This window comes from Choloepus didactylus, chromosome 3, assembly GCF_015220235.1.
Source record: "Choloepus didactylus isolate mChoDid1 chromosome 3, mChoDid1.pri, whole genome shotgun sequence".
Taxonomy (NCBI): Eukaryota; Metazoa; Chordata; class Mammalia; order Pilosa; family Megalonychidae; genus Choloepus; species Choloepus didactylus.
The window spans coordinates 202,572,030-202,644,118 of record NC_051309.1 but is presented as its reverse complement, the minus strand read 5'-3'; the positions used below and the strand labels follow the sequence as shown (position 1 = coordinate 202,644,118).

The 72,089-nt window shown below is 37.8% G+C and overlaps 1 long non-coding RNA gene and 1 pseudogene across 1 annotated transcript; one reads left to right on the top strand and one right to left on the bottom strand.

Moving 5' to 3' along the window:
• Positions 1 to 12,763: 12,763 nt before the first annotated feature.
• On the bottom strand, positions 12,764 to 46,305 carry LOC119528945. The gene is made up of 3 exons (XR_005215788.1): positions 46,196 to 46,305; positions 29,955 to 30,049; positions 12,764 to 12,844 (listed from the first exon to the last, which is right to left on the bottom strand). It is a non-coding gene; the product is annotated as an uncharacterized LOC119528945 (long non-coding RNA).
• Positions 28,162 to 28,909, top strand: LOC119528944 (annotated as a pseudogene).
• Positions 46,306 to 72,089: the final 25,784 nt, after the last annotated feature.

Genomic DNA, 72,089 nt, shown 5'->3' with positions numbered 1-72,089 from the left:
AGTCATCACACAGTGGAATTCTATTGCAGAAGAGTGTTTGAGTACATGAGATAGTATAAATATTTTTAACTGTAATGATCAAACTTACATGGGGATTTGTCATTATATCAAGGAGCAGGAAGGAAGGAAAGATATTGTCAGCTTTTGAAATTCCAGTGTAAACAAAACATGGGAAAGTCTTTTCGAGCCCAGGGCACACTGATAGTTTTTCTTTTGCCCCTCTAAAAAGTAGGTGCTTTGCTTTCCTTACTTCAATGGTTAACTAAGCATGGAATATTTAAGACAGATTATTCTGAAGAGATTTTTCTCAGTGATCCTTAAATGTTATAATCCGGCATGAAGCAATTATAAACAGGGGAAAATAACTGGCCCCAGAGAAGAATTTGCAGTCTGAATCAGAAATAAATGGTGGTCCTTCACATTCCTTTCCTAGGAAGAAAACCCAAGGTGTTCACTGACAACAGCCACAATAACAGACTCAGATATTCTGGACTCAGACTAGAACTGAAGATTTTTTTAGTTTTTATTTGTGCCAATTTCAGAAGTCAAGCATGTGAATGACATTATTACTCCCCTGTTAGCCTCAAAAGCCTAGAGGCTAATTACATACTCTGGCTCAATTTTAAACATTTTTTTCTTTTGTTGGCTCACCTATTTAACCAGTTTCTCTTCATTAGCCTTTTATCAACCAGAAAAGAGAAGATAAAATAAACCAGTTAATGTTGCAACTCAAAATTGTAAGAAACTTTGTTAGGAATTATCTGAAGTTCCATGAGGGCAGGGACTGGCTTTTACACTGATATGTCCCCAGCATTTAGAATAGTTGTTGACCCCTATTAGGTGCTCAATAGTTGTTTCTCAAATTAAGTAAAATGAGAAATTCAAAATTTGTAAATTATCTAAGACATCTTTGTCTTCCATTTCTATGAATAATTAAGAGTTGCCATTTATAAAAACCCACATGACATATCTTAATTTGAGCCAAGCAATGTTCCACTTTAACCGTTCGGCTAAACAGGGTGGTTGTGACTTTTTTATCAACAACAAAACCTAAGGTTGCTTCCGAGTTTCTAAGACAGCAGTCTTCAAACTGTTTTACTACAATCCGAATTAGAAATAACTCACAGAGTCATATACACATACACACCCAGAGGTACATTTTAAAACCCAAACAAAAATTTCATGGACCAATACTTACCTTGGTAGCAATTTATAAAATTAATATAATGACTAAGTAAAGGGGTTGGGAGCCATCGTTTAATAAACACCTCTTAGAACCACCTTAACGATGCAGGAAGGTTGTGAAAAGGTTGGAAAGATCGACCTAGAGCTTAAGTCACATTTCTGAAGCAAAGGATCCATGCAACTACTCTCAGCAGTTGACTGGATCTAGAATTTCCAGTTTTGAGCAACATATTAGAATAACCTCTCATGGGCTCAGAATTCACATAATGGCTCTGAAACCAAGCAGAGTCCACAGTTCATCAAGGAAGAGCATCTGCTGGACTTTAAACCACTTCTCCGTCATATGCAGCACTTGTAGTTAGTGACTTGCATTTCATAGCACTCATGCAGATGGGTTTTAAAGGTTGTGTACAAGATTCTCAGCAGATCCCACACTGAAGAGGACAATGTGGCAGTATCATTAGCAATGTGGATGGAGAAAAATACTCCTGGCATTGCCATTTGATGAGGCTGCTACTATACACAATGAATCACTCTAATGAACTGAAAAATCACTCTGAGGAGGTGAAGCAAATACCTGAATAAGTGCACAGAAGATGGGTACTTTCATCTTAATAACCCTGAGACTGTTTCTCCTTTGTGTTTATACATTCATTCATCAAATACTTTGTGCCTCCTCTCTGCTAGACAGTAAAGGACCAATAAGGAAAACTTCTGTTCTGGTGGAGCTGCTTTGAAATTGAGGCTATGCTATTTAGCATACAATTTAGAAAACACCACATGCACTCTTCCTCCATAGAATATTCCAGATCTTTCACAGGAAAAAATTAATCACCTATATATACAGATTATTTTTAAGGCACTCAATTTTGCCCAGAAGTGATCACAAAGAGGACTGAGCTGTGGAGTCAGGAGTCTACCATGATTTAAGTGGGACTGATAAAACCAAAATTATTTTCAACCCTCCTCACCTTCTTGTTATTTCTCTGGACACATTTCATTCCTTCACCAAATTTGTGTTGAATGCCCTCCACATGTGAGGCACTGTGTTATGTGGCGACATACAAAAATGTAAGATGCGGTCTCTGCACATCCCAAAGTAATTTGGGCAGAGAATAAAAACATATATGCAGGGCCCCCCTAAGGAACTGGGGGAAAATACAGAAGAATTGGACTTCCTCACCTGGACTGATGCTGATGTTCTCACAAACACTGAGGACTAGTGGTTTGGTGTGCCGAGTCCTGTATCATGGGACTTGCCCTTATGAAGCTCATTACTGCAAAGGAGAGGCTAAACCTGCTTATAATTGTGCCTAAGGGTATCCCCCTGAGTGCCTCTTTGTTGCTCAGATGTGGCCCTTTCTCTCTAGCTAAGCCACCTTGGTGGGTGAACGGACTGTCCTCCCCCCACATGGGACCTGACTCCCAGGGGTATAAATCTCCCTGACAACATGGGGTATGACTCCCAGGGATGAATCTGGACCCAGCATCATGGAATTGAGAACATCTTCTTGAGCGAAAGGGGCATGCAAAATGAAACGAAATAGAGTTTCAGTGGCTGAGAGATTTCAAATGCAGACAAGAGGCCACTCTGGTGGATACTCACGCACTATATAGATAACACTTTTTAGGTTTTAATGTACTGGAATAGCTAGAAGTAAATACCTGAAACTATCAAATTCCAACCCAGTAGCCTCAATTCTTGAAGGCGATTGTATAACAATGTAGATTACAAGGGGTGACAGTGTGATCGTGAAAACTTTGTGGATTGTACTCCCTTTATCTAGTCTATGGACTGATTCATAGAAAAATGGGGACAGAAACTACATGAAAAATAGGATGGGATGGGGAGGGATGATTTGGGTGTTCTTTTTTACTTTTATTTTTTATTCTTATTCTGATTCTTTCTGAGCTAAAGAAAAAGTTCAAAAATGGATTGGGGTGATGAATGCATAACTATATGATCATACTGTGAACCGTTGATTGTGCACCATGGATGATTGCATGGTATGTGAATATATTTTGATAAAACTGAATTTAATTAAAAAAAAAAAAAAAAGATGCAGTCTCTTCCCCCAGCACTCACAGGGGAGTGTGGAGGTAAGCATACATTAATTTGTGCCAAGCACAGTTCCACTTTACCTGTTTGGTTAAACTAATTTCAAGTACAATGCAATGGGTGATATGATGCAATATGTGTGAGGTGCAATAAACGCATAAATGGAGGGTCTCCTAAATGGGCAAAAAGAAATTAGAGGCGTTCACAGAGAACATAGTGCTTGACTACTGGGCGGTGAATGAAAATGTGCTAGTTAGACAAGAGGTGGGGCACTACAGATGGAAGGAAAATCATGTGCAAAGTTATTGTGTATGAAAAGAACATGCATGCTGGAGAAAAGGCCTACAGCTCAGAAAGAAGGGCTGAAGATGGGGCTGAGAGCGGCCTGGTAAGCCCTGCTCAGAGAGAGGCCTAGAGGATGGACATTGATTGGAGAATTGTCAGTAAGCATGCATTAGTTAAAGTCATGGGTGAGGAAGAAAATTCCTAGGAAGATTAAAAAGTATGCAAGGTTGATAAGTCCCTGTGGGTGGCTTACACTGGAGTGATTGCTTCCCTGTTATGCTATTCCTTGGTATTGTACATTAATATTCATAATCATAATAACAGTAACAGCTAATGTTTACTGAATATCTACCAGGCACTTTACGTGTGTCATCTTACTTGATCCTCACCCTGGGCCCAATGAGATAGATTCTATTATTATCCCTATGCTCCCAAGAGCTCAGAGCCTGATATGAAAAGGGAGTCAGGCTTTGAACCAGCAGTCTGATTCCAAAGCTCCCGGGCAGGTAGTCACTCTGATATCTGACAGAGCTGCACAAGGGCAGTCTGTACCACAAACTCCTCGGGCTCCTTAGCCTCGAGAACAAATGCTGTCTAGGATTGCTGAGGCGTAACATTCTGCCTGAGTTCTCTTCACATCCGTATTAATTACTGACACACTCTTGCTCCTGGAATTATTTCTCACTGACCCTTTCTGGGCTACCTTTGAGACGACTTTAAAGCTTTTAACCATGTAGATCAGTTGTTGCTCTCTGGCATGATCATTATTGCACAATTTCCAAGTTGCAGATTAAGCAGGATGGTTTTCAAAGACTACCAGACAGCCTCACTTTAGATGCATTGGGTACTGGGAATTATCATGACAATACTGTGGTTCTTAGGGCCATAAATTTCCTGAGAAGTGGAGGCTAGTTTATGCTCACAACAACTGTGGTATATAAATCAAGCAAGAACTTCTGAAGCCAGATGCTTCATTTGTTATTTTAATGTGCGTTTTATTTTCTAAAGGATCGCAAGATCCATGTCATCTTTTTTTTTTTTTTTTTTTTTTTTAATTTGGAATCTGAGTGGGTGAAACAGTCTCTATGACTTCGTGGGTATAAGCCTTCATGGTCAATCAACACTCATTTGTTTTATGAATCTGAACTCGGGTGTGATTTTACTGGTGGCTGGATTTAGCTGTTATATCTAGCTGGCTTCGTGAGACTGACAATTTAAATAACTCACAGAAGTCACAAAAAAAAAAAAAAAAAAACCACTAGGCTGACTGGGTAATAAAGAGGTTCCTTTAAAGTTAAATGAGTCATAATTTAGCATGAAGTAGATTGATTAGAGAAACACTTGCCAGTTGGCAGGCGACGAGAATCCTGCAGTCATCTTGGTAATTAGGACTATTATGATGGCTATTGGCAGCACATATACAGCAAGGATGGGTCATGTCAGGAGTCCATTCAAACACTGTGGGTTCAGAGATTCAAACCCAAGTTGAACCTTTTGGTGTTTGAGTTTGATAACTGTTGGCTAAATGCCACTTCCTGTTCTTAAGAAAAGAGGCTTGAAAAAGTCTCATAAAAGATGACTTAAAAGGCTTCCTTGACTTCAAAGAGCTCTTACAAAACAACATTTTGATGAGTTAAGTGTAAAGGAATCAGAAACATACGGCTTAAATTTCCCTTAATAGAGTCATAGGTCTAAAAATGCAGGGAGGAAAATGTGGCAAGTTCATCTTGTTCAACAGCTCAACATGTTTAAAAATGTCTAGTGTATCTATTGATCCCTAAAGCAATCAAATTCCTCCATTCCCATATCACGCTAACATAGTAGCATCTAGAAGGACACGGCAGAGGTCACAGCTGAATACAGATAAGCACGTTTGTGTAGATCAGGTTATATCAGGTCATCCTCTGCACAGTCCATTATGCAGCCTCCACTTTGGAGCAAATAACAGAGTGTCACAGGACCGAGCCAAAAGAACAAAAAGAATTTCTAAACTAGACCTTTCATTCAGGTCAGGCAGTTGTCATCATCTCACTACACTGATGCATTAAAGCTGACTTTACTATCTGAATGAGGAGAATACAAGCCCTTGTCAGCCATGAAATGTCAAGCAAATGGCAACATTACTCTGTTATATGTATGTAATGTCCACATCTTTCATCATAATTTTGTCAGTTTCTAACCCTTGGAAATAAATTAATTAATGATTATTTCACAAGTGAGAAAAAAAGTATTTGGGCAAGTACATAATTATGGAATAAAGAAGGAACAAAAACCACTTAAACCAGTGCTTAACAATTGCAAATCCTGGTCAAGGATTACTCCTCCTCAATTTTGCCACTAATTTAACTGACAAACAGCTGATACCTGATTTATTCTGTGTTTGCAAGTCTTATAAAGAAAAAACAAAACATTTAACCTTTGAGGGCAAATGGAAACAAGACCATAAATATTCCACAGTGAAACATAAGGTTATCAATGGGTAAAACTTTCGCTATTAGATACTCAATATAACCTGAGCTGATTTTTTGTATTTGGCAATGTGTGATGGTATGAATTTTTAAAGCAATTATAGCAGTTTCAAATGATAAAAGAAGAATTTCTGAAAGTAGCATTTCTTATTTTAATTTTTTTGTGGCATGAACTACTATCCTAACACACTAATGAGCTGCCTTCTTAAAATAAAATTAGGGAGAGAAAAAGATCTTAATTAATTGAATCCATAAGTACCCCTTCTAGATCGTAGAGTTGTTATTTTTTTTTTTAATGTCAATATAGTTCTTAGAAAAGGAAATTAATCAAACCTTCAAATATTAGCTTAAGGGGTGTGTTAATGTTTACAGGTAATTCCAATGAAAGCAGATTGGTAAGTACATTGATAAAAATAAATAAATATTACTATTTTTATTATTTTTCTTTCAACATATCTTCAAATTTGATTCAAGTAGATATGGGCCATTTTAGCAACTACCAAGCCATCAAGAAAACCAACTGTGGAGTTTTGTTTCCTTAAATGCCAAAAATCCCCATGCCCCTAATTACCATGCCTCATCACCCAAAGACCCCAAGGGCAAAGGGCCAACTTGACAGTGTTTCCACACCTAGGGCAGGTTGGGGCTTCTTAGTGGCTGTTGCCAGTGATTTCACCTCATCCTAACCGTAGTGACCAGGACACAATTTTTAGGGGATCTAACGAACCAACTCTAAAAGAAGAAAATAAAATTAAGAGGACCAATAAGTCCTAATAATACAGAAGGGTTCAAGGAAGGGACTTCACTTAATTATTTACTAAGTCCCTGGAAAAAGCTATTTGCCTTGATGGATTCTGATTATCACTGAATTAGCATGGTCGTTCTTCAAAAGAAGTGATAGCCGTAAAGCAATCACACAGCAGATACAACAAATATCCTTACATGCACTAAAGATGATTCATAATTTCCTATTCCTCTTTCTTCTCCAAGTCTTGAGCTTACCTCCCCAATTCCCTTTCCAAAGATGTTGAATAATATATTTTTTCAGGTGTCTTTACACATATTGAGTAGTTATGCTCTAATAGGATTTAATCACAGGTCAGGAAGATTTTAGTCCAGTAAAGATCTCCTTTTCCAGGAACACAGCACTTGAAATTCCACTATTAAAGAACCACTCACTTGAGTTAAATATTGTCCCTTTGAGGCGTTCCTAACAAAATTTATATCCTTCCAGAAGGGCTGGTAATTAAGCCACTAAAACCTCTTTGCTAATTAATCCATCAAGGAGCTCTCTGTATACTTTAGAAATATGCAGTATCAATGAGTCAATGAGTATGGGGAGAAGGAGAAAGAGTGTAAGGGGGAGGGGCAAGGTGATTCAAAGACAAGTTTTACTAAATTTACTGGTTTGTCTAAAACTAGCCCCACTTTCTGTTCCCCAGCCTGTGATCTTCAACCACCCAAATCACATTTTTCTTCTATATTTTGGAACAATTTGTATCTGTGTCTTTGAAAATTGTCACCTGGTCATCAAATTCAAATAATGCAACATCATCTAGAAATCCTATTACCCTAAAAAAAACAGCAGTAGCAACAAAGCCTCTTTCCAGGGTTTAATAGCCCTTTCCTAACAGCTCAGACTGTGTTTATCATTGCTACATTTCCTTTACTGAAAGACTATTTTGTAGTCTCTTGGAACCATAACTGGGAAGGGAGCAGGGTGGTGAATAAAACCTCAGAGAGTTAGTTTTCAGATGAGCTTAAGTAATGTTTGGGATCAAAGCAGCAGGTAATACTGAGAATATGTTTGCAATGCATAGAGCAAAAGGTTTTTACATTTCTCAAGGACCTTCCTATTCATGGCAGTGAAATAATCCTTCTCTCACAAAGAAAGTCTACCTCTACTTACAGATATATAAATTCTAAGAGTTACAGCACCCACTAGCTAACTCAGTAAGTGCAGGTATATTCCTTGATTAAGTTACTTTGTTTCAACAAATTGGATAGTAAAATACAAGCCTCTACATTTTCTTTTTGGGTTAGATCTGGCATACTAAATAGGATCTCTGCTATGGTTATAACTAAGTAAAAATGATGAACTCATGTGGGTAAAGACTAAAAATGAGAATAGAAAAATTAAAACTGATTGGTTAGGATGGTGGAATTCTTGGAAATATTTTCCCAGCTACCTTGATTACAATTTTATTTGTGGAGTCTTAAGGAGAGGTGCTAGCCATAGAGCACTCACATAGCAGACAGCAAATATCCTTTCTTTCAATCAAGATGATTTGGAATTTCCTATTCATCATTCTTTTCCAATATGGCAATCACTTATTTAAAGTCATATCTTCCTTAGACAGGGTTGCTACAGCTTTTGGACTGTTCTGGCAGGGGAATGACTCAACAAGTTCCCTACAAGCTTCTTTCTTGTACTTGGTCAAAATGCCTCCAATGTTTAGTCAACACCCTGTGGTTGCTGTCTATAAATCAGATATTGAAGCTGGGAGAGATTGAGACTCAGCCCACAACCCAGAGAGCAAGTCAGGGCTTAGAAAGGGAGAAAACAGGCCAGAGACTTGGCAAAAACACAGAGACCCAGCAACCCATAGGAGTCACAAGTTGGAGATTCCATGAGACAGAGTAAGGAATATTGGAATCAGCAGCAAAACAGGCTTGCAACTGATTTATACTGGTCAAAGTCTAATTAAATTCCCTCAATTCTGGGAACCAGACTAAATCTCCCATGCCTAGCTGGGGAAGAATTAAATTACTCCAGCTTGGGAGTTAGGGGTGGCTCAAACAAACAAGCCAGGTTCCTCCACCAATTAATCCTACGTCCTCCTACCTTAGAGTGGAAAAGACTGATCCCGAGAGCGTCCACCTCCAGGCCTTCACTCAGTTGTCCGTTGCTAGAATGTCCTGCCCCTCCCTTCTACTGCTCTAATTTTTACCGTGTCTTAAAAGCCAAAACCACCTCCATTTGTTGCACAAAGATATTCAAAGCCCAGTGCCAATATTCCCCGCCCCGTGTAACCCTCTCCTGGTAGTGCTCGAAAAATGTTGGTTATTTATTTTTTAACCACAATAATAATAATAGCACAGATTATAATTAACTCTGAAAATATATGGGGAAAGTAATACATCTGGTTTTGTGGTTTTTTACACATTTAAATTGCATTTCCTATTTTTAAAAAGTGGGGTCCTGTGTTTAATGTGAAATGGGGTGTCACGCTGCTATTACATTATCACATGTTAGGGCAGTCGGCCTTCCTGGCAGGAGAACTATTTAAGGACAAGAACACCTTCCAACACTACAGATGGCTTTATCCTGACCATCTGCTTGCAGGACACAGGCTCTCTTCTGTAGCATTTAGGCCTTTGACACTTACGTTCATGCCCTTCCTTCTTAACCACCCACTAGATTCATTTTATTCTTCACATTCTCTCCTGTTTCAAATCATCCCAGCCTCTGACCTGATGACTCATCCCTGCCTTTAGTTTTCCACCAAATCTCGGTGCTGCTTCAAACTTTTGTTTTGCTTCTCAACTGTGATTGTGTTTCTTCTCACCAACTGTGCAACAATTAGGTAAAGGTATGACTTATCCACAGCGGGACCTGAGACCCTATAAACTATTATAGGATCGGATTGTGGCAACCGTCTAGGTCAGAACAAAAAGTAAAGGGTATTATTTTGAAGGTGTCCTGTTTTACCAAGTGTAATCTGACTCCTGCAGAGAAAATAATTAAAGATCTCTCTGAAGAGAGGAATGTGAAAGATAAACTCAAAACTTGGAATAGGATAAAAATTTCAATATGCTTTTACTAAGACAAAGGACAAAGGAGCACTCACACTGTCTTTAGGTTTTATTGTTCATTTTCAATTTTTATTTAATTACCACTGAATAAAGTGTCTTAACTCAAGGATTGTTTTTGTTTTGTTTTGTTTTTTTGTTTTTGTTTTTGGTTTTGGTTTTGTTTTGTTAGTCTTACTAATTTTCGGTAACCTTCTCTCATCCCCAATTTTCTCATTTCTTCATTCAAAACATAGAGTGCCAACCATAGGTAAAACTTTTCTTATAGAGAATTGAGTGAGTGATTCAATCATAATCAAAGTCCACTGATTGGAATCATTTGCCTTCAATATCCTAAAATGCTATCAAAACCTATTCTTTCAGCTACACAGTGTGGAAAGAATTAAGCTTCAAAATAGGCCTTATTGTACCACAGGTGGTCTTTTCCCCAAATTAAACCATTGGTAAGTTTGGGGACTCCTCGTATCACTGAGAAAGAACACAGAGTTATTTTGTGTTTTGAAATAAATGTAATTCATAAACGCATGAGCTCATATGTACTATAACAGACAATGAAGACAAACAGTTAAATTCAATATTATTCAAAAATCCATGAGATTCTGCTGGCTGAACTCTTTTTTCAGTCTTGAAGAATGGATTTGATTTATACCCAACAATTCATTTTTCTACAATACATAGTATTTCTTTTAGAAAAATATCAGAATCATATCCCACCTCTACAGGTAGGGATTAAATCAATCATTTACAATAGAGAGTGTGACTTTTCCAGTTCTGGAAGCTAGAAGCTGATAAATGGGGACAAGTCAGTGCCCAAACACACACACACACACACACACACACACACACACACACACACACACACAAATTTGTTTCAATATTGGGCAGCCAGAACCAATTTTATTTTTTGTCCAAATGAGAAGTCAAAAAGACTATGTATGACTCAGCTCAAGGTGTTTTGCAAAGTTAAAGATGGATACTTCAAAAATCGTATTTTAAATCACCCTAACAAAAAATTTCACACTAAATTTTAGTTCACTCTAACTACCTACATGGCTTTCTTTTAATAAAAGTTATGGCCTTAAAATCAATAATTTGGAATAAAATTTGAAATTATTTATAACTCTGACCTTGCACTTCTTTTGCTTTAATCAGAAGCTTCATGAAAATGAAATAGGCATTCATGAAAAAACTGATGACACATTTGTGGACTGATATAAAATAGGTTTAAGTTGAAGCTATCACCTGCCAGCAACTACCAAATGACAGTATTCTACTCTACTCATAATACCATTTTGCTTTTTGAATTTTTTGTCAAATGAATAAATCAATTGCATTAACATTTTATCCGTGCTGTTGGAGGGGAGCTCAGGGGTTTTCCTTGAATACAGACAACTTAGCTAATTGGATTTCTCATTGCATATCAGAAGCACAAGATTACAAATATAAAATGGAAATAACACTTTCAACTGATAAATGACATTAATCACTTCTGAAAGTGATTACATGGGAAGCAATTATGAACTTTCAATTATTTTCTTGGCCTGTAAGCTTAAATTTTTATATATAATTAGAATAAACTGGGTTAAAACAATGAGTTAAGGTATAGGCTTTTATTTATACATGTGATTAATAAAAATAACATTAATTTGAACTAAAGTTATTAAATTTATTTACAATTTAAAGTGGAGAATTGAGACAATTATCTGTGTAGCAGAATTTTGCCAAAAACATCCTCATATTGATATAAAGGTATTTGAGGACTTGAATTATTTCTCTTCTTCTTCAAGTTTGTTTCTATCATATTTTTCTGTGATACATACAATGAACTTACTACACTTCTGACTCAACAGTGTAAAAATCTTGTAACACCTTGTCTCTTAATGACATACCAATGTAGAGTATACTCTTAACGGGAACAAAAAAATAACATGGGGTTTTTTTCATTACAGAATATTGATTGATAAGCTATGTTAGCTAACAGCGTACAACCTATAGAACACTTTTATATAGAGCTTTAATAGTCCATCTTATAAGGTCAGATTCTCACTTCCAAAGATTGTTTCTCCGGTTGCACCTTGAAAGGAAAGTTAAAGACTTATAGGAGTTTATTATATGGCATCATCAAGTCTAGAAGTACAATACAGGGTAAAATATTAAGTAATTGATTCTTAAAACTGATTTTTTCATTCTTAAGTCCAGCATCTCACTATCAGGAAGTAATAAGACATCATTTTCAAATATGTGGCTTCCTTCATTATTCACTTGAGATTTCAGACTATAAATGGAATTATATGCTTTACTCTGGTGAATCATTTTCCTGCATTTAACTGCCTGCCAAAATTTGAAATCAGAAAGGAATTTTCCCTTGGAACATTTTGGAATAGACATTGGATAGTTCTCCCCCCCCCCCCCCCCCCCCCCGCCACCACTGCTCTTAGGATCAGTGAATGGGAATTAACATTAGTGAGGACTAAAAATAAGTGTGCAGAGATGGGCATCTTGATTTGTCTTTCCATCTTTAGCTTTGTGCTTCACCCTAAGCTTTGTGTGTGATACATCATTTCATCTAGAAGCGCCACAATGGGTAAATGATTTCTGACTGAGTTATATCCTCCTCAATACCAGAAAATTGTCATGTACTTTGTAGAAGCTACTGGTTAGACCACAAAGACTAGGAATGCTTACTAAGGCTGTGTTAAGAATATAGAATGTTACAATAAGAAAGGTAGTAAAAGGAACAAGGAATTTCATTACAGTTTGCAGCTTCTTTTCCTAGTTCAGACTGAACTGGGAAATACATTTGAAAACTATATTTAAAATAAAAATATTTAAAAACTATCTTAAATCAGTAGGCTTAGAATTTAGGGTCTTCAAATTAAAGGATTGTAAAAAAAATGTTAAGTAAAAATAAAGAAAAAGAAAGTAATGTGACTTGGAAACATTACAGTACTGAGTCATGAAGATACATGCAAGAAAAGTTCGTATTGGTCAGAAATTCCTGGGATATTCTCCTGCCTTTCTGCCTGTTGAAGCACTAAAAGAAAAAAAAAAAAAAATTTGTTTGCAAATATATTAAAATCTGACAAGATAAATTCTTCATTCTGATAGTCAGTCTTATTTGCCTATAAATATATCTTGGAAGCAATCATATATATTGTTTTCCCAACAAAAAGAAATTTCAAGTCCAAAACCTACAATACAATGAAAGCAATGATCATTTTTCAAAGTCATTTATTTGATTTAACCTCCAAAGTTTTGTCTCTTGGGGCAATATTAGTGACACATGTCACTTTTCCTTGAATGTATAACAAAAGTCAGAAGAGAAACTTAGCATGAATCTTTCTCAACAAACAAATCCTCACATTTACAACCGACTTTACATTTACAATTTTTCCCAGTATAGGAAAAACATGGCTTGGAAGTTTGAGGGTATTCTTATCAAGTTCCTAGCAGCTATAAGTCACTTAAACTTTTTGACCTCTGCAAATGTGCACATAGGTTGATACTTTGAACCAAAAAACCTGGGCCGATTAGTCTTTTAAAATATGGCATAACAGTAGCTTGTGTGATTTTAATTATGACATTTTACCTGAATTCATCAGGGACAGAAATCAATGGCTTATATAACACATCTGGTCAAAGTTTCTGTTAGCTGCTCATGCCGTCTAAAGTCCCCCCAATCCATTTAGCAGCACGTAACACAAAACAATCACTGGATTGATTCATATTTCAATACATTGACTGCTATGAAAGCCAGTTATACTGAACAATAAAAACGGGCTACATTGTTGTGTTTACTTCTTAAAATATTTCTGTTCTCACCCCTTTGATTGTTTGATGAGATGAAGTAAATCCACCCAAATCTGGGTTAAGTATACTATCAGATTTCTATTGTATCTCAAAAGAAAAGCATTAAATCTCGAAGGTTTTGAAATCTTCAAATGAATATCCATGTGAAAATTGGTTTCAAAGACTAATAAAGTATGCCTTTTATTCTGCATTTCACTACAAAGAGCAATATGATAATAGCATTAACTAAAGTTTGGTCCAAGTGAAACCAGAGCTGCATTTTAGGACCTCATGAGCTCTCTTTCCTTGTGAATTGTGAAAGGAAAGGGTCTTTGCCCAGGCTCATCCTCTAAGCTTTCTCACTCCACTTGGATTATTTCATTATTAGCCAACAACAAATACACATTTGATAAGCGATCCATAGTGCTTTATTGCTGTGTGTGTGTGTGTGTGTTCTCAGATTTGAATTTTTCCTATGGAGATAATTGCTATTTTAACCATAGCTACATATTGAGCTACTTCCAATGTGTCACTTAATAGGACCTGTTCTTTAAAATTAACTCAGAGAATAGATTCTGAGAAAATAAACCTACTGAACTGAGAAAGAAGAAAAATTAACTACATTCCATTTCAAAATGTGACAGGCAAGGTGAAAAGAACATCCCCCTGACAAATGTATATTTTCTTTGTCTGTCCTGCATTTGTTCAGTACACTAATACTAATAAATAGAAGCCACGCAGTTATAAATCTATTATCTACAGTATATTTTTATTGTGGATGAATCCTTAACATAATCAGAATGTCAGAGCTTAGTAAAATCAGTTATGACTATATATACAGAATACAGTTGTTAGGAAACTTTTAAACATTTCTGAGTTTGTTTCTTTTTAAAGGTAAATTTATTGGAACTCTTGGGAACATAGTATTCTTTTTAAACTCTGAGAAAAATAACTTTCGAGGATTTCTTTGTAAACGACCAGAAAAAGAAAGGTCTCATTAAGGTCCCTTACAGGTTAATTTTTCTCTCTGAGCAATTTCTGCCCCCTCCTTGCTTTGCTTCAGTTTGAACTGTGATGAAAAGTTATTTTAACACCTGATGTCCTGGTGTGTTCCCTCCTTATAAACAAGAAAAACAGCATAACTTGTTCTGTTTAACCTCCTTGTTTGGACCACCAGGAATTGAGAAAAAGTTGCAGTTCATCTTTAATAATGTTTAAGATCGCTGTGGCCTGCGTACCTTGTGTGGCCTGCATATCTGCACCACTATTATACCCTTAATGTTATTTCAACTCTTTCTTTGTAATTGCAAATCTCTCATCTCCTCCTCACACTGCCTCCAAGATCCCTGACAGATGCCCAAAGACCTACTAAGATGTCTACACAAGGTATTTCTTGGAAAAGGAATATATTTATTTGTTCTTCACAATCAGTTTCTATGTTGCTTCTATTCACTACCTATTTTAATTTCCTAGGCTGCTTAAAGCAGACACTATGAAATGGGTTGGCTTAAACAATGGGAATTTATTGTTTACAGTTTGAGGCAGAGGAAATGCCTAAATCAGTGGATCATCAAGGTGATGCTTTCTTCCCAGAGACAGGCTGTCAGGGATTCTTGGTTCTTCTGTCACATGGCAAGGCACATGGTGGCATCTTCTGGTCTCTCTCTTACCTTCCAGGTTTTGTTGCTTTCAGCTTCTTGCTTCCATGGCTTTCCCTCTGTGTCTTCCTTCCATTTATTAAAGAATCCAGAAATAGGATTAAGACCCATCCTAAATGAGGTGGGTCACACCGTAACTAAAGTAGCTTCATCAAAATATCCTACTTACAATGGGTTCACACCCACAGGAATGGATTAGATTTAAGAACATACTTTTTTCTGGTATACATACAGCTTCGAATCGCCACACTACCTCAACTCAGTCCTCTTTGAATCATGTGCACAAATGGGATGGGGCTAGTTTGGTACATTATATATCATTCAGGAAACATAATATCATATATCATGAAGTGATTGAGGTTTGGTGGTATCACAGATCCATGTGGGTCAGGATGTGAGAAGGATGTTTGTGGACACACTCTACACAACTTCGCAGATTCAGAACATCTAGAATGTGAAAGGCCATGCCAGGAAAAACTGCCTGTTCAGCCCCATACCATTGTTTTGGTTTATTTTATTTTGTTTTGTCCACCATGGCTTGCCTCCCAATACCATCCACACAGATACATGAATTCTGATTCTGCTACTTGTGGAGTGATCTTAATTAAACATGTGAGTAGGAAAGGCAGTGTGGGGGTGGGGGTGGGGTGCATTTAAAGCCCTCAGGACTCAGGTGTCCTGAGAGACAGACTGGGCTCAAATCCCATATCTCCCTCTTCATAAATGTACAATCTTCGGAAAGTTACTTAATCCCTCTGAACCTCAATGCTCTTTCCATAAAGTACATATAATAATAATGCCTATTAAGTGAGAGGTGCCAATTAAAAGAGAGTGGGGATTCAATGAGATAATACATAGAATGCTTAGCATACTGTGCTGGTTTGAATCTATTATGTCCCTCACAAAAGCCATGTTCTTTTAATCCAATCTTGTGGGGGCAGACTTATTGAGGGTGGGACCTTCTGATTAGATTATTTCCATGGAGATGTGACCCTGCCCATTCAATTAATTATTTTATTGGAGTCCTTAAGAGAACTGAGAGAAAGAAGCTAAGAGAGACACTTAGAGAGAAAATACCCAGAGGCATTTTGGAGACAGCTGTTGAAACCAGAACCTGGAGAGAAGCTAAGAGATGAAATCCAGAGTTTGCTCCAGAGAAGCTAAGAAAGGACCCTCCAGATGCTTAGAAAGAAACACCCTGAGAAACAAGCAAGGAATCACAGGAGCTGAGAGAGAGAAGCCAAGACAAAAGCCGAAAGACATTTTAGAGAAAGCAACAGAAACCAGAAGCTAAACCCCAGAGAGAAGGTTCAGCAGACTCTGGCCATGTGCTCCCATGTGACAGAGGAACCCCTGATGCCATCAGCCTTTCCTTAGTGAAGATATCCTCTTGTTGCTGCCTCAGTTTGGAGACTTTTATGGTCTTAGAACTGTAAATTTGTGAACTAATAAACCCCCATTTTAAAAGTCAATCCACTTCTGGTATATTACATTTCCAGCAGCTTTAGCAAACCAGAACACACAGTATCTACCAATTAATGAGTGTTAAATAAATCTTGGTCATTAAGACCATTAGATCATAAGAAACCAATTTCTATTTGTTTCTGCTGTGCCCCAGTCATGGGTCACCTTTATCTTTACCTTGATTCTTTTTGTTTCGATTACTTCCCTAAATGTAGTTTTTTAAAGTTCTCCTGTATATTAAGATACAAGCCAAAATTTACTAGGTCTTTCACTAATTTTTGAACTTCCAATATTTTCCTTTTCCTCCTGAATTATACAAAGAATGTGCCTTCCATGCCTCCAAGTCTACTCTTACCTTCCTTCTTGGTTTTGCCTCTCCTTATAGTGACTTCCCAGGACACATCGTAGGCATTCAAAATTCCATGCCTCTGCACGTACTGTGGCCTCTATTTGGATGACCTTTTCCCCTTTCTTCCCAGAAGGCTAGATCAAATGCAATATCCACTGAATCTGTGCTTGCTTTCCCAATGCCCAACAAGTAGCATTATATTTTTTGCTCCCATAACAATGTGTCCGGGGCTCTGAGCTCCATGGAACGGGTTGAATGTTAACTTGCCCATCTTTCACAATACTGCTGAGTGCCCTGAAGACAGGAACTATTAACAATGGGATCTTCACATTGTGTCACTAAGCCTCAAACATGGGGTGGTCATATAATAATCAATAAATATATTTTGAATGCATGAGAATCTTCTTCCTTCTATAGAAAGCAGCCAAATTTTAAACATAATAAGACATTTGGGGACTGAAAAATGTGTAGAAGGGGAGAAGAGCAGGGAAAATTGGAAAATCAAAGAAAAAGATCCAAAAGAGTGTTCTACATAGAAAGACTCTACAATTTCTTCTGTTAGTTGATTTATTTTGAAAAAAAAAAAAAATCCTACAGCCAGAATTCCATAAAAGGCTTCCCTTTGAGCTCTGCCATGCTTTTTCAACAAACATAACTCGTTATGACATAAATTTACTTTCTTCTTCACAAAGCAACTCTTCACAATCACTTAGAATCTTAATCATTGGCAAGACTGAGATTCTAAGATTAAAACCTAGAGAACTTTTAGACCAACCAAAGGCATAACTGTCTACTGTAAAACTGTTCTCAATTTGTTATATCAACAAAGCTATCAATAACTTTTTAAAAACCCACCATGGCATAAAGTGTCATTTTTCTCATAAAGAATATGGATGTTCATATTTTTTATTTACTATACAATATAAGGGAAAAAAATTGTCACAAGTTTTTAAAAGTATTATAAATTATCTTGATATGATTTTTTTTTAACTTCCCATGCAATTAATTTCATTGCAATTATATGTAGTGTAAATTTGACTTCTGGCTAACTGTAAAATATAAGATAACAATACAACTTACAATGTTATTACTTGAAATAAATTTTATAGCTATAACTAAATTGCAAACAGATCTAATTCAAGCTTTGCTATCAGCAAGTTTTTATATTATGATATAAAGTCACAGGTAGGTATTGCTGACCATTGGATATTTCAGGAGATAGGAAGGTCTCTGACAGGCATTTTACCAGCTCACAGTTGCTAGGAAATAGGTCTTAGTCTTAAGTCTGATATCTGATTTATTCCCAAATGTCTGAGTTTAATCCCCTAAATCCTTCTCCAAACATATAGGCTATCATCTCCTTCTTTCACCATTATAGAAGTCTCTGCTTGCAAGAAAGAAAGTAAATTTATTACACAGAAATGATTCAGTGCAGCAAAATTATGATACAGGGAGAAGGGAATATTTCCAAGTGTCCAGCTACATTTAGATCACAAAATTAGGTAAGGGACAGAAGAGCATATTCCTATCTTTGTTACAAGGAGACATTCTCAAAATCGTATACTATGCTAATAACTTCTAAAGAAAAAAAAAAACTCAAGATTAACCTAAATAAACTTTTTTAAAAAAGAAGAGGAAAACATGAAATTGTTAAAATCTTCATGAATGTATACCCAATCCAATTATTATTGGAATCTATCAGGAAAATAATATGTGAAATTGTTTTCAATTCTTGCACATGTTCTAGTTTTATACAAATTTTAACAGCAAACCACTGTAAGAAAAATTAAATAATAAATGTGATTTATTCATATCAATTCAAAGATAACTTGAGCATGAGTCACATTTTCTTGCCATTGCTTACACTGTCTTCAACTTAGAATAATCAGCCTACTATGAAAACTTCATGTACCATCATTTCTATTTAACTTTCTTTTGATGTGACAGCATCTTTTACATATTAGTTTGCCATTATTTTCCTATTAGCCTACAAGAATTAAAGTATTTCCAGTCACCAATTTTAATCACAAAAGAGAAGTTAGTTTTGTCTCCTTAAAAAAGAATTCCCCATAAGCACAACGGTGGGCCCACATAGTTGTCATTTTGTGCTATAGCAAAAGTAAACAGCATGCTTCTCTATGCAAGAAAAAATTAACTGTTTTCATTTTAGGCAACAGCTTGTTTCTAAATGCAATCCCAGAAGCAGACATGGATTCATTTATAGAGTGGCCATTGAGATGATTCAGAATATGCTTCTGTTAATTTTTTTATCAGCAAAATAAAAAACAATATTTAAACAGGCTTGTAGAGAACTCACAGACCCCAAAAAAACTCAACAGAGGATAACTTGAAAATCCCATTTTGATAACCACTGATTTAGAAGACTAAACACTCTCTCTCCAATTCTCAGAGACCTACTAAAATCTTTAAATCAAGAGTGGGGTATCTTCAATAGCATCACTGTCATAAGTGCATGGACTCAGTGAGTGAACACAGTGAACACGACAGATCAAAGTCACCTGCAACAACAGGTCACATAACAACGAAATTCAAGTGACATTTACTGATGATGATCAGAGATGTGGGTACGAAGCAGAAGCACACTGAGTAAATTCCTATCTGGTAAACTCTGCAGCAAAGACTCTGCTGGGTGGGATAAAGAATTAGGATAAACACCAGTTTCAATGTGTATAGTCAAAGTCAAAAGATGGATAATCTGTGGGAGCAGGTCAAGGTTTGCAGGAGAAAATTCTGCTAATATGCCCCACCTACCAAAAGGACCTCAGACCTGTTTCTCACTGATGGTATGACTGTAACTGGCTGCAAAACAGAGCTCCCTGAATCTCCCAAAACTAGGTGTCTAACTTTTGAAAAACCTCCTAAATACCTCCAATGCTGGGGAAATCTGCCTCAAAAGGTAATCTAATTAATTTAGAAAGCTTAATTTTTAGAAATATTCATTATTAAAATTGCCATCATTTATAAAGTATAAACTAGCAGCTGCTTTATTAGATGCTTATGTATGGCATCTCAGTTACTCACAATGATGCTATGAGGTCCTTCTTGTTATCCCCAGTTTGTGATGAATAAATTGAGACTCAGAGAGTTTAAGTAAGCCATGTCAGATTCTACTATAGATAGCTTTAATTTATTAAACTAGATAACATATATCATGGTGTATATTGTATTATCCATTATTGAGAAGACAACTTCTGAATTTATAATCTTAAGCTCTAGCCTTTTGCCTTTTACATCCCAACCCTTTAGGTCAATCCCTCCCTCTGCTTCATAGCATTTCACAGATTAGGAATTGCAACCTCCCTATTCTCAACTTTCTGCTTTTATTCTATTTTCCTCCACTCATGGGAGAGAAAAAAAGCATTCCATTTCTCCAGTTTAGACAAACCTATATGAACATATTTAGAATACATATCAGTGAAAAGAAAATCTAAGACACTTTTAAGGGAATAATCTAACAGCCCCTTTTACAAAAAATGAAAACAGGCTTCTCACAAAGTACATGTCACAACACAGTCCTTTGTTTGACGAACATCACCTGACGAAAGCAATAAACAAGAAAGAGCGGTGAAAAACAGGCAGTGTGACAGAAGAGGGTCGTTGTGTGCCCATCGAATACGTCTCATGGACACCCAAACCATCTCCTTGCACACGGCGCTCTTTGTATGAGAGCATGACCACTTTATAACTTTATAACTGAAGGAGTTTTCTAGGATATTTCTTGAAGAAAAAAAATATTTTCACTTACAAGTATTTCTGGTAAAAAAGTAGGTTTGAGGACTGAATTCTCCAGTTAACCACTTCCGTTCTCCCATCTTTTTTTCTACAGGTAAGCGCAAATTATTTTATCATTTATTTGTGTGAAATTCAGAAAAAAAAAAGTCAGAGGAGTAATTTGGTGATATTTTGATTTAGCTAGTTCATTTTGTCAAATTTAGATGACAAATACCTAGCACTCTAAGTATCAAAGTGCATGAAATCATTTCTTGAAATCACTTTATAGCTTGTCATTTGTTGTCTTAATCTCATAGATGAGGACTCCACAAATCATGGCACTGCTATTTCTAACCCTTCCTCAGTTTTCTATTTCCCAAGAAATACACCGTTTAAGATACAAGCAACGAATAATTCATTTCAAAGGGTGTCATGTGTCTCTCTCCAGGTTGGGCACTATTTACTTGTTTGTAAATTGCCTTTACTCACACTCACCTGCAAACTGTGCAGAACTTCTGAGTGGTAAAATAGAGCATTGAGGTCTTACTTCAGGTTTTATTTATTAACTAAAGAAGCAAGCCTTTAACATTTCCATTCTTATATTGAATGCATTTATAGTCTACGGTCTCTTACTAATGTGAAAATGCCATACTTTCCCTGCTAAAAAATATTTCAGTTGACATGAAACTGAGTAAAGACAGGGAAGAAAAACCAAAGGCTTTTTTTAGCACAGTATTTTTACAACTTTGTACACTTCCCTTTAAACTCACTAATCATCGTGATATTGGCAATAAAAGCTTACACACTGTGCCAGTTTGAATATATTGTGTTCCCCCATTATCTTTGATGTAATCTTGTGCGGGCAGACCTATGGGTGTTGATTAGATTGTAATTCTTTGAGTGTTTCCATGGAATGTGCCCCACCCAACTGTGGGTGATAACTCTGATGAAATAATTTCCATGGATGTGTAGCCCCACCAGTGTGGGCCTTGATCAGTGGAGCCATATAAATGAGCTGACAAACAGAAGGAACTCAGTGCAGCTGTGAGTGATGTTCTGAAGAGGAGCTACAGCCAAGAGGGACACTTTGAAGAAAGCACAGGAGCTGCAGATGAGAGACAGTTTGAAGACGGCTGTTGAAAGCAGACTCTTGCTCCGGAGAAGCTGAGAGAGGACGTATGTCCCAAGTGCAACTAAGAGTGACATTTTTGAGGAACTGCAGCCTAGAGAGGAATGTCCTGGGAGAAAGCCATTTTGAAACCAGAACTTTGGAGCAGATACCAGCTACATGCTTTCCCAGCTAACAGAGGTTTTCCTGACACCATTGGCCATCCTCCAGTGAAGGTACTCGATTGTTGATGTGTTACCTTGGACACTTTGTGGCCTTGAGACTATGACTGTGTAACCAAATAAACCCCCTTTATAAAAGCCAATCCATCTCTGGTGTTTTGCATTATGGCAATATTAGCAAACTAGAACAGGTACTCACACATCAAGAAGAAAATACCTACAGCATTGTTTCGTTTTCTTCCCCCCTCCCACATTTATCAGCCCAGTAACCGCACATGTAAATATGAGTCACTAGTTTTAGGACACATGTTTTATCATCATTCACCTAAGGATATAATCAGTTAGTTCAGGCCATAAGAACTTTAGAAATACTGGCCAACACCCAAGCTCAGTGATCACATAAAAATATTGCATCACAGAAACAAGGGAATGAAGTAGTATCTTTTTCAAAAACATGAAAGAATCATTTAAAATATTCTGTGTATCTCATAGTTATGACTTGAGCAACAAGTGGATACATTGTGACAGAGGGGGAAATAAGCAAATATCTACCTATGTGGTTTCATTTTTTTCAATAGGATAGTATCCAATTCCTGTTGGAAATATTTAGCTAACATTCACATGCTTAAAAGCATTTAATGAGTGAATAGATGAATAAATGTCTTAAATTGCCTTCTGATTTAAGGTTTTTTTTTTAAAAAAAGTATCCTTTGTTGCTTGTTTATTCAAAAAATAATATTTTTTGTTCATTCAAAAAATAATATTCACCTCCTACTATTTGTTCATTCAAAAAATAATATTCACCTCCTACCATTTGCAAACACAGTATTGGACTATAAAGATACAAAAGTGAGCCAGGCAGACACAGACATTAGGGTAGAGAGATAAGAAAAGAGGCAATTACAGCATTTTATAATAAGCTTCACTTGGGAGGAGCATAATCAAGACATGAGGCAGCAGATCTTTCCAGAGGTAGAGGCTTTTAAATTTAGTCTGAACAGTGACTAGCAATTAGCCAGGCAGGGCGATGGAGGGGTGGGTGGGCTGGGTGGAGATAAGTGCTGAGGCAGCAGAAGCAACTGATGCCCAAACCCAGAGGTCCCAGAGAATCGAGAATGTTCCTGGAACAGAAAGTGGCTCAGTGTGAGGTGCTTTTACGTCTCTATGCCTTCTATTTGGTCCCATCATTTTCGGTTTTGGAAATGATTTTCAAGCGACAAGGCTCTCTGTTTTCTGACATCATTGTCTTGAATTCAAAAAAATAAAAAAAAAGGAGAAAGGAAGAAAAGAATGAAGAAAGCCCACTCCCTGGGAGCACTTAGCTAAAAAGCACTAAAGAGAGTCTATAGTTCCACTGTTTTGCTTTCCCTTGACCATACATTCCTGTTAGGAATCTATGCAAATGGTTCTCACAATCTATAAAAGACACACTTAAAAGGTCTTGACTTTTCTCACTTATACTTCCTTCACTGATCAAGGTGTACTTGTGATATTTATTACCTTGCTAAAGATAAATTTTAATCTTTAAAAGACCCAAAGATTTAAGAGTTAAAATATTGGATACTGAAAGCTTTTAAATCGTAATTATTTAACTCTTTTGCTGAAACAGCCACAAGATGAGCTATCCAACAAAATAAACTTGGTGGGTGGGGAAATGTTTGCCTTTAGTATAATTTTATACTTAAATAAAATAATGATCTCAGAAACCACTGACAATCATTGTATAATGTGTAAAGAATTCAAAATAATCCAAACAAGCTTTATTTTCTAACACTGAAGCCAGTCTTGCAACAGAATTGTATATAGTTACTATTTAGATAATATTGATTATATATATGGGTTTGGATAATTTTTTGAATGTCCATATTGTTAAAATACTTTCTAACAGTCAATGGTAATATTATTTGTTGGAATTAGAATTTATTCTCAGGAACTACCAATGTGTTACACTATGTAATAATGATGATTTTGTTATTAATACTCACAAAAGTATTAAAGAAAAAAACTCCAAAATTGTTTTTTATGAAAACAATAAGATATGATATTGAGTTTGAAAAATAAGGGTGTTAATCACTCAAAAGTAACCATCATAGAAAAACAACTATTGGCATTTTGCCTATTTTAAGATATTCACAAACTGAGTAAACCTAAGATATGCGGTACAATCAAGCAAATACATTGCCCAGTACCTTTTTTCCTGCTTCTGCCACTGACACCTTAATCTGTGCTTGTAACCTCTCTTCTGACTTCCAGCCAGGGCTCAATGCCAGGACTGGCAAATTTCTACATGGAACAATTTATAAAACAAGCCCTAGAGTCACTAACGAGCCTTTCATTTGTAAGAAGCATCATGGACATCTGGATTCAGGATCCTTGGAGATATCACACATTTATAAACACCCCCCACACTCTAAGAAAAAAATAAAATAAAATAAAGAAAGAAAAGAAAAATCTGCCATTGCTGGATACAATTACTGAATGACTGAATCTTTATCTGAATACTTTGTATCCAAATCACAATGTCATATGGTCATTGGCTGATCAAAAAATAAATTTAAAAAAATCTGATGTTATCATTAAATTATATAGGAATACAAGATTTTACTCCTAGCATTTCTTTATTCTGAACAGTATTTTTATTTGTACACATTGGAGTGGGGGGAACCTTTACCTTTGATAAAGAGAGAAGTGGGCTTTTGTTCCCTTGGTATATTATTTTAATTTCTATTGATCTTTTTCTTAGATGCAAAAAAAAAAAAAAATTACAGAGGGAGAAAAAACAAAAGTTTATAGCAGGCAGAGTTGCTATGTGAATGTTTTTTTAGAAAAGATCTCCCTCCATAAATATTGTAACTATCCTGTGTATGATCACTGTACAACTCCAAAATGGTGGTTTTATGAAGAAACATAGTTATACTGGTTATTATTTTTATTTCCTAATCTACTACCTTACCAATGCTGTCTGTTCCTTTTTTGTCCAATCTGCAAGATTCTTTCAAGCCACAACTTTTAACCCACCTCTTTCTTGTCTACTCTTAGTCTTCATTTCTTCCTGAACTCTCTTTGTATCCCTCCACAAAATGACCAGGACAGTGGAGAATTAAATGGGCTTCTGCTCACTGCTATACTGAACACAACTTAGCCTTTTTTGGTAGACAATTTGGAAATATCTATCACAGTTTAAAATTTTACCACACTACCTTATTCCTAGGAATTGGAGTGATGTGGCCACAAGCAAGGGAAGATGGTGACAAACAAAAGCCAGCAAAGGCACGAAACAGATTTTCCCCTAGAGCTCTGTAGGGACTGCAGCCCTACCAACAGCTTGAGTTCAGACTTGTAGCCTCTGGAACTAGGAGAAAAGAAATTTCTGTTGTTTTAAGGCACTAGATTTGTGATAATTTGTTACAGCAGCCCTAGGAAACAGAAGTAGTGAGCCTCCCATTGCCACGGGAATTTAACTGGCTGGATTTTGCTTCTCAGGGGTCAGTGTGTTGGAGACAACTCTTGCTTATGGTAGGAGACTGAATTCACTGATCTTTTAAGTTCATTTCAAATCCACTTTCGCATGGATATCACACTGAGATCATAGTCTCATCCTATCATTTATTAAATAATTTCTGTGCAATTAGGCTTAAGGACTAGGATATTAATATTTGGCAATTAGTGGATTATGGTTTGAAGGTTATATATCCAAAATTATTTTTATACAAACTTGATCTATGCTCTTTTCTTTGACACAAAAGGTTGAATCAACCAACATGAAAAAATTAACTGTTCAAATTAGGCAGCTGTCATTTTTCATGCTCCTTGGGAATATTTCCTGGAAAAATAAATGGAGTTAGGCTGCTACATTTGTTACCAAATCACTGGAAATTCCCTCACTGCATTTTGAATCATCCTGAGCCACACTTATTTTTAGCCATTTTCTTGATGTCATAAATCAGGTTTCATCTCCACATGTTTGTGACTCACATCTCATTTGCATAAATAAATATTGATAACTGTGGATACAAATTTCTTTTTTCTTTTTAAACAAGAAAATTAACCAGGTGATAAGGCATTCTGCAAATATGGACGTTAGATTCCATTTCACTGTATTTGATTGGATTTTATGTTCTCTCATTTGTTCTTTCCCCAATAACTAAAAGTTGGTGATTACAGAGAACCGTTTGGAAATATTTTAACAGCTTTATGTTCATATATCTCCATTTAGGATAATTCATGGACATACTCGACTCACAGCTGAACATATTTACACATGTTATAGAGCATTTGCAGATGCAACCTTAGTTATAGAAAATGCTTGTAAACCTTACAAATAATGAACTTTATGTATAAAATGAACTGTAATAACCATTAGATAACAAAGTGTTTATATATGAGAGACCTCTTTGCTTTCCTTGTAATCTTCCCCACTCTGACTCAAACCTGACTCTTCCCCATTATTCTCTCATAATATCCTTCCCTCCCTGATCTATTCAAGGAGCTTGCAGTATAGATGGAGGGTCAGAGATATACACAACTAACCATAACATGAGGCATGCTGTGGAAAGTGTTGTAGTAAAGTTATTAACACAGTGCTGGGGGAGAAGAGGGGAGGGAGAGACTCATTACCCATTGAAGGAAAAGGGCAGGCCTTCTGGAAAAGATGGGACTGAGGAAAGTCTTGAGGAGTAGGCAGGACTTCCAACAAATGCATGCAGAGGGAATGTGGATTCCATACATCAGAGGCAGCAGGACTAAGGGCCAAGCAAAGGAATGTATGGAGGCAAGGTTGGAAGATAACAGGACAAGTAGGTGACAGGGATATGGATTTTATTCTCAAAATAAAGGGTGATTAGAAGTCTTTAGAGAACAGGAAAAATTTGCTCTCTAGAATGCTCAAATGACATGAAAGTAAAGTTAAATTGAAGGGAGAAGAGTTGGACCCTAGGCTATTCTTTACAGGCAGCAAGTTTGGGAAATAGTGACCTGGGATACTGATAGTCGGGTTGTGCAGGAGAAGACGGAAGTGAGTCACCAGGAGGAGGACTTGATTTAACCTGAGAGGTGAGAGAGAAGAACAGGAGATAATGCGCATGTGCGTCACCTCAGAGGCTGTTCCACTTAGTCATTCCAGGCATGATCATTCCAAAGACTCGTGCTGCTAGCTATTGGGATGCTATTTAAAAAAAAAAAGGTAAGAAAACTCCAGTAATACACTTCCAAATGTAACACCCAACTTGAAACATCATTTGAACAAATCCAAGTTGTTCAAAACAAAACCCTAAAAATCAAATGACAGCTTTAATGCCTTACTTCTCATGTTTGTAAGCAGGCTAAGCAAACTTTCAACCATCTGTTGTTTTCCCTGATTGCTAGAGCAAACTCTAGAACTTACCCTTCTATGCAATCACTTATTGCTTTATTAATTTTTAACCCAAAGTGATGAAGTTTAATATGGTGTTCTCTCTGTGTATGTATATGGATGGGGGGGGGGTTGGTAGAGGTAGTGTTTAAAAGGGAGGTTTAAATTCTGTGTCCTCCCCAACCCAATAGCATAAAATGCAGCTGCTATCTTCCAGCCCAACTCACCCTCCCAATTTACTCTACAGTTGCCTTTATTTGCACTCAACTGAGACAAACCTCAAGTGTCTTTTATCCCAGGCTGAATGTAGCCTGACCACTCACATGGCCACTTTTACCTGTTTGCTTGTTTTAGGAGGCTGTGCTCTCTCCGGCACTTTTCTCTGCAGTTATGTTCCTCTTGCTTCTTGTGGAGAGATGAAGACTGAGAGCAGCCTATGATCCCTAATCATATCTGCTAATCTCAGTGTTGGGTTCTTGGATGTTTGGGTGAGGTTTTGGTTTTTGTTTTGTTTTCCCCTTGCAGCCAGAATCTTCATGAGACAGTGTTTTCACTTACTTGTGACAGTTTTGTTAGAAAAAGAGAGGTGCAACTCACAATGCAAAGTAGCCCCTTTTTTCCCTCAAGAGTAAGGCAGCAACTCTCTTTGGCTATGTCAGATGTCAGAATTACAGTTTGTATCCTTTATTACCTGGCAGCAAAAAGTGATTTGTTTCCTGGAATATGATCAGGATCTAAGTGTTAGGGGGAAAAATATCAAAGAGATGTTTGGTGGCTTTTTCAAAAGTGTGGTGAAAAGTGCCAGTGAAGTCCTTTTTTCTGGAGTTAAGGAGGTGGATGACTTCTTTGAGCAAGAGAAGAATTTCCTTATTAACTATTATAATAAGATCAAATGTGCAAAAGCTGACAAAAGGACCAGATCTCATAAAAGTGTTGCAGATGAATATATCCACACTGCTGCCTGCTTGCATAGCCTGGCTTTAGAAGAGCCCACGGTCATCAAAAAGTACTTATTGAAGGTTGCTTAGCTACCTGAAAAACTTAGGGAAGTAGAGAGTCAAGTCTCTTCAGATAAAGATTTAAAGCTGACTGAACTCCTCTGGTACTATATGCTCAATATTGAGGCTGCTAAGGATCTCCTTGGCAAACATACCAAAGCTCTTATTGACTATGAAAACTCCAACCAAGCTCTGGATAAGGTATGGTTAAAAAGCAAAGATGTCAAGTTGGCAAAGGCAAACCAACAGGAGTGCTGCCAAAAGTTTGAACAGCTTTCTGAAACTGCAAAAGAAGAACTGATAAGTTTCAAATGAAGAGAGTGGCAGCATTTAGAAAGAGTCTAATTGAAATGTCTGAATTGGAAATAAAACATGCTAGGAACAATGTCTCCCTTTTGCAAAGCTGCATTGACTTTTTCAAGAACAACTGATCTGCCTTGATTCTGAATGAAGCAAAGAAAGTGAATGGGAAAGCCAGCGTCACTTGCATTTAAATCATTAGCCATGGAAGATATAATAGTTTCGACTTCAGTTTAAAATTATGTGAATAAATACTGTTGATGTCTAAAAAATCTTAACACTTAAAAAAAAAAAAAGCGATTCGTGGACCTAGAGGTTGCTTAATTGGCAGGAAGGACCACTCAGCTAATTCTCAACCCACCTTTGGGTGAATGGAGCTGTATACTCCTTTGCAGTGAATTTGCCCTTTTTTTAAGAACTCCCTATATGCAAAGTCCTGATGGAAAGTAATAACTACTACAATTTTTTTTTTCTAGACTTAGTTCCCAGCCCTCTTATGGGACAGAGCCCTAATCTGGAGAAATCATTATCTTAACCTTTCAACAATGATTTAGTCCTAAAAATCTTTTAGAAATGGAAGGGGGTAGGGAGGGATGCAGGACAATTTCCCTAAGAAAACGACACGGTGATGGTCCTTGGAGCTGCTTGGTTCTAAGGCTCAGGTGAATAGCTTTTCTAGATTCTTTAGAACTGTAGAGTAGATTTTTGAGATTAGATAAGGAAAATAGTTCTGTGTAGCTGGAGATAGAGGTTCTAATGATGGGTTTGTATTATCTCCCTCCATGATCCAGGACAAGTCACTGACAAACTTTCTGAGCTTTAGTTTTCCAAGGAAACTAAGTGTGAAGTATATAGTGATCACCTGGATGTGTGTGTGCTTGTGTGTGTGTGTGTGTGTGTGTGTGTGTGTGTGTGTGTGTTTAACACTCATGCCTGCCCACCGCTTATAAAAATTTCAAGATTATGGAGGTGGGAGACTAAGAAGCCAGGCATAATCAATCAGCCCTGAGTTCAAATCCTGCCTCTGCCACTTATATTGTGGTAAACACATTTAACATTAAAAAAATATGATTTTAACCATTTTAAAAGTAAAATCAGTGGCATTTAGCACATTTAGTACATTCACAATGTTATGCAACCATCACCATTACCTACTTTCAAGAAGTCAAGAATACATGTTTTGTAAAAGTTCCTGAAATACTTTTGATACAAACCTTCCCATTCTTCACCCCTACCCCTTCCTGGTAGAGAATCTCTGGATTAGATGACATCTAGGATCCCTTTTGTCTCTACCATTATATGACTCTACCTGAAAAAAAAATTAGAGTATCATTATTAGGACCCATCAGATTGCTAAGAAGCCTCAACAGCATATGGGATGTCACCTTCAACTTGAGGTAAAGCAACTGAGAAAACTGCAGGTCCCAATGTGAAATGCAGCATTACTGGAGTAAACTAAAATAAAAGGACCAGAGAAAGTACAAGAACGAGCCGCACCTTGTAATGAAAAGGACTTGTGTAAAAACAAGCTAAACTATTAGTAATACAACTTGTGTGATTTTTAGTATTCAATATTTTTAAAGTGTATAATTTTAAAAGATCGGGTTTGTCTCATTGTCATATAATTTGTCAAAAGAATGCAGACACAAACACAAACAAACAATTATCTATTAAAGTACCTCAAAAATACTAGTCTGAAACAATTTCCCTTTGAAAACAATACATTGTATTAGACTTTCAAATTAGGTAACTTTCCATCCCTTCCTGCTTGCACTCTTGGGCTTAGTTCTAGCCCTTTTCTAAAGACAAGGATTATTTGGAATAATCCTTTGTGATGATCTACTTCTATATCCCTTCCCCTCTTCCCTCACATGACAATCACACTTCACACATTTAAAGATGCATCATACAGTAAAATAGGATCTCCCTTGAAAGCAGAACATCGATATAAAAATCAGAAACTATCATTCTTTCAAGAAACGTTGGGAGCCTACCTTGTGTCAAGTACTAAGCGAAGCATCAGGAATATAAAGTCAAAGTAGCAGCCCTGATTCTAAAGACATATGCAGTTTAGTAGAAGTAGCAAAGTAAATCATTATTTCATTGATAGGATTGCTGCCTTCAGAGGGCAATGTGGAAACATCTAGAAGAGACTTCTGTATAAGATTATGAGATAAAGGAGGGCCTCTTGGAAGTGATGATCATGTGACTTGTGAAGAAGTGTAGAAGTTAGCTAGGTAAAAAGGGAAAGAGAGAAGAGAATGAAGAAAGTCTCAAAAGCAAGAAGCACTAGATATGGTGAGACACAGAGATGGTGTGTTCCAACCCCATTTAGCCCTAAGACCAAAGAACATGCCTGGCACAGAGTTACCCATGAGTTTAATTAGGGGCTTACAAGACAAGAGACGATTCTTCCCAATGGTGACTGGTCAAGAAAGTAAAGTTAGCATTTTGCGCAGAGAGAGGAGTGCCAAGGGAGGGATAGGGTGTACCTATAAAGGTTTGTATCAATGGAGTTTCTGACAAAATTTGGTTATAACAGGATCTTGCAAGATTTGGTTACTGCAGGATCTCACGAGATTTGGTTATAACAACCTCTCTCAAGATTTAGTTACCAACTGTGAATAGGGGAGGGAAGTTTTAATGCTTCCCCCCCAACAAGGGGGTACCTGTTGACTTTTAATCTGTGCTTAATGAAGGCCCTAGGTCCTCACATCATGAAAAACCTTGAGTCCTAGACTAAGGAATTTATTCAGCAAGCTATGGAGAGATGTTGAAGGATTTTTAAATAAGGAAATGATATGATCAGGCAAGTATTTTATGTCAATTCTTCTGACAGCTTTCTGAATAATGGTTTAGAAGGGAGGCAACACTAGATAGAAGCAAGGATTTTAATTTGTTGGTTAATGCAATAGTTCAGGCAAAAAGGGTGATGGTAAGATAGAAGAGGTAGGTAGCTAAATGAGAGCTGTTAAACAGGATGCCACGACTGGATAAATGTGAGAGGTGGGGGGGGGGTGAGGATGTCATGCAGGTTTCTGGCTTCATCAATTGGATGAATTGTGAGGCTATTCATTGATTGAGACAGGAAGTTACAAAGTCAACAATTTCATGGGAAATTGCTTTGAAAATGTTAACTTTCAGGCTTCTATAGGACATGGAAGTGGAGGGATCCTGAAGGCCATTGGATATAGTGATGTGGACTCTTTTATAAAATCAGAATATACAACATTATACAAATATATATATACAATATTTCGATTATAAAAATAATATATACTCAGCAAAAAGTTGCGAAGGAAATACAGCCCAAATTTTACCGTAGTTGTCTCTGTTTGATAGATTTATGGGTGATTTTTCCTTTTTACATCTTATACTACTTTCTATTTTCCAAATTTTATGTACTGACTATATGTTACTTTTACTGTGGACAAACTTCCTCTCAATAATAAAATAAAAGCAAATAAGAACAAGGAAATGTCAACCTGGCAAAGAGGACCATCGAGCAGTAGAGTAAATTTAAGCAAGGAACTGTCTCTTGGTTTGGCAATATGGACGTCTTTTGGGACTTGACTAGAAGTCCCTCTCCTTGGGCAGACTGGAGAATGGGCTGGAAGTAGAAATAATATCTTTTCAAATAGCTTGGCTATAAAAGGAAGTAGAAATGTGGGATGAGCATAAGGGATGTGTGTTCGAAGAATTTTCTAAAGATAGAATTACCTCAGCATATTTATAACTGACAGGAAGGAGCCAACACAGATTTAAAGGTATATGACAGAGAAGGAAAGACAGTTGGAGCAATGCCTCTCAGGAGAGAGGAGGGCGTTGAATTCAAATCTCAGGTGAAGTAATAGCCTTAGACTAGACATGAATTTAGGAGAAATAAGAGAGAATAAAGAAGAATTGGTAAAAATGGAAATGAGGTAAAAATTTAACACATATGTTAGCATCAACTTATTCCAATTCCCCATTTAAATAATACTAATGCCACTGCTACATAAAAAGTATAAAAATCCAAAAGTACTGTGCCAGTTTGAATATATTACATCCCCCCAAACGCCATTATCTTTGATGTAATCTTGTGTGGGCAGACCTATCAGTGTTAATTAGATTGTAATTCTTTGAGTGTTTCCATGGAGATGCGCCCCACCCAACTGTGGGTGATGACTCTGACTGGATATTTACTATGGAGGTGCTGGCCCGCCCATTCAGGCTGGGTCTAAATTAAATCACTGGAGCCATATAAATGAGCTGACAAACAGAAAGAATTCAGTGCAGCTGAGAATGACAGTTTGAAGAGGGGCTACAGCCAAGAGGGACACTTTGAAGAAAGCACAGGAGCTGCAGATAAGAGACATTTTGAAGACGGCCATTGAAAGCAGACTCTTGCTCTGGAGAAGCTAAGAGAGGACAAATACCCCAAGTGCAACTAAGAGTGACATTTTTTAGGAACTGTAACCTAGAGAGGAACATCCTGGAAGAAAGACATTTTGAAACCAGAACTTTGGAGCAGATGCCAGCCACGTGCCTTCCCAGCTAACAGAGGTTTTCCAGATGCCATTGGCCATCCTCCAGTGAAGGAACCCAGTTGCTGATGTGTTATCTTGGACACTTTATGGCCTTAATACTGTAACTGTGTAACCAAATAAACCCCCTTTTATAAAAGCCAGTCCATCTCTGGTGTTGCATTCCAGCAGCATTAGCAAACTAGAACAAGTGCAAAACAAAAGTAAACAACAGCAATTCATTTTCATAAATTAAAAAGGAGATCAGTGAGTGGTAATTGACTTAACAGAAAACTGGTAGTGGGAATTTATTGTGTCCTGGTTTCACAGGCTAGAAAGCTTGCTTTCTCCCAGGTAGGTGGCTTTCCCGTTCTGGCTTGCCACAATCCTTGGAGTTCCTTGGCTTGAATCTCTCCCGCACATCATGTGGTGTTGTCCTCTTCTTTCTCTACCAGTTCCTTCTTCCTTCCTATGCCCAGCTTCCTTCCTATGGCTTTCTCTTTATAAAGCCTACAATAATCTGGATTAAGAACCACCTTCATTCAGTTGGGCCTCACCTTAACTAAAAATATCTTCAGGAGGTTCTATTTATAATGGTTTCACACCCACAGGAATGTGGATTAAGACGAAGAACACGTCTAAACTGGGGTACATAATTCAATCTACCACACCTACCACCAACAGAATCCCACTCACAAGTGGGATGTTTCCCAAAAGAGAGTATTTAAAAATCTTCAACTTAAAAACATACCAGTATAAATGAGCAGCAGTAGAAATTTTTGAAAACAAAGTGAGAAAATCTCCTGGAGAGCTAAAGATTAAAGAGAAAATAGGAGAGAAAGGAAAACATGATAAGAAATTTAGAGAACTATTCAAGAGGGCCAATAACTGTAATAAGATTTCCTGAAAGACAGAAGAGGAAAAGAAAATGGAGTGGAGAAAATCATCAAATGAGTAAGTCAAGACAATTCCCACAGAGCTGCAGCACATGAATTTCTGGATTAGCAGGAACAGGTAAGTGCCAAATTCAATGAATGAAAATCGAACTACACTAATGCATTCCACTGACAAATTTAAAAAAGGAAGAGGTTTTTTTTTTTTTTTTCACATAGCAAAGGAAAAAAACAAGTCACTTACGAATGGCTAAGGATTGCAATGGTTTTAGATTTCTCAGTAGTAACACTAGAACTAGAAGGCATGGAAAATGGCTTCAAAACTGAGGAAAAATAATTTCCAACTAAGAATTCTAAACCTGGCCAAATATCATTTAAGTGTGAAAATAAGGACATTTTCAGGCATGCAAGATCTCAAAAAAGGTGATGGTTGCAGAGCAGGCACAGTGATCAACCAGCCCAGGCCGGAGCAGGTCAAGAAGACTTCAGGAGAGGCTTTTCCAAGATGGGATTAACATTCACTGTTGAAGGGACTGAGAGGAGATTTATACAACTGTGAAGAGGTTAGGGGACATCAAGTAGAGTACTAATCCTAGAAACACAAAGTGGTGTGCAGAAAAGAAAAAGTAATAAAATATCCATGACTGCTCTGATTAACATTTGCATTTTATAATATATAAATGAATATTGGTCACACCAAAACTGTAACCTTTATGGGTAGGGACAGAAAATGTAGTGTATGTGTTGGGGGAGGAGGGAGCATTGCCACGTGAGAGGCAAATCCTCATACTCCATTGTGGGAAGTCAATAGAAAGGAGTCAAAAAGGACAAATCAATAAGTAGCATCATAGCATGATATTTAGAGATGTGGATGTAAGAGCCAAGGAGATTCAGTTTGAAGTGGTTGCTTCTGGGAAGCAGGACATTAAGGATAAGAAGGTCAGGGGCTAGCTGTTTTTCATAACTCCGTCTCTTTAAATTATATGCATGAATAACTGAGAAATTTTTACCTAATTTTTCAAAATTAATGGAAATAAGTTTGAAGTTTGCAGTTTGCAGGAGAGAGAGAGTTGAGAAATTTATTTTGTGGTACTTTAAAGTTCAGATCTGGAGACAAACCACGTGGGCTTGAATTCTGACTCAGTCATTCCTAACTACTCCCACCACCCTGCTGTTCCACATTGGGTAAATTACCCAACCTCTGTGAGCCTCAGCGGCTTCATCCCTAAAATGGAGAAAAAACAGTCATATCAACCTCATAAAGCTGTTGTGAGGACTGGATGAGATGAAAATAAAGGACTTGGCACAATGCTGAGCACATGGTAAGCACTCAGTTGATGATAGTGTTAGATTAATCATAAGAATGACCTTGATTCTCTCAGTGAAGTAGACAGCAAAGTCTTCTGCTGAAAAAGATGGGTAAGGCAGTGAGGTTGGGAGTTTGATGAAGGAGAGAAAACCTAGAAGAGCTGTTGAGGGAACTGGGACTAGAAAATGAAAACAATTGCTGTGCAAAATCAAGGGCCTGGCTGAGGTGAGACCCAGAATGTGTGGAACTCCAAAATTGCACCACCGTCGTCCTAAGCAGCAATGCTGAGGGTAGAGGCAGAGAAATCGAGTGTTTGGATTGATTCAGGACTGAAGTTTTGCTGAGCCAAGAGGGCAAGGGAGTTTAAAAATGGTGGCTGGGCATCTTGAAAGGTGAAATCACTGCCCTCCCCCCTACATGGGATCAGACACCCAGGGTAGTAAATCTCCCTGGCAACGTGGAATATGACTCCCGGGGAGGAATGTAGACCCGGCATCGTGGGATGGAGAACATCTTCTTCACCAAAAGGGGGATGTGAAAGGAAATGAAATAAGCTTCAGTGACAGAGAGATTCCAAAAGGAGCCGAGAGGTCACTCTGGTGGGCACTCTTACGCACAATTTAGACAACCCTTTTTAGGTTCTAATGAACTGGGGTAGCGGGTGGTAGATACCTGAAACTATCAAACTACAACCCAGAACCCATGAATCTCGAAGACAATTGTATAAAAATGTAGCTTATGAGGGGTGACAATGGGATTGGGAAAGCCATATGGACCACACTCCCCTTTGTCTAGTTTATGGATGGATGAGTAGAAGAATAGGGGAAGGAAACAAACAAACAAACAAACAGACAAAGGCACTAGGTGTTCTTTTTTACTTTAATTGCTCTTTTTCACTTTAATTATTATTCTTGTTATTTTTGTGTGTGTGCTAATGAAGGTGTCAGGGATTGATTTAGGTGATGAATGTACAACTATGTAATGGTACTGTGAACAATCGAATGTATGATTTGTTTTGTATGACTGCGTGGTATGTGAATATATCTCAATAAAATGAAGATTTAAAAAAAAATGGTGGCTGGAGAGTGATTGAAGTTATGGACTGCGGAGTTTAGGCTGCAAATGGAACCTGGCGAAAATTAGAAGTGACCTGATTGATTGGGCCTGTAGGTTTTCCTGCCACCAAAGAGGATTACAGGGAGTAAAGGGGTTTTGTGAACTAGAAGAAGAGAAAATCTAGTTTAGAAAGTGGATAAGAGAGGAGGTTTTAGGAGTTTTTCAATTTCACAGGTCCAATTGTATGGAATAAATTATATAGCATGGAATAAAATAAGTTATTATGGCCTCACAACAACCTTAGAAAGAAAGGAGGAGAGACAGAGTAAGTAAAACACACCCTGATGTGGGTTCAGCTTTTAACGAGTATCTGGATTGTGTTAGGCCCATTAAATATTGCATATTACATATTAATTTACATGGTAATTTCATTTATTTATCACAACAGCCTTGTGGGGCAAATAATAATGTCCCCATTTTATAAATGCATAGACTATGGCTCAGAAAGTTTGGATAGTTAGCTCCAAAGTCAATATAACTTCCATAGCACTCTGTTGACAATGAACTCAGACAAGCTGTTGGTACAGCAACTAGTTATATGACTTTGGGAAAACGATTTATTTTTCTGAGGCTTAATTTCCTCAAATTGAGTGGGTTGATTGAGATATTCTTTCAAATACTTCCAGAATTAATATTCTATACTCCTAAATAATGTCTATGGGCATCATTTTTCTCATTTGTCAAGTAGAAGTAACAAAATCCAACTTACCCACCATAGAGAGTTGATATGGAGATCAAATAAGATAATTAATGGATGTGAAAGTGATTTAAAAGTAGGACACACTGTATGACTGAGAGGTTAAAATATTTAGAATTACGAGGGAAATAATCAAAATCATGAGAAAAGAAAAAATATGGAGACTGTTGTAGTTTGCTAATGCTGCCATTATGCAAAATACCAGCAATGGATTGGCTTTTTTTTTTTTTTTTTACTTTTTATTTTGAAATAAATTCAAACTTACAGGAACAGTTGCAAAAATAATACAAACGCCATACACAGAACTCCAGCCTACCCCAACCCCCCTCCACCAATACCCAGATCTACCAACTTTAGTATTTTGTCACTTAACTGTTTCTTTCTTTCCCTCCCTATCATCCATCATCTATTGCTCTGTCTTCTGAACATATGAGAGCAAGTTGCACACATCCTTGAACAAATAATATAATTCACACATACATTTCCTATGAACAAGAATATTCATTTATCTAATCACATTAAGTGTAGTTAAGAAGTTCAAGAAATTTAACATTGATAAAAAGCTTACAATCTATATTTCATTTTTTCTTATGTACTAATTGTGTCCTTTTGAGCTTTTTCTCCTCTACTCTTAGATCTCATCCAGGATAATCGATGGCATTTAATTGTCATTATCTATTTAGACTGTCTTTTTTTTTCATTTGTGGAAACATATTGTGCCAGTTTGAATGTATTATGTCCCCCAGAAAAAGCCATATTCTTTGATGCAATCTTGTGGGGCAGACATTTTGGTGCTGATTAGATTTGCATGGAAATGTGCCCCACCCAACTGTAGGTGATAACTCTGATGAGATATTTCCATGGAGGTGTGGGCCCACCCATTCAGGGTGGGCCTTAATCAGTGGAGCCATATAAATGAGCTGACGGGCATAGGGAACTCTGCAGCTGTGAGTGATGTTTTGAAGAGGAGCTACAGACAAGAGGGACATTTTGAAGAAAGCACAGGAGCTGCAGATGAGAAAAAGTTTGAAGACGGCCATTGAAAGCACTCTTGCTCTGGAGAAGCTGAGAGAGGGCAAATACCCCAAGCACAACTAAGAGTGACATTTTTGAGGAACTGCAGCCTAGAGAGGAACATCCTGGGAGAAAGCCATTTTGAAGCCAGAACTTTGGAGCAGACACCAGCCATGCGCCTTCCCAGCTAACAGGTTTTCCGGACACCATTGGCCATCCTCCAGTGAAGGTACCTGATTGATGATGTGTTACCTTGGACACTTTATGGCCTTAACACTGTAACTGTGTAACCAAATAAACCCCCTTTTATAAAGGCCAATCCATCTCTGGTGTTTTGCATCCTGGCGGCATTAGCAAACTAGAACACATATATATAGCATAAATCTTCCCATTCCAACCTCTCCCAAGCATTCCATTTAGTGAGATTAATCACATTCACAGTGTTGCAATGCCATCACCTTCCCACCATCCATTACTAGAAATTTCCCTTCACCCCAAACAGAAACCCTATACTCATTTCTTATTAACTCCCTATTGCCCCTTCCCCCACTTTTCATAACCCATACACTACTTTTCATCTCTATGAGCATATTCACTGATACTTTCTTTGTGTTTACCATGGGGCTGAAATTTAACATCCTAAATCTATAACAATCTTGTTTTCTTTGATACCAACTTAACTTCAATAGGACGCATAAACCATGTTCCTATACTCCTCCATTCCTCCACCTTTATGTAGTTCTTGTCAAAAATTACATATTTTACATTGAGTCCAAAACCACTGATTTATCATTACACTTTATGTATTTTAGATCCTGTAGGAAGTAAATAGTGGAGTTACAAATCAAAAATACAGTAGTATTGGTATTTATATTTACCACGTGACCTTTACTGGAAATCTTTATTTTTTCATGTGGTTTCAGTCCATTGTTTAGTGCCCCTTTCTGTCAGCCTGCACAATTCCCTTTAGAATTTCTTACAGGACTGATCTACTGGTGATGAAGTCCCTCAGCTTTTGATTATCTAGGAATGCTTTCATCATCCCCTCATTTTTAACCTCCAGGTGTTTGTGAATTTTCTAAGTGTCTGATGGTTATTGACCTCTAATTGTATTCCATTGTGGTCAGAGAATGCGCTTTGAATACTTTCCATTTTTTTTTAATTTATTGAGGCTTGTTTTACATCCCAGCATATGGTCTATTCTGGAGAAAGTTCTGCGATCACTAGAGAAGAATGTGTATCCTGGTGATTTGGGATGTAATGTTCTATGTATGTCTGTTAAATCCAATTCATTTATCAGATTGTTTAGGTTTTCAGTTTCCTTATTGGTCTTCTGTCTGGCTGATCTATCTATAGGAGAGAGTGATGTGTTGAAGTCTCCCACAATTATTGCGGAAACATCCATTGCTTCCTTTAGTTTTGCCAGTGTTTGTCACGTGTATTTTGTGGCACCATGACTGGGTGCATAAACATTTATGACTGATATTTCTTCTTGTTGAGTTGCTCATTTTATTAGTATGTAGTGGCCTTCTTTGCCTTTCATAACATCCTTGCATTAAAAGTCTATTTTATCTGAGATTAATATTGCTACTCCTGCTTTTTTTGGCTGTAGCTTGCTAAAATTTTTTGGATTGGCTTTTATAAAGGGGGATTATTAGGTTACAAATTTACAGTTCTAGGGCCATAAAAGTGTCCAATGTAAGGCATCAACAAGAGGATACCTTCACTGAAGAAAGGCCGATAGCATCCAGAACACCTCTGTCAGCTGGGAAGGCACGTGGGGACATTTGTTGGTCCATCTCTCCCGGGCTCCAGTTTCAAAATGGCTTTCTACAAAATGTCTCTGGACTTCTGTCTTAGCTTCTCTGAGTCCTTCTGCTTGTTTCTCCCAGGGCATTTCTATCTCTAAGCATATAGGGTTCCTCTCTTAGCTTCTCCAGGGCAAACTCTGGATTTCATCTCTTAGCTTTTCTCCAAATGTCTTTCTGTCTGTGTTTTAGTTTGCTAATGCTGCAGAATGCAAAACACCAGAGATGGACTGGCTTTTATAAAAAGGGGGTTTATTTGGCTATACAGTTACAGTCTTAAGGCCATAAAGTGTCCAAGGTAACACATCGGTAATCAAGTACCTTCACTGGAGGATGGCAAATGGCGTCCGGAAAACCTCTGTTAGCTGGGAAGGCACGTGGCTGGCGTCTGCTCCAAAGTTCTGGTTTCAAAATGGCTTCCTCCCAGGACATTCCTCTCTAGCAAGCTTGCTCTTCTTCAGAACATCACTCACAGCTGCACTCCATTCAGTCTCTTTGAGTCAGCATGTTTTATATGGCTCCACTGATCAAGGCCCACCCCAAATGGGCGGGGCCACACCTCCGTGGAAATATCCCATCAGTTATCATCTACAGTTGGGTGGGGCGTATCTCCGAATCCAAACATTGCAACTTAATCCCCACTATTCTGTCCCACAAGACCACAAAGATAATGGCATTTGGGGGACACAATACATTCAAACTGGCACATTCCACCCCATGGACCCCAAAATGACATTATCTTTCCAAATACAAAATACATTCATTTCATCACAATATCATAAAAACTTAAACCATTTCAGTAACAAAAGTTAAGTACAAAATCCCATCAAAATCAAATATAGGCGTGGTCAGTCCTAAGGCATACTTTTCCTTTAGCTTGGATCTGTGGACTTAGAACAAGTTATATGCTTCCAGTATACAAAGGAGGGACATTCATAGGATAAACATTTCCATTGCCATAAGGAGAAACAGTAAGGAAAACAAGGTTAACAGGAGCAAAACAGTTCCTAAAACCCACAGGACAAAGTCCATTAGATTTCAAAGTCTGAGAGTCATTTACAGAACAATGTTGCATCCTTGGGGCTTGAGAGAGTGGGAGCGTAACCCTTCCCAAGGGCCTTTTCTGCAGCCCGTTCCTCTCCAAACACTTAGGTGAGTGCTCCAACATTTCCACACATTGGGGAGACCACCTTCTCGGCTCCACCCTCCTCAAACCTCGGGGCAGCTCCCGGATTCCCTTCCATCTCCGGGGCACATGCTCAACCCCTTCAGAACAGTGTGGTAGCAGCCAGGCTCTCCCCAATTCCCTGGAAATGTGCTCCAACCTCTTTGGGACCTGAGGTGGCAAAACTCTTCCAGAGCATCGAGGCGGAAAGCCCGCCCTCGACCTCCAGGGCAAACTCACTCTTTCCATGCATGTGGGCTGCTCCACTCTCCCAGCCCGAGACCTCCTGAGTCCAGACCTCAACCTCCATGGCTCTGTCTTTGAAGAGATTTTTCCTTTATTTTTTTCCTTGTCTGTCTCCTCCAGTCCAGACCGGCAATGGCTCTGTCTATAAAGATCTTGCAAAAATTCTGTTGGCTTTGCATGAAGCATGCAGGGGTCAAAGCCATCAGACAATAGGACTTTCCACAAATCCTTTCTGCTTAACTCCTTTTCCAACCTTGGCTTGTACTGAAATGGCGGCTGGCTTCCATGTTTGGTTACATCCTCATGTTGGGCTGTAGCTTCAGGGATTCCACCCCCTGGAAGCTTGTAATTTTCTAAGCGATCAACTTCTGGTTTCTTTGAACCCAAGAGTTCAGTTCTAAGTTTATCTCTCTCTGCTCGCATTTTACTATAACCTGCAAGGAGAAGCCAGGATACGTCCTCCACATGTAGTCTGGAGATCTCCTCAGCTAAGTATTCCAAGTTGTTGCTTCCAGATTCTTCCTTCCATCTGACACCAGGACTCAATTTTGCCAAATTCTCTGCCACTTTAAAACAAGGATCGCCTTTCTTCCAGTTTACAACACATTCATCATTTCTGCTCAAGTCCTCATCAGAAGTATCTTTAGAGTCCATATTTCCACAAACAGTCTCTTTAAAGCAGTTTTGGCCTTTTCTATCAAGCTCCTCACAATTCTTCCAGAAACTCCCCATTATCCATTTAAAAAGCCGTTCTAACATGTTTGGTATTTGCAAACTCAGCAGCAAAAGCACCCCACTTCCGGTACCAAAATCTGTTCTAGTTTGCTAATGCTGCAGAATGCAAAACACCAGAGATGGACTGGCTTTTATAAAAAGGGGGTTTATTTGGCTATACAGTTACAGTCTTAAGGCCATAAAGTGTCCAAGGTAACACATCAGTAATCAAGTACCTTCACTGGAGGATGGCAAATGGCGTCCGGAAAACCTCTGTTAGCTGGGAAGGCACGTGGCTGGCGTCTGCTCCAAAGTTCTGGTTTCAAAATGGCTTCCTCCCAGGACATTCCTCTCTAGCAAGCTTGCTCTTCTTCAGAACATCACTCACAGCTGCACTCCATTCAGTCTCTTTGAGTCAGCATGTTTTATATGGCTCCACTGATCAAGGCCCACCCCAAATGGGCGGGGCCACACCTCCGTGGAAATATCCCATCAGTTATCATCTACAGTTGGGTGGGGCGTATCTCCGAATCCAAACATTGCAACTTAATCCCCACTATTCTGTCCCACAAGACCACAAAGATAATGGCATTTGGGGGACACAATACATTCAAACTGGCACAGTCTGCATCTCCAAGCATCTGCATCTGTGTCAGCTCTCAGCTCACCTAAAGACTCCAGTGAACTAATTAAGACACACTGTTCTAGTTTGCTAATGCTGCCAGAATGTAAAACACAAAAAATGGATTGGCTTTCATAAAAGGGGGTTTATTTGGTTAGAGGGTTACAGTCTTAAGGCCATAAAGTGTCCATCAACAAGGGGTACCTTCACTGGAGAAAGGCCATTGGCATCCAGAAAACATCTGTTAGTTGGGAAGGCATGTGGCTGGTGTCTGCTTGCTTCTAGGTTGCGTTTCAAAATGGTGTTCTCCAAAATGTCTATATCAGCTTCCAACAGCCATCTTCAAAATGTCTGTCTCAGCTCTAGCTCATTATGACCTTCCTCTGTCAGAGCTAAACAAGTAAACTAAACAAGGCCCATGCTGAATGGCCGGGGGCCATGCCTCCATGGAAATTATCCAATCAGAGTTATCACCTACAGTTGGGTAGGGCACATCAACACTGAACCAATAGGTTCCAACCAAATCCACACTAAGACATCTGCCCCCACAAGAATGCATTAAAGAATATGGCTTTTTCTGGGGGACATCATAAATACACAAACTGGCATACTCACGTTGAATGGGCGGTGTCACATCTCCATGGAAATAATCTAATCAAAAGGTCCTACCCACAATAGGTCTGCCCCACAAGATTGGATTAAAAGAATATGGCTTTTGTGGTATACATAATAGATTCAAACAAGCACAGAAACTGAAATTCAAATGATATCCAGTAAATATCTACTCACACTTACTAGCCAGAGACCTTGGGCAGGTTATCTCCTTCAGTGTCCTCATCTGGAAAATTAGACTACTTCATAGAGTTGTTATGAGAAGTAAATGAATGCATTTATAAAAAGCATTTTTAAAAAGTGTAGCACAAAGAAAGTGCTAAAATCATTAGCCTATTATTCTCTTCATTATTACTGCTACTATTTCCCAGCAATTTTACATACAAATATATGAATATCAAATAAGATAGCTAGAAACACTCCTAGAGGATTTGGGAAATTAGGGGAAGTTAGGAGCCTGGAGTGAGACTGAGACTGGGTCGTGGGGGGTGGGGAGGGAGCGGGTATATATGTGTGTGCGTGTGTATATATATGTATATTTGTAATAGAGATATTTGGGCTACTATTAACTCCAGACTAATAAGTAGAAATAATAGGCAGTAACATGTATGTGCGTTTTATGGAGTGCCACAAAATCTGCTTTACTCCTCACATGTCAGTCTAACAGGAGTACCACAGTGTTCATTCTAGAGCCTTCCATGTGCTAGTGATTGTATTAGGTGTGGGAAAATATAAAGATAACTAAGATAGGTAAAATAGGTCCCTGCTCTTATGGATCTAATGGTTAGTGAAAGAGTCAGCTATAAAAACAGTTCCAAGACAATGTGGAAACTGTGATTTTGAAAAAGGGAGATAGTAATAATCGCTGACACATATTGATTGCTTACTATGAACCAGGTACTATGCAGGAGCTTTGCATAAATTATCTTATTTAATCTACTCAGGAAAGCCATACTTTCAACTCCAGAGCTGGCATTGCTAATCCATTTCCCTGCCCCTTCTAAAAGGACGCACACAGTCAAGAGGTGGTTGTAGTAATCCAATGGGGAACAGTAAGAGCCTGAACCAGGGAAGTGGCAGCAAGGAAGAACAGGGAGAGATGAATTTGAGATATATTCAGGGAATTAAATTTGGCAGGTCCTGGCAACTGACTGGGTATAGTAGGAGAGAAGATAGTGGAGTCAAGTGTAACTGCCAGATAACTCTGGACCAATGACAAGAATCTCGAGGGCACAAATATTTAAATAACATTCTTAAAGGATCACACTTATTTTTAGAATCCCTCATGTAGCAGAGAGTACTAGTTTCCTACCCAATATCCATTAACTCATCTTCTTAACTAATAGAACCCCTACATTATTAAAGGCAGAAAAACATTCCCAGCCTCCCTTTCTAATAGGGGTAGCCAATGAGATGTTAGCAGAATGCACTGGATGGGGCTGCTGGAAACTTCTTTTTTTCTTCTCTCTTCTTTACTGAACAGAAATGTGGGTCTGATGGGTAGAGCTGCAGCAGTCCACTTTGTGGACCTGAGGTGACCTTGAGGATGAGTGCTAAAAGCTAAGCAAGAAGGGGCTAAAAATAGAAGCAGCCTGGGACTTGGAGGAAACCATGGCACCACCCAATCTACCCTGGGCCACCTATATTTGGCTTTTCCTGCAGAGAAAATGAACCTCTTTCTTGCCCAAGCTATTGTTATTTCAGATTTCTGTTACCAGCAACTAATGCTATTCTTTGCTGATATGCCTCCCCTCCCCTCAAAAACCATACCCCTGCACTCTCCCCTACACTCTGCCACCCACCCCCGTGTCTCTAGCCAAGGTGGGGAGCTGCTCAGTGGCCATCACCCTTGCCAGCCAAGCAGAGCTTGAAACCAGGAACACCAACTCAAGGACAATTATAATATCTCCATTTATAAATGAGTACATTACTTTCTCATTGCCCCTCCCCTCTCTCACCTTGCCCAAAAGCCATCACTGATTTGCATATCAGTTTTAAGCTCATTCCCAATCAGTTTTCTCTCTTGTGTGCTCACATGGATGCCACAACTAATAATAGAAGGAGAGCAGGGTTGTGCAAGAAAAGATGAAGATTTCAGTTTGGAGAAAGTTGAGTTTAAGATGATTTGGAGACAGTTAGATGCAGATGCTCAGAATGGAGTTGGGTATGAATTGTGAAACTCAATCATTGCTGGATGGAGTTTAGACCGGCATGTGGGACCATGAACACAGATGGGGTCGCTAGATTAGAATGTAAAGAGGGAGAAGAGCAATGGGGATGAAAAAACACTAGGGAGCACCCACCTCTAACAGGTGGGTACAGGAGCCCTGGAAGGAGACAGAGAAGGTCCAATATGGTAAATGAATGAGAGTGAAGGAAGACATGGGCCATGAAAAGCTAGAAAACAGAAGTCGTCAAGATGGACAAAGAAGTTCTCTTAGAAAAACCCGCCTCAGCAGTTATTCCACCCACCTACCCCCCACCCACCCTTCCCACACACAACGCTATCATAAATACAAGCTCTCCTCCATGACTGCAGAAGTGTGATCCTAATTCACACAAAGGTGATTCTGACTGTAGGCTTTCCTCCAGCTGAAGAAAGAGAAGTGAGGAGCAGTGTAAACCTAAAGACAAAGGTAGCAGGGATGCAGTGACAGGAAGGTGAGGAGGTAGCGAGGAGCCAAGAAACATTCTCTACTTCTAACTTCTCCCTGTAATTCTGTAACATAACTTGCATCTCATTATTCCACTTACGTTCTGAGTACCATGCCAGGGCCTGTTTGCTGCCTTCTAGAAGCTTGTTGGGTCCCACCAGAGAGCCGGGTCTTTGACACTTCTAAAGCCCAGGGGTTCCTTCATTGCAGTTGTTAGAGTGATAAGGTGAGAAGCTTCAAGTATAGTTCACGGTTTCTCAGGCCATGGATTTTCAGTCACATCTGGTCCTTAAATTTGTAATGAAATGAATATTTAACTTGAATGGCTATTCATAAAAGAGTATACGTTTTGATACAGTCATAAGTTAATAGCACCATAATTTGATTTCAGAAGTCTGTTTCAGGAAACAATCTGGGCTGTTTGAAAACACGTATCATTTAAATAGGTTCAGAATTTCCAGATCCTTTACTAAAACCACTTCAGTGGTTACAGAGGAGGTACACCTACATGTAAAACATGTGACTTTGCCTGTTTTTCTCCCATAATGTGCATTATAAACACTAAGTCTGTCAGGTGCTTGCTCATCAATGGATTATCAAGGTTTTTGTTCTGTTGACAATTATTTTGAATGCTAAAATCCTTTGTTTTGAAACAGATGGAATATTTACTTACTACCCCAGTGTTCTGTTTGTGTACTTTAAAAAATTCTTTTCTAAGAGAACTAAAGCTATGTTTTTAGGAAGCTCAACACTGAATGACTTTAAGATAAGAAATCAGATAAACCATCTGATAAGTGTCACATTGGGCCCTGTTAATATATAACATTCTGTGCAAGGAGGGCCCTGTAAATTCTACTGCCTGTAAAATGCATGGAATGTTTATTGAAGGCCTTGCAATTGTGTTCTAACAATTGTGTCTAGTTTTAAAGATTCATTTTCAAACATTCAGATCCTTGATCATTATAACTGCATTCCATATCTCTGAAGAGTGCCAGATTCGTAATAGAATAGGGAAAGTGTGTCTAGAGGCACGCTCTAACAAAACAATGGAAGAAAGCCCAGAAACAACGTCCTTTTCATGCTGCTTTATAAGCCTAACTGCTATGTAATCAGGAGCACAACGATCTTGTAAGAGAAATTGAAAAATTGACTTGTTACCTAGAAACTAAAAAGGCTGGGAAGGAAGGTTGGCTTGTCAAGTGGGATGTGGGTTTTTTTTCTCCCCATCTGAAGAACATTTATATTTTTAGCTTGTCCAGATAACACAAAGGTCTCTGCTCCTCTTCATACATAATTTTCTATACTTAGATGAAAATTACTTCACCCTTTAGAAATTTACCCTTTATATTATTAATCACAGTAACTGAAGAGCTCCTGATTCTCTCTGCATGCTGAGACTAGATTTTATCAGGAAATGTTTCATCACATTCTTTTCCTGTCATTAGAGTCAATTATCATGTATATTTATGCATTCCTTTGTATGGAAGTGTGGTTTGGGTCTGAAAAGAGCCTGGACAAAAGGGCATTTTTAATTAGACAGTCTTTCTATTGCCTGACTCATAAAAGGCTAAACAAAATTATATCCACCTAGACTGGACAAGCTCACAAAAGCGAGTTTCTACTGCTTAGCAGTGCTTAGCTAATAAAGATGATGAGGAGTGAGCTGCATTCCATTCAACCTCACACATCACCAGTGAAATACCCAGCTGAGCTCAGCTCCTACAGATGATTATTGATAGTGGTGTTTAAGGCAAGAATTGTTTGAGCACAGCACTTTGAGCTTCTAATTTGACAGTCAGAGCAATCTTGTTGTGACTTGTAAACTTTGCACTTAATATGCAGGGCTCTGAATAAATAAATGACGGGCAGAGATGAATGCTATGCTGGAGATTTAGTTCTTTGAATTGTGGCATGTCCATGATGGAAAATCAGCATTTCTAAATTTCTAGCCAAAATATAAAGAAGATTTGCTCTTCCCTCGAGTCCAGGTAAAGAACTCTTCGGTAGCTTTCAAAGCCTTGATAGTGTCTTACAGGCATTTTTCATGCTTTTAGCTAAAATAAAGCATCTGAACTCTCCCTTTAAGGAGTATCCTCCACGTTTTCAGAAGAGCCCACCTACTAGTATTAAAGTTGCAAAACACGCAACACTCACCTTCTCAACAGAATGCGGGTTCTGCCAATTGAATGGAACTAGTCTCTTACTTCCAATCAGCAGCTGACAAACATGAAGGACAGGGGCCACACAGAAACCACTGGACCTGGTGGTAAGAAGCAAGCATTTGCTGTGGCTACACCTGGTTTCCGAAGGCAGCAGTTCTGTGCAGCGTCCTATTTGGGGGATGTCAACAGTGCAAACCACGGTGTCTGTGCCCAGCAGTGGGGAGCTGTGGGGTTTTTGGCAGATCCGTCTTGCAGTGCGATTTGGGATCTCTTCTTAGGTGCACAGTTTCCAAATTATACGCTTTCCTTTAAATTCAGTAAGGTCTTCAGAATATTTTTACATGCATACTTTACTACACAAATTATTTCTTTTTTTAAATCAGACAGAATTGGTTTCCATAGCATGTATTTATGACTGCAGTTCAGGGAAATTGAAGGAGAAAAAGGATCAAAATTTAGAAGGTTTCCAATTATAATCAGAAACAAGACAAGGATGGACACTGTTATTCCTTGCATTCAGCATTATACTAGAAGTTTTAAATAATGGAAGAAGAGAAAATGAACTAAGAGGTAAAATAATCAGAAATGAAGAGAAAACACCCGTAATTTGCAGACAAAATTTATTATAAGCATAGAAAACTCAAAACAAACTGGGTAGATTATTGAATAAGGCAAATCAATAAACCTTCTAGACACAAGATCAAATTAAAAAAAAATCAGTGGAGTTCCTATGTAGCTTACGTGGTGTGATTGTGTGATTGTGAAAACCTTGTGGCTCACACTCCCTTTATCCAGTGTATGGACAGATGAGTAGAAAAATGGGGACAAAAATTAAATGAAAAATAGGGTGGGATGGAGGGGATGGGATGTGTTAGGTGTTCTTTTTTGCTTTTATTTTTATTCTTATTTTTATTTTATTTTTTTTTTTTTGGAGTAATGAAAATGTTCAAAAATTGATTGTGGTGATGAATGCACAACTATATGATGGTACTGTGAACAACTGATTATACACTGCGGATGATATGTGAATATATCTCAATAAAACTAAATTTAAAAAAAAAGAAATCAATGGAGTTCCTATACAAAAGTTAGAAATATAATAGAGAAAAATATTCCACTCAAAGCTATAACAAAAATATAAGGTACGAAAAAATAAATCTAATAAAAGTATGTTAGACCTTTATAGAAAAAAAATTATGGTAAATTGATATACATACCACAATATTATATATATAAATATTAAAGAACATGCAAAACAATACTACATATTGTTTATGAACCCATGTATATGTAACGAAAGTTTAAAATCATGCCTCAGTGTGATAAACATCTTGTAAGTTGGGAGACAGAAAAATGGAATTAGGAAAAGGTATATACACAATTAAATGTCTCAGTCATACTCTAATTCTTCAAATTAAAAAAAAAAATTATCTGAAGCAAAAAAGTTTAAACTTTTCCCCAAAAAGATTAAAACAAACTATGGAACAGAATACCATGAGTATACTGCAGGCTTAGAGGCAGGAACGTGCACAGCACTTTTTGTGGGTCAGTAGAGGAACTTCAATTATTATTCTAGGTAGTCCCAAATGTCTATGAGATTTAAGCTTCAAGTCTTAAAAGTAACAAATCTGCATTTTAAGAATTCCGGCTTGAATTTCATCATCCTTTAAAAAATATGTGTCATTGGTTAACCTGGATTCTGGTTGTTCCTGGCAGATTTAGCTGCCTAGAGAGTTACATTTAGATCTGAAAGTTAGAATATTATGAGTTGGCGGTATCCATTCTGTCTTATCTACTCCCCATTACAAAACATTTAAAAAGCTTTTTGAAGTTAAGTCTATTCATCCTGCTCTATGCAAGGATGTAATCAGAAACCTGGTAGCTGATTTCAGACTGTACTTCCACTGCTCCTAGAAGTTCTTCTAACACAAAAAGCATTCTCAGACATTCTGAACACAGTCATTTAGATAGCAGTATGAGCCACATTTAGAAACTATGGAAACACATTTAGAAAACTGTGAGAGAAATTGTGTAACTCTGCAGAGTCAACATTTTACCGAGATATGAAAATCACAATAGAAGAACCACATGTGAGATTTTGTTGCTAATACACCTGCCTCTAAATTCTGCTGGCTAATAACAAATTCACAAATAGTCCATTAAAAAAATAATTACAATAATAATCTGAATCATAAACCAACTCATCTATCAGGATTCTTTCAGACATTGACTAAGAGTCTTCAGTCAACTTGCAACTAAGCCTACAGAACAGTCTACAAATATTTGACCTATAACTGAAAACGAGTCAAACCCACTATGAGTGAGAATCCAAATTCAAAAGTGTTTTATTACCATTACCAAAAAGCAGGTCTCAAGATAAAACAGAAAGACAAGCTAAACAATAACAAAGTCCTAAATTGGAGTGAGTCATCAATATTAAGATCAGATTCCTGTGATTCCATGCTCAGAGATCAGGAAGGTAAGAGGAGAGATAAAAGAAATTTTTCTAAGCAGCCCTGGGGCCACAGGATGAAATTCAGGCAGGAAATTAAATACATTCCCCAGTAGCACGGATGATTCTAGTTTGTGAAGTGCAAAGAAATAGTAGCAGATGAACCAACAGGTGGCATGATAATAAGAAAATCTGAGAAAAAATCATCAAGTAACCCAAGAGACAGAAACCTAAGTGAGTCACAGACTGTTCAAACAGCAAATACAGCCACCAGGGAAAGGACAGTCCTACAAGGACATGTTCACATGCACTTGGTATTTCAGTCACTCGCCACTAATAACACCATTGTTTTGGCTTTGAAAGTGAAAAATAATAGATACACATGGGTGTACCACATTAACACACTAAATCCCTAGTGTAAAAGACAATCTTTCAGAGGTGCAGTGGGAAACTGCCTTGCCTGTCTTTCTCGGTTTGCTTGATTAAGGTAAGATGAAGAAGGTCACAGCCCAAGTTTAGTGCACAATAAAGTCCTCAAAAATACAGGTTCCCCAAACACAATGGTGAACTGTGGCATATGCATACAATGGAATATTGAGCAACTACAAGAAGGAGTGAAGCTGTGAGACACACAACGAGGTGAATGGATCCTGTAGACAGCATTTTGAGTGAAGTACACCAGAAACCAAGGCAAACACTATAATGCCTCACCAATATGGACTAACTACAATGTGTAAACTCAGAATTGAATCCTAGAGCACAGCCTAACAGAGAAATGATTATTATAATGGTCCCAAGACTGTAAGCTCTTACACAAGTCACATCTATTCCTGAATTGTAATGGCTATCTCCAAACTCGGAGATGTTGATCCCTTAATGTAAAACCTGCTTGGTCTCTGGATCATTGGGTATCTGTGTTACACCTGAAACTCAGAGCTAGAGCTCAGCAGATATGAATATCAGTATTAATGCATACAGCAACTGTTAAAAAAAATGCTAAAATAGAGCCCAGACATCAATTAGAGGTATGAATAAAGCAGATCTGGTTAACACTAGAGCAAATCGGGCCAAAGGGTAAAGGTTGAAACTGACTGTGTACAAACTTCAACCTCCATGTGGGACCAAGGGAAGAGATGTTTATTTGGTCTATATTTTCTAAACAATGTAACTTCTACAGTCAGTTTGTTCAAACACCATAATTACATGGAACTTTGAATAGGAAGTGAGCTATGGTAGGTCTGAATAGATTAGAATGAAATAGCAACACATCCTAAAGTAACTTGGGTGGAGAATAAAAATATATATTTGGGCCCCTCCCTGAAGAGCTGGTGGAGAATGCAGGTGTTGGACTTCCGGACCTGGATTGTTGCTGATATTCTCACAAGCACTGGGGACTGACAGCTTGACATGCTGGGCCCTCTGTCTTGGGGCTTGCCCCTATGAAGCTTGTTACTGCAAAGGAAAGGCTAAACATGCTTATAACTGTGCCTAAGAGTCTCCCCCTGAGTGCCTCTTTGTTGCTCAGATGTGGCCCTCTCTCTCTAACTAAGCCACTTTTGTGGGTGATCTCATTGCCCTTCCCCCTACATGGGACCCGACTCCCAGGGGTGTAAATCTCCCTGGCAACACAGGATATGACTCCCTGGGATGAATCTGGACCTGGCATCGTGGGATTGAAAACATCTTCTTGAACAAAAGGGGGATGTGAAATGAAACAAAATAAAGCTTCAGTGGCTGAGAGATTTCAAATGGAGTCAAGAGGTCACTCTGGTGGACACTCTTACGCACTATATAGGTAACACTTTTTAGGTTTTAATATACTGGAATAGCTAGAAGTAAATACCTGAAACTAACAAACTCCAACCCAGCAACCTTGTCTCTTGAAAACGATTGTATAACAATATAGCTCACAGTCACAGTGTGATTGTGAAAACTCTGTGGATTGTACTCCCTTTACCCAGTGTATGGATAGATGAGTAGAAAAATGGGGACAAAAACTAAATTAAAAATAGGGTGGGATGGGGGGGATGATTTGGGTGTTCTTTTTCCTTCTATTCTTTATTCTGATTCTGATTCTTTCTGGTGAAGGAAAATGTTCAAAAATAGATTGGGGTGATGAATGCACAACTATATGATGGTACTGTGAACAGTTGATTGTACACCATGGATGATTGTATGGTATGTGAATATATCTCAAAACTGAATTAAAAAAAAAAAAATACAGGTTCCCCAAAATATAATCTGTCTAATTATTGACATTATCTTTTAAAATACAGTTTGTTCCCCTAAAGGGTTAAACATAACACATTCTTAATATCTTAGTTTGGATGCTTTCTTCCTAGCTAAGATAAGAGAACTGAAGAAATGGGGGTTTAAGGGAAGAAGGAAAGATCTTAGGCTAAAGAGAACAGAGAGTATAATTTCATAGAATATGCACCATTGCAAACACCGAATCAGACTATACTTTAATTCTGAAGAGACAATGGCAATAAAGCCAGAGCCTCGAGGAAGAGAGGCCTGGTCACCCCTGATGACTGATGTCATAGTCAGCATTTGGGGCACTTAGAAGGAATTGTAAGAATTAGAAAGCAGAAAGGCTGCAAAGTAACTTCAAATTTCTGCAGTCAAATCGAATATCTGAAAGTCATTAAAAATATCTCATCATGATTGTCTCCTTTGTTCACTTTGCTTTCCCTGTTACACTGCCTCTTTCTGGACCTCAAATGTATCCGATTCCTTCCCCACTTAGGGTATCCAATGGCTGACTCCTTTCATTGAGGTCTCAGCCCAATATCCCAGCTTCACTGAGCCCTATTCTGACACTAGCTCGAAAATAATTCATCATGGTACCCTCCATCACATCATTCTGATGTGTTTTCTTCACAGCGTGTATTACTATATGAAAGTATCTTCTTCATAAGTTTTACTTAATTTTGTGTCTTTGTCCACTAGGAAGTAAGCTACTGAAAGGTAAAAATTGTGTCTGCCTGTTACTAAAACAGCATCCATTACTGTACTTAAAAACATGTTCTTAAACCTAATCCTCTCCTATGGGTGTGAACCCATTTTAAGTAGGAACTTTTGGTGCGGTTACTTCAGTTAAGGTGTGCCCCCCTCAATCATGATGGATCTTAATTTCTTACTGGAGTCCTTTATAAGAGAATGATATATAGACACACAGAGAGAAAGCCATAGAAGCAAAAAGCTGAAATCAATGAAACATAGAAGAGAAGGGAGAGACCAACAGACACTGCCATGTGCTTTGCCATGAGACAGAGGAGCCAGGGATCACTGGCAGCCAGTCTTTGGGAAGAAAGCATCGCTTTGACGATGTCTTGACCTGGACATTTTCCCAGCCTTAAAACAGAGAGCAAATAAATTACCATTGTTTAATCTAGTATTTGCTTTGAGCCACTTAGGGAGCTAAGATAGTATGTTAAGCAGAAAGGTACATAATACTAGGTAAAAATCATCCAAAGAACTCAAAAAGCAGACTCTAAACTAGCTAAACCAAGCCTCAAGCAAATGGCACTCAAATCATTGTAGAATTGACACAGTAAGGAAACGACTATTCTTATAAAAATCTGGGAAAGGGGAATCAGGAGACTGATGCTGCAACCTGTGAATTCAAGAACACATAGCAAAACTGCAACCCAGGGATCAGGAAGTCAGAATCAAGAAGCTACCACAGTTATGGCTACAACTGGTAATTGAATACTGGAATGCAGGGTTCAGCTTTACTTCTGATGTGAGTGCCTCTTAACTGATACGCTATCAGTTTTCTATTGCCACAATAACGCTCCATGGGAACCAACAAAATATTAGTGGTATACGATAATAATCACTTTATTTTTGCTCAGTGCATGGGTCAACTGAGTCATTCTGCTCACCTTGGTTGGCCAGGTATTCAGCAGGTGGATTGGCTGGAGACTGGCTGATCTATGATGGCTGGGATGACTCTTCTCTGCTTCACATGGCTGGTACAGGCTGGGTTCCAAGAGCACAAGCAGAAACAAGCAAGTCTCCTTGAGCTCTAGGCTTGCAACTGAAACACTATAATTTCACCACAGTCTACTAACCATAGCAAGTCACACAGACAAGTAGGATTCAAGGGGTGGGGAAACAGAGCTATTTAAAGTCACAAAGGAAAGGGAGGATATAGTCATTAGAGTCATCCATGCAATCAAGCCAGCACAGGCACTGAAATTGTACTGTAGAAAAGAATTCATGTCTCCATAAACGCACTTGCCAGCAGAAAATGCCCAAAAGCAATAAGAAGGTTTCTTACTTCTGATTGACTACCAAAACTTGCATGAATACACCTCATTCATATAACCCAATTCACATCCAGAACTTTAGCTGCAAGATAGTCCAGAAGTAGTTCTTGTCTTTCCAGTCTCTGTAGCACAGGAAGACACAACAGAAGAATACGAGTATGACTTTGAATGAAAATTGGACCACACTCAACATAATAGTTAACATTTGTTAAACACTTTCTATATGCTTGCTACACACCACGCTAAGCAATTTATGTATCTGATCATTTTACAGAAAAGTTCTGCTTTCTACCTTTACTCCCTAGAAGAATTACAGATTTACCTTCCATTTACTAATACTCCTGGACTCAAAGCTACTATCCCAGAAACTCAGTACCAGTTTTGAAAATATTTCAAACATCGCTAGAGCTCAGACCTACAGTATATGTGCTCAGTCTTGCAGCCATTCTCCTTCTGCTGAGTGTAGTTTTGAAATATATCCCAGAGCATCCCTGCAGGTGCTTGGAATAGTCAACTTTCCTAGGTATGCAGGGAAGAAGAAAATTCGTCTGATTCTAGCTGATTTGTCATGCCATCAGCTTACTGACAGATCAACAAACTGCCTAGAATTCCAGCAGCAATCGGAAATGTGTGAATCTAACAGGAATTAGCTTGAGCAAAGAGACTTCTTGGTAACATGCCTGGAATCGTTGGTGCCATGATATTTGCCTCCTTTTGTTGAAAGCAGATGTTCACCACAGCGCCCTTCACGGTGAGCTGACAAGTCAGCCTGCCTGACACTGTTGTATAGCGTAATCTTTGTGCTTTCTCTCTCTTGGCATATCAGTCCCAGTTCTATAACAAATAACTTTACCCAGCCACTCATTATTATTCTTTTATCTCTTCCTGGGAAATACATTTGTCTTTTTTTCCTTGCAGGTAAAGTGCATTCATTTCCCACATCCCTTTCCTCAGTCACATAAACCTGGCAATTGACTGTGATAATTATTGCGAGCCTAATTTATACTCATAAAATAATTTGTTTTTCCCAGCCTTTCTACTGATTTTCAAGACTTATTTCTCATGGAAACAATAAGATTCCTCAGTGTTTTCTTTGATTTTTGGTTAAATGTATCATATCTGTAAAGATCAAGACACTGCCTAACATTATGCTTTTGGAATCACAGTAACTAATTTCTAAGCCAAATATTTTAGGCATCTCTAGATTTTATTACCTCTGAACAAGTATCTCAGTGTCTTCTTTCACTCAAAGAAGAATTCATAAAATAATAGATATTTACAACTGGATTTTAGAAATTATCTGGTCCTCTTGTTTTCATTATAGTCTTAGAGGTATAAGGAATTCTGCAGAGGCATATGTCAAAAAAGGAAAAGGAATTCTAAGGCAAGGGCTCATACCACTACCACCACAACTGTGGTAGTTTGGAGCTGTTATATACCCCAGAAAAGGCCATGTTCTTTTTTTTTTTTTTTTTTATTAAATTCAGTTTTATTGAAATACATTCACACACCATACAATCATCCATGATATACAATCCACTGTCCATAGTATGATCACATAGTTATGTGTTCATCACCACAATCTATCTCTGAACATTTTCCTTACATCAGAAAGAACCAGAACAAGAATAAAAAATAAAAGTGAAAAAAGAACACCCAAATCATCCCCCCATCCCACCCCATTTGTCCTTTAGTTTTTATCCCCATTCCTCCACTCATCCATACACTAGATAAAGGGGGTGTGATCCACAAGGTCTTCACAATCACACTGTCACCCCTTGTAATCTACATTATTATATAATTGTCTTCAGGAGTCCAGACTGCTGGGTTGGAGTTTGGTAGTTTCAGGTATTTACTTCTAGCTATTCCAATACATTAAAGCCTAAGAGGTGTTATCTATATAGTGCATAAGAATGTCCACCAGAGTGACCTCTCGACTCCATTTGGAATCTCTCAGCCACTGAAACTATTTCATCTCATTTTGCATCCCCCTTTTGGTCAAGAAGATACTCTCAGTCCCACGATGCTGGGTCCACATTCATCCCTGGGAGTCATACTCTGCGTTGCCAGGGAGATTTACACCCCTGGGAGTCGGGTCCCACGTAGGGGGGAGGGCAGCGCGTTCACCTGTAGAGATGGCTCAGTTAGAGAGAGAGAGGGGGGCCACATCTGAGCAACAAAGAGGTACTCAGGGGGAGACACTTAGGCACCATTACATACAACTTTAGACTCTCCTTTGTGGTAATGAGCTTCATAAGGGCAAGTCCCATGATCAAGGGCTCAGCACATCAAACCGCTAGTCCCAATGTTTGTGACAACATCAACACCAGTCCAGGTGAGGATGCCCAACACATCCACACCTTCCCCCAGATCCTCGGGGCTGGGGAGGGGGAGGCTGTAAATATGTTTTTTATTATCTGCCCAAATTACTCTAGGATGTGTCACTATTTCACTCCAGCCTATACTAACCTACCATATCTCACTTCCTATTCAAAGTTCCATGCAATTGTGGTGTTGAAAAATCGACTGTAGAGTTGTACTGTTTAGTAAATTTAGATCCTGTACCAAATAGATATCTATTCCCGTGGTCTCATATGAAAGTTGAAGTTTTAAAACACGATCAGTTTCAACCTTTACCCTTTAACGCCATGTTCTTTTAATCCATTCCTGTGGGTGCAGACCTATTGTAGGTGGGACCTTTATATTAGGCATTTTAATTGAGATGTGGCCCATCACATTCAAGGGTGGTCTTAATCCTTTTACTGGAGTCCTTTGTGAGAGGATAAAACACAGAAAAGCCCAGAGAGTTCAGAGAAACCCCCAGAGAAGTGTAAAGAAAAGCTCCAGAGAAGTTGAGAGACAAGGACCCACCACAGAAGCAGGAGAGAGGAGGCCCCTGAAGCCAGAAGCCGAAAGCAATGAAACCCAAAACCCCACACGCAGCAAAGGGCCAGCAAACGCCAGCCGTGTGCCTTGCTATCCAACAGAGAAACCCCGGATGCCAGTGGGCTTTCTTCAGAGAAGGTTTTGTCCTGTTGATGCCTTAATTGGGACATTTTCACAGCCTTAGAACTGTAAATTTGTAAGCTAATAAATCCCCATTGTAAAAGCCAACCCAAGTTCGTCAGCTTTAGCAAACCAAAACAACACCCAACACACCCAACATACACACACACACACACACACACACACACACCCTGAGTCTCACTTCAAACAAAGCAGCTCTGCTGTTACTGGGGCCTGCCTAGAACATCTATATAAAGGGTTTTTAGCTGCTATAAACAGCAGCATAAAAGTTCAGATATCATCAGGCAAATATAATTTCCTCATTCTCAAAAGACGAAGAATACTCAGATGGGTTAAGTAAATCAACCAAGGCATTAGTTTCCTGCCTTCTGGCCAAGGTGCCTCTCTATTTACTTTGCCTTCTTCTTGGATTCTCACTTGTTTTTAAAATATGGTATGGTCTTTGAGGATTTGGTTTTTTTATTTAGAATTATTTTTAAAAGTTTACAATTATTTTGTTATAATTGTAATAATTATAAAATTTGTTATAATTTGTTATAATTTTACAATTATTTGTTAAAATATGGACAGCTTTAGTTTTATGGCATAACTATACAAACTCATGTCACTTCCTCTGAATGCCTAAAACTATCAATATACACAATTCTAGAAAGACATATTTGTGTATCCTAGTGTTGACCTCACCAAAATTGCAATGTATTTCTACCATTTTATATACAAATCAGAGACTGTAAAATACATGACAAAGGAAAATGATATGCAAAAATAGCAAGGTGGCATTCAACTTTTCAAAACAATTTACTAGACTTCTTTGACCATCATACAGAGATTATCCATATGCCCTTTAAATTAATTAATTAAAATATATTTGACAATCCTGAAAATGGTTAAGTATCCAGAAAGTATTTATAGCATCCTCAGCACTTCTGGAAGTTTTTGAGGTGGGCTATTTAGGATAGCACCAACAAAGAATTAGAAATCCCACTATTATATCTTAAAGCTTAGGTTTATCTAATGTAAATAACTTTAAAATGAGTTGTCCTTGACAATTTGAGTAACATTCCTGTAGTAAGGAGCAAATATTCTGCTGAAATCCCCCAAGTATGTGATTAGAACCTTGGGACTGTGGTTTTAGCCAGGTCTTTACTGTGACTTTAGACAAACTGATCTTTCAGCTTTCTTCATTTAGAGAGCAATATTATCTAATCTCATCAGATCTCTGTTAACAAAAACTATTACAAATGATAGCATTAATCTTTATAAAATAAGATGCAAAGAAGTCCTACTTAACTATGCAATGAATTATGGTTACAAACATGACCACTACCTTCATGAACAGTTATGACAAAATAAAGAAAAGTATAGTATTTGAGAAAAAGAGAGAAAGAAGCATACCTCTTCTACTTTTTGAGAATGTATTTTCCAGCATTAGCAGTCTGTTTACATACACACTTACACACATATAAAGGTACACACAAGCTTTGTAACCAGACATGGGTTTCAAACTTGGTTCCATAAATTCCTCACTTCAAGTCCTTAATCAAGTTATTGAACCTCTCTCAGCCTTAATTTTTTTAAAAGGATATTTATAAAAGATCACTCAATTTTGGTAAGGATTAAATAAAACTGGATGAGAAACATTACATAACACATCTGGCACATAGTAAACACTCCTTCCCTCAAAAACATAATATTATAGGTTAGTAAAGTTTCAGATCTTACAGAAGCGCCTGTTCTATGTTTGCAGCAAGCTCCATAGGTTTTATGCAAGCTTAGCTATTACACACGGTGATATTTTGATACAAATCTTTACTTTCATATAATTGTTTTTTCAGTGTGTGTTTTTGCTTAATACAGACTCATAGTAATGGAATAAGTGAAAATCCAACATAACAATTTACTTGTAGGCAGATCTGCTCCACAAAGACTGCAATTCTTAAAACATGTAGTATCACAAATACATGGATCTGATAACATAAATAATTTCCTATGAACCAAAGTTAAATAGAAAAATACCACAGTCTGGACATATTTACTGTTATAATTGTTACTATTGGCTATTAAAATCGTAGAGCTTCTGCCCAATGCCTCTCTCCCCTCCTCCTTTTAAGTATTGCCTCTCTCAAAAGGCAGTAACTTCTTTTGTTCCTTGATGGATTTTGCTGCCCTTGTTTCTGTATGTTTACACTATTTTAATGTTAAAAACCTGCAGTTATAAAATCATCAGAGACTATCCAGGAGGGAGTCAAGTGGATAAATTTAACTGGGAAGAATAGGATCGTGCATTTGATTTTAACACATGTATAAGGTTTGCAACCTTTCTGTCAAAAATCTTGGCTATAATCAAAAAGACATAATAATAATAAATATTAATGAAGATGTGGAGAAACCGAAATCCTAACACACCGTTGGTGGGAATGCAAAATGGTGCATCTGCTTTGGAAAACAGTCTGGCAGTTCGTCAAAAAGTTTAACACAGAGATACCATATTAGCAGCAATTTCATTCCTAGGTATAGACCCAAGAGAAATGAAAACGTATGTCCTCAAAAAAATCTGGTACATGTTTATAGCAGCATTATTCATTATTTCCAGCCAAAGAGTGCATTATTCATTATTTCCAGCCAAAGAGTGGAAATAACCCAAATGTCCATCAACTGTTGAACAGATAAGCAAAATGTGGTATACCCATAAAACGGAATATTATTTGGTAATAAAAGGGAATAAAGGAGTAAAGTACTAATACATGCTACAACATAGATTAAAACATTAGGCTAAGTGAAAGAAGCCAACACAAAAGATCACATATTGTATGATTCCATTCATAAAAAAGGTACAGAATAGACAAATCCATAAAGATAAAGATTAGTGGTTTCAAGTGATTAGGCAGAGAAGGAAAATGGGAATGACTGCTAATGTGTATAGGGCTTCTTTTTGAGGTGTTAAAAATGTTCTGAAATTAGATACAGGTGATAGGTGCACAACTTGTGAATATACTAAAAAACCTATGAATGTACACTCTAAATGCTTGAATTATATGGTATGAATATAGCTCAACAAAGCTGTTAAATAAATGAAGTAAAAAAAAAAAAAAAGAAAAAAAAAAATCTTACAAGCAGACCACAGTGGAAAATGCTACTTAAAGCAGAGCTGACAGACCTGGAGTCGTATCTATCTTGTCCCACCTTATCCACATCCTCCATTATCAACACCCACCATTGTCACCAAGGTGGCCCCAGAGGGCTCCATATAACACTGCTCAAAACCAACTAAATTAGAAGCAGTCTCTTTACTATCTCTCTTTCTTGATAAAGGACAACTTCTGCTTCTAGCAGTATGGAGGATTATGCATGAAAAATAATTTAGTGCATTGCTGGGCTCACATGAAGTAAGTAAGGGAAATCTCTAAGGGCCTCTCAAACCCACCAAAAGCAAAGTGAAAGTGGAACAGTCAGTGGTGGGCAAAGAAAGGGAAGTGGTAACCTAAGGGTACGTGCCCCTTCCATACCTGTGGCCAGAAGAGTGAGCCTCCGGCTTGCAGCAAGGTCAGGAAACTGAACCCTAGACTGATGACGTCATGTAATTTGGCAGGGATCAATACAATATTTAGCTGAGGAAAAAGAGAGAAAGCATAAAAACCTTTTACATTTTAAGAAAGTGTTTTCTGGACAAGTCAGCATGCTTATTGCCCACAGAATCTCAGCAGAAGCAAGCACAAATCTTTTCTGGAGATAAGTATTCCCAGTATAGGCTCCTAGATTTCCCTGGTTTAAAATCAACCAAAATGAGTTTGTAATCAATGATCAGCAAATACACGTGGAAAAAAATCACCTTGAAATCATACAAAACAACAAACTTAAGACTTTCAGGTGCCTTCAACTATTGGATTATTAATGAAAGAAATTTTTATAATTATTTTTAATCGTAAGAATGAGCAAAATCAAAATTACTAGGCATATTGGGAAAAGACCAAAACAAGGGTTTTAGAAATAAAAATAAAATGTTGAAATTAAAAACTCAATCATTGGTTTAAAGACAAGACAGAAATACATGAATTCAGATCAGTGGACTGGGGGGAAAAGCTTATGAATTAATAAGAATGCAACAAAGTCAGAAAGATGGAAAATATGAAAAACAGGTAAAGACACAGGAAGAATAGAATGAGAAGGTCTATATAAATATAATTAGATTTTAGAATTAAGGACTAGAGAGAATGGAAGAGAACAATATTTAAGATAAATAGCTGAGAAATCTCAGGTTCACAAAACACAGTTTGCCTGCTAAAATAAATTAAAAGAAGCCTGCCCCTACAGATTATGGAGCACTAAAGATAAAAAGAATGTGCTTACAAGCAATAAGAGAGAACATACTGATTATTACCCACAGAGGAATGACAATTAGAGTAACAACTAACTTCTCATCAAGAAAAAATGAAAGTCAGAAAACGGAGGATTAAAATCATCAATGTGCCAGGAGTAAAAAATTTCAACTTAGAATTGCGGAACCAGCAAAATTAATTTCTTAAAACAAAGGTAATATACGTGAAGAACTTCTATAAATAAACAATAAAAGATAAATAACCCAATTAAAAATGAACAAAAGACATGAACAAGCACTTCACAAAGAAGAATATCTAAATGACCAATAAACATACTAAAAGGTCTTCAACGATCCTTGGTCATCAGGGAATGCAAATTAAAATCTACACAAAGATTCCACTACATTGCCATCAGAATGGCTAAAACTAAAAAGACAGTCACTGCCAAATGTTGACAAGAATATATATGAAGGCAATGTAAACTCTTATATATTGATGCTACAAATGTTAATAATAGCATATAGCAATAATAACTGGCACATTATCTGGCAATTAACAAAGGTAAACATATGTATATTTCCATCCTATGAAACAGTTATTTCAACCTGAATATAAAACCAAAAGAAATGAGGGCTATGTTCTCTAAAAGACATATACAATAAGGCTCTTAACAGCTTTATTCATTAATAACCTCAGGCTGTAAACAACCCAAATATCCATCAACAATTGAATGCATAAATAAATTATATTTATACCATACAATATTGCACAGCAATGAAAACAAATGAAATACTGCTCTTTGCAACAACATGAATTAATCTCACAGACATAATACTGAATAAACAAGGCCATATCAAAAAAAAAGAGCTTATATTGTAAGATTCCATCTATTTGAAGTTGATAAACTAATATATGGTGGTAGAAGTCAATATAGTACTTTTGGGGGTTGTTAATTGAGAGGGGAAGAGAGAAGCTACTGGGTAGCTGGCAATATTATACATCTTGATCTGAGTGGTGACTGTAAGAATATATATACACATATGTATGTGTATGTATGTATGTAGAAATTTATTTAGCTCTACACCTAATATTTGTACTCTTTACTGTATATTATATACCAAAAGAGCATTCATAAGTAATGAATGTGAAATGAAAATATTTTCAGATCTTAAAAATGAGAGATTTTTATCAAACAGCTCTATGCTTTTAAAAAAATACAAACATAGATAGTTCAAGAAAAAAGAAAAATCATCCCAAAAGGATGGTCCAAGATCAAAGAAGTCATGCAAAGTAAGAAATTGGTAAATACATGAATAAATGTAAATAAATGATGTCTCTATAAAATAACAAATCCAGGTTTATGGGGTTTTACAAAGACAGAATTAATTTTTGATAAATTAGCACAAAAGTTGCAGCGGGGTAATCTCATATTGTGGTGCTATCTAAGAAAAGGATTACTTTAGTACTCATGGCACTATCACAGAGACAATTACTAAAATAACAGAAATGAAATGTTTAATTTTCAAACAAAACTCTATTAATGTTGATTTTAAAAAACAACACATATACAAGAAGAAGAAAATTTAGAAGGCACAAAGAAGATTTAAAGAAAGTCCAGATATGCCCGTAATGATGATAAATATAAGTTAATTTAACATAGCAGTTTAAAGACAAAGATTGCCAATTGCATGGAATAAAATATAGCTAAAACCTAAGGAAATGTAAGGTTTGAAAGTAATAGAAGGGAAACTCTAAACTAAAGAAGGCTTAAGTAATTATTCAGAAAAACGTAGGCATTAAGATAAAAGAATTATTAAGGATAGAGAAGGTCATTATTAGTCATTAAAGTTTCAGTGTACTTAGAATCATAATTATAAATTTGTACGCATCTAATAAAACAGCCCCAAAATATATAAAATAACATATAACTGTATGACCCAGCAATCTCACTTCTTGGTACATACCCCAAAGAATTGAAAGCAGGGACTTAAACAGAGATTTGGACTCCAAAATTTATAGCAGCACTATTCACAATAGCCAAAAGAAGGAAGTAATCCAAGTGTAATAAGTATCCAATAGAGACATATACCATGTTCATGGACAGGAAGTCTTAGTATTGTAAATATGTCAGTTCTTTCCAAACCCAATTCTAACCAAAGTCTGAAATTTTCTCTCTATGAACTATACAAGCTCATTCTATAATTATATAGATGGGCAAAGAGCCAATAGACTAGACATATCTGAAGAAGAATAACATAGGGTACTTTCACTACCAGGTATCCAGGCTTATAAAGCTATAAAACAAAGACAATGCAAAAGTTTAATTTCTAAACATGTTAGCAAAAAATAGAAGGGAATATTGTTTAGACTTGGGAATAGAGAACAGTTTCTTACAACTGTTAAAGAAAAAAATTGATAAAATCAACTAATTAATCTTAAGAATGCCCACTAATCAAAATATACCATAAATAAAGTTAAAAAAAAGACACACTTATTTACAGAAAACATTCACAGTATCTAAAACCCATATCAATATATATTACAAGATTTTGAGTAAAAGTAAAGCCAGATACAAATCCAAAGGCAATAGGTAAAGAATCAATTCATTACCCAAGAAAATCAACTCATTACTATCTGAGTCATCAGAGTTTCTCAACAGGGCACCATTGGCATTTTGGGCAAGGCCATTTTCTGGTGAGTAAGATGATGCCATGCATTGCAGGAAGCTTAGTATCCCGGCTTTCACCTCCTAAGCACCGGCTGCAACCACCAGTTACTGTGACAACTAAAATGCCTTAACACATTTTAAAGCATTCTTAGGAATTGGGCAGTGTCTCGCCTAGTTGAGAATCAGTTTGTGTCTACCTAGAAAATATATAAAAATCTGAATAAAAGAGAGAACTGAACCATATTTGAAGGCTAGTATTCCAAGCAGTTGAGTGAAAGACATTTTTCTTAAAAGGTAAAATAAGTGACTTCCACAGCTTGCTGGGCTGCCTGAAGCCTTGGGAATAAATTGGGGGGGAGGCCCAATAAGGAAGTTTATTTTCATTCCTGATGCCTCGTAGGTCAACCTGGAGATCCCTATCCAGAGAAAAATTTAAGAAACCTATTTTAAGGGCACTGCACTAAGCCATGCTCATTGATTCATTCATTCAATAAACACTAGCTTTGTGCCTGCTATTTGCTACAATTCTTCCTTGGGAAAGTGACATTTAACATGAGTTTTAAAAGACGTATGGTGAAAAGCATTCTAAAAAAAAAAAAATGGAATAACATGACATGTGCAAAGAGCATAAATCTAAGTAGCAGGATAGGGCTTAAGCATTGGATAGATGTGGAGAAGCAACAAGAGTTAGAGTATTAGGCAGTGGCCCCATCAAGAGCTTTGTCTGCTAGGCTGAGACCTCCAACTTAGAACCCATTCCTGGAAGGCCTAGGGATTCATTAAAGTTTAAATAAGAAACTGAAATGCTCCAATTTGCATTTTGAACGTTCTTTCCACTGGGGGAATGGAGGATGGCCTCAGTCAGGACAGGTGTAACAGTTGGAGGGTTTTGTTATAATCCAGGTAAGAACCAATGAGGACATACAAGAGGGCAAAGGCAGAGAATCTGAAGAGGACTGACAGGAGAGGTATTGAAGCAGCAAAATTCACAGAACTTGGTGGGTGATAGGGTTGTTGGAGGTGGGGGAAAGGTAGGTGTTTGGGATAACTCTCCAGTTTCTGGCTTCAGTGTCATTCTTTATACTGTTGTAATACTTTGGAATGGCAGTAGGGAATGGTGAAGGTGAGCACGGTTAGGGATATGTTGACTTTAAGAGACCACAGGATATACAAGTAAAAAGAAACATTTCTTAGGCAATTAAATATATGGCATTTATACTCAAAATACAAGTTCTGGGCTTAAGATTCAGGTGTGATTGCCTTCCCATGGGTTGTATCATGGGTTGCAGTACGGGGCAATATAGCATAAAAAGAGCCAAGAGCCAGAGCCAAGCATGGCACCAGGGGAAACGAGGACATTTCAAGGATCAAGAGAGGAAGAGTGGCTACAAAGAGATTACAGAGAGGGAGATCAAAAGCAACAAAGAGTCCTGACCCAGGACCCAAGGATGAAAGAAGAATGGCCACAGCAGTAAATGTCATGAGGAGGGCAGAAAAGCCAGAAAATCATTCATTGGGCTTTATAATTAGGAAGACATTGACAGTGCCAGAGCAGATGAAGGGTGGGGCAGATATCAGGTTGCAAATATTGAGAAATAGGAAAGAAAGGAGGTGAAGAAATGGAGATTTTTTTGTAATTCAATTTTATTGAGATATATTCACATACCATGCAGTCATACAAAGTATACATTCGATTGTTCACAGTACCATTATATAGTTGTGAGTTCATCAACAAAATTAATTTTTGAATATTTTCATTACCATACACACAAAAATAATAAGAATAAGAATTAAAGTGAAAAAGAGCAATTAAAGTAAAAAAGAACACTGGGTACTTCCCCCTCCCCCCCCTCCATTTTTCTACTCATCCATCCATACACAGGACAAAGGAGAGCGTGGTCCACATGGCTTTCCCAATCACATTGTCACCCCTCATAAGCTACATTTTTATACAATTGTCTTCAAGATTCAAGGGTTCTGGGTTCTAGTTTGATAGTTTCAGGTATTTACTGCTAGCTATTCCAATTCATTAGAACCTAAAAAGGGTTGTCTATACTGTGCATAAGAGTGCCCACCAGAGTGACCTCTTGGCTCCTTTTGAGAAATGGAGATTTTGATGGAGTTTAACTCCTCCCAAAAGATTGACATTGGAGTGAAGAAGAGACAGTGACTAAGGGTTCAAGAGATTCAGGGAGAATTCTTTGCTCTATGATTCTGTATAGCGGTTATGAATTCATAAGTACTGCATTCACGTATATAAAGAAAATGTGACTTCTTTATTTCCCTGTAACTAATCTAATCCTCCACTGGGTAGAGTGGAATAAACTTTATCATCATAGAGGTTTTCACGTGTTTACAGCCTAAATGATCTCTTTTGGTGAATCAGTTGCTTACAAGTAAAGGCTTCACTCCTCCCCAATAACAACAAGCATTAATGAGACTACTGAGGGGATAATGTGTGTTAGGCACTGTTTTAAGCATTTTATAAAAATTATCTTATTTAAATCATCAGAATAATGCTATCTTTATTTTAGAAATGAGGAAAATGAGTAACTTGTCTAATGCAAGGCAACACATAAGTCTTGGAACCAAGATTCAAACCTGAACAGCCTGACTTCAGAACCTGTAGTCCTAGCCATGACAGCAAGATACCAAAAGATGCTATAACACTAAGACTGACGCAAAGTTAACTGGATGTGTAGAGGGCTGAGAAAAATGAGTGTCTCCAATCCCTACAGTCCTCTGGTTGCCTGCTGGTTTGATCTGCTCCCTAGACCGGTATGCTCGTTTGAATCTATTATGTCCCCCACAAAAGCCATGTTCTTTAATGCAATCTTGTAGGGACAGACTTTTCAGTCTTTTGATTAGGGTGGGACCATTGATTAGGTTGTTTCCGTGGAGAAGTGACTTACCCAACTGTGTGCCTGATCTTTTGATTAGATTGTTTCCATGGAGGTGTTACCCTGCCCATTCTGGGTGGGTCTTGGAGATGCAGACAAAAAGATGTTTGGAGATAGTAAGCTAAGAGATGAAGCCCAGAGTTTGCCCCGGAGAGGCTAAGAAAGGACTCCCTGATGCTTAGAGAGAGACTTCTCAGGAGGACCAAGCAGAGAGCTGAGAGAAGCTAAGAGAGACAGAAGCCCACAGACATTTTGTAGAAAGCCATTTTGAAACACAACCCAGGAGTAAAGGACCAGCAGATGCCAGCCATATGCCTTCCCAGCTGACAGATGTGTTCCAGATGCCATCAGCCTTTCTTTAGTGAAGGTATCCTCTTGTTGATGCCTTAGTTTGTACACTTTTATGGCCTTAGGACTGTAATTTATTAAATTAATAAATCCCCTTTATAAAAGCCAATCCATTGCCAGTATTTTGCATAATGTCAGCATTAGCAAACCAGAACAACTGGTGAATGCTGAAATGCAACCACCTCCATCTGCTCATCTGAGCATCCCAAGCTGGCAAACACTCCTGGGTTTCATGGTGCTGACCATAGCTTTTGGTCACGAAAATCCCCACACACTGTGGACCTTTGGTCGTCTACTTAGGCTCTGTGCTGGTATGAAGCTATTATGGACCCCAGAAAATGCCATGTTCCTTTTGCTATGCAATTTTATCATTCATATTTGTAATCGAAGTCTGGTCTCTTTTTCAGCTTTTTAAACAGTTACTGAATAGGGTAATGCTGACATTCCTAGCTTCCAAACTCTGGATCTGAGTCTCAGGTGTCACACAGATACCTACAATTACAGGAATTGACTAAGTTATACACAAACAGTTCAGCATCTCAGAATTTAGAAATAACTGTTACATCTCATGAATGGATATGACTGCTATAGGAGCTTACAATCTAGGAACTTTCACAATTAGCCTTTCCCTGATAACCTGTGCTCTCAGATTCAATTCTGAGAGCTTGCACCTTACAGTTAGTCCAAATTAGTGAGGCGTTATAATGTTTGTCTTTTCAATTCTGGCTTATTTCACTCAACATACTGTCCTCAAGGTCCCTTCACCTAGTTGCATACCTCACAACTTCATTCCTTCTTGCTGCCATTCAATATTCTATTATTTAGATACACCACAGTTCACCATTCCGTGTATCAGTCAATGTATCCTTAGGCCACCTCCATCCATTGAAAATCATGAATAATGCCACTGTTCCAGTTTGCTAAGGCTGCCCTTATGCAAAATACCAGAAATGGTTTGACTTTTATAAAAAGGGTTTATTTGGCTACAAAGTTACATTTTGAAGGCCATAAAAGTGCCCAAACTAAGGCATCAACGATAGGGTACCTTTAATGAAGAATGGCCAATGACATCCGGAAAACCTCTGTTAACTGGGAAGGCACATGGCTGCCATCTGCTCCAGGGTTCTGGTTTCAAAATGGCTTTCTGCAAACTGTCTCTAGGGTTGTCTCTCTTAGCTTCTCCATAGCAAACGCTGGGCTGGCATCTCCAAAGTGCCAGTGGTGTCTGGGCCTGTGATAGCTCCTTCTAAATGACTCCAGTAAACTAACCAAGACCCAGGCTGAATGAGCAGGGCCACACCTCCATGGGAAAAATCCAATCAAAATTATCACCTACAGTTGGGTGAATCACATCTCCATGGAAACAACATAATCCAAATATCCCACAAAATTGGATTAAAAGATCATTGCTTTGTGGGGGGCATAATATATCCAAACCAGCACAGCCACTATAAATACCAGTGTGCAAATGTCCATTCATTTCCCTGCTCTCGGTTCTTCCAAGTATATACCCAATAACAGGGTTGCAGGACCATATAGAAACCCCATTCTTAGCTTCCTGTGGCACCACCACACTGCCTTCCAGATGGCTGCACCATTTTACTTCCCCAAGAAATAGATACATACCTCTCTCCACATTTTCTCCAGCACTTGCTTCTCTCTGTTTATTTTTTAAACAGTTTTATTCACACCCTATACAATCCATTCTAAGTAAACAATCAATGACCCTGGTATAATCACATAATTATGCGTTCACCACCTTAATCTATATGAGGATATTACCATTCTTCCACAAAGAAAGAGGAAGAGGAGAAAAAAAATGAAGAATAAAAAAATAATAAACAAAAGATAGAAGGAAAATAAAAATAAAATAGAATACAATGAAAAGGTGAGGCAACACCACCACCAAGAATCCCATACCACTCCCTTATATCCTCCTCTTATAGACATTCAACTTTGGTTTATTGCCTTTGTTACAACTAACGGAAGCATCTTACAATGTAACAGCTAACTATAGACTCTAGTTAGCATTGCTTGTATTTTTCCCCTACAGTGTCCAATTTTCAACATGATTCATTTGTTCTCCTTCATGTAAAAACATTCTTATTTTTGTACATTTAATCATCATCATTATCTCTCTTGCTTTTGCTAAGTTATAAAATCCTCATCTTTAACTTCTATCTTTCCTTCTGGTGTCATACATCCCCCTAGCCTTCTTCTTTCAACCATACTCACTCATAGTGTACTCATAGTGTACTTACAATATTTTGCTACCACCACACAGTAATGTGCTATCCATTTCTGGATCTATATAATCAATCCTGTGAACCTTCTGTACTCTTTCAGCATCAAATGCAAGATCTCTAACCTTTTTCTATCGCCTGACAACCTGTTTTCTCAACTTTAACTCTCAAAGTTCACTCATCAAGGTTAGCTCATGTTTGTGAGACCGTACAGTATTTGCCCTTTTGTTTCTGGCTAATTTCACTCAATATGATGTCTACTGCCTAGCATTTTGTCTTTTGGATTTTATATGTCATATTTTATTTTATTTTTCTTTTCCTCTCTCTCTCTAATTACCCTTACTGATAGTCTTCATTTCTACACTCTTCTCCAAACCTCTCTCTCCTTGCTTTTCCTATCTTCTCTGCAGTGCTCCCTTTAGAATTCCTTGTAGAACAGGTCTCTTGTTCACAAACTCTCTCAGTGTCTGTTTGTCTGAAAATATTTTACACTCCCCCTAATTTCTGAGGGACAGTTTTGGTGGATATAGAATTCTTGGTTGGTAGTTTTTCTCTTTCAGTATCTTAAATATATCATACCACTGCCTTCACGTCTCCATAGTTTCTACTGAGAAATCTGCACATAGTCTTATTGCACTACCCTTGTATGTGATTGGTCACTTTTCTCTTGCTGCTTTCAGAATGCTCTTTGTCTTTGACATTTGATAATCTGATTATTAAGTTTCTTGGAGTAGGTCTATTTGCATCTATTCTGTTTGGAATATGCTGTGCTCCTTGGATCTGTAATTTTAAGTCTTTTGTAAGAGATGGGAAATTTTCAGTAATTATTTCCTCCATTATTCTTTCTGTCCCCTTTCCCTTCTCATGGGACACTCATAACATGTATGTTCATGCACTTCATGTTGTCCTTCAATTCCCTGAGACCCTGCTCATATTTTTCCATTCTTTTCTCTATTTGTTCTTTTGTGCGTTTTCAGATGTCTTGTCCTCCAGTTCATGAATCCTTTCGTCTGCCTCTTCAAATCTGCTGTTGTATGCCTCCATTGTGTTTTTCATCTCTTCCATCTTGCCTGTCATTTCCATAAGTTCTGCCATTTTTTTCAAGCTTACAAATTCTTCTTTATTGTCATTCAGTGTCTTCTTTATATCCTGCATCTCTTTTGCCACATTTTCCTTTAGCTCATTGACTTGATTTAGAAGATTTGTTTGAACATTTTTAATTCATTGTTTCAACTTGAAACAACTTGAAATGTAAGTTTGTTCCTTTGACTGGGCCATATCATAAATTTTTGTGATTACTCCAATCAGATTTTTCCCACACCTGATGGGCCTGGGTCTTAGGAGGAGGGTGTAATCATATCAAGTTTCCCTATGAATGAGCCCCAGCAAATTGTCAGACTTTCCTACGAGGCATCTAGACTCTGTGCTTTTCCTATCCTGCCCAGCAGGTGGTTCTTGTCAGCCCACAGCTCTCCACCAGCATCAAGAGGTGTGGTACCAGTGCATATCTCTGAGACACCTGAAACTCAGAGCTAGAGCTCAGCAGATATGAATGTCAGTATTAGTGCATACAGCCACTGTCAAAAAAAAAAAAGCTGAAA